Source organism: Heterocephalus glaber, unplaced genomic scaffold, assembly GCF_053883595.1.
Source record: "Heterocephalus glaber isolate CG9 unplaced genomic scaffold, H.glaber_assembly_v1.0 deba00001869, whole genome shotgun sequence".
NCBI lineage: Eukaryota > Metazoa > Chordata > Mammalia > Rodentia > Bathyergidae > Heterocephalus > Heterocephalus glaber.
In genome coordinates this window covers 126,443-197,441 of record NW_028258507.1, presented here as the reverse complement: position 1 = coordinate 197,441, position 70,999 = coordinate 126,443, and the positions used below count along the sequence as shown (strand labels likewise).

Here is a 70,999-nt window from a genome sequence, read left to right as displayed (position 1 = left end):
TTCTAGCCCAGACCCTGTCTCAAAATAAAGAGTGAAAAGGGGGGTGGCTGAGAATGCAGCCCAGGACAAAGTCCTTGGTTCAGTCTCCCATACCACAAAAGCGAACACATAGATAAATCACCATCAAACTGGGCAGTACACATCTGTACCCCAGCACTCTGGGCCACTGAGACGGGGGGTCACAAGTTCAAGAGCAGCCTGGGCAACTTAGTGACTTAATGAGATTCTGTCCTAAAATACAAAACAGAAAAAATAGAAAAAGGGCTGGGGGGTAGCTCAGTATCGCACACACCCAAAACTGATAATACAAAAACAAACAATGAATCTTGTCCACAGCTGCCAACTGGGCCTGATGGTCCCCCTGCTGAGTGTGCAGATTCCAGCACAGTCTTATCTTCAGCCCGTCTGCAAATTCATGACAGACTTGGGCCAGAGCCATTAGCTAAACCACATGTGGATTCTTGACCCATAGAAACTGTGACATAATAAGTATTTTTAAGCTGTGAAAAAAAATATATATACAAGGGGCTGGGGATGGGGATGTAGCACAGTGTGAAGACCCTGGGTTCAATCTCCAAGTACTGAAAAAAAAAAGATGTTTCTCACTTAATAGTTTCCAAGAAGGTATAGGTAATTAAACTCATAATTTGGAAAATAGAACATGTGGCCTTTTAGCTTTTCTAGGACCCAGCTTCCTCCAAGATAACCCTGCCCAGTTTGGCTCTACATCTTCTCCCAGTGCTGTATAAGTTCATGTTGTGTTCAGAGCCTATGAATTTCTGATCAACAGAACATTGCACACCTAATCTAAGACAAAAAGTATTTTCTTTGTAGCCCCTCTGCTTCTTCCATGCATATCAGGATGATAAATTCATGGTTAGATGTAGTTATTCCATTTAAAGGGCTTAGTAGAATTCCTGGTGTGTAGCGTGCACTCGATAAATGCTGCAACCATTTCCATTCACCATGGGAAGATGAACGAAGACTTTGGCCATGGGTAACTCTGGCCCGAACGCCCTCCCCCTGGGTGTAGCGTTCTTCACAGTCATGGCCATGGGCCACTCCAGGCAGAAAGACAGCTCCCATACTTTGACTTAAATAAGCTTCTTCCTTCCCACATTATTTCTAACAGTTATTCTGATTACTATAAAAGTACTTGCATTCCCAATTACTGCATTATTCCCAATTATTATTCCCAAGTATGTCATCTCACATTATCAGTCTGACAATGAATGCAATAAGCATCCAATTTGATAAATAAATGTAGAGCATAAAAATATAATTACTTTTTTTTTGTGGTACCGGGGATCGAACTCAGGTCCTTGCACTTGCGCAGCAGGCAGCAAAACCACTGAGTTAAATCCCCAGCTCTATAATTACTATTAAATATTATAGATTTTGACCATCACATCATTTCTATATCTGACACAACAAGACTCAGCATTGTCCCGCAATTTACCTTTGCCTCCCCTTGGACTCACAGTGTCAGCTCTAAGCACTTTTGGCTTCTAGCCTCACATGTAGGTGCTAGGAGAGTCTGGCAAAGATCTCTCCCCCAGCTCTTGCTGATGGGGGATTTGGGCAGGGAGCTGAAACAGTCCACGCCTCAGTGCCATTTTATCAAACTGTGACAATATGATTTATGATGGTGATCTGTTAAATAGACAATGCACATGAAAGACTTCTAAATTCATTACTTAACAGGTACTAATAAGGGGTGACCTATTTTCACCCATCACGGAAATAAGAACAGTAAGTCATACTTTTAGTGTATATACTTCTTTTAACAGTTACCTTCAGTGATACATCTAGATAGATACATGGATATCTGAAATAAGTCTTTGCAAAATCCTAACCACTCTATTGTATAAAGGAAGACACTGAGGCCCAGATGCATGGTTCAATGTCCAAAGTCACCGTAAGTTAACGGTGAAGCCAGGATGTTATACCTAATTGCATAAATTTATTTTATTATAACACAGTTCAGTGTGCATTTGGAACCTCTCTTTAGCCTCCACTTTTCTGGAACAACATAGATTTAAGCATGTGCCACTTAGCCTAGGAAATTACCCAAAAAGAAACTGCTGGTGTTATGCATCTTTAAATTTAAGTATCATTTCTAAAAGCGTGCACTCCTTACTTATAAAAAACATTACATACATTTTTAAAAGGTGCGCATTTCGTGAAATGTGAAAAGTTTTTGGCTTAAAACAAAAGTTCCACCTGGCGCTGGCACAGGCCCGTAGTCCCAGCTATCCGGGAGGCAGAGGCAGGGGGACTGCGAATTCAACCCCAGCCTGGGCAATTTACCGGGACTCTGCCTCAGAATTAAGTGGGGTGGGGGGTTGGGCTCTGGGGTAAAGCATCCCTGAGCTTGCCCTGCACAAGAAAACTTCAAGATAGTTCAGGACGTCTAAAACGTCCGAGCTTTTTAAGAATGTATGTATTATGCTACCGCTCCAGGTTCATTCCAGACTCCCTGGAATAAATGGGCAGATTCCCCTGAAGTTCTCCAAGGCCGAGTTCACTCTGGGACACGCAGGAGACCCCCGAGCCAACCGCAGCCGCCCCATCACAGGTTATGCGCTTCCCTCGGCACGCTTTTCTGACCCCTTACTTCCCATGCAGCCGGGCTGGAGTCCGACGCAGACCAGAAGGACGCGTTCCGCCCCGCTCACCTTCTCGGGGCTCGGGATGGGGAGCGCGCGGGCAGAGCCGCTCAGCCGCGGGGCGCAGCCCGGGCAAGGGCGAGGCGGCTCGGGGGTCCCCGGCCCGACCCCGCCTCGCGCAACAGGTGCCCCAGACGCGCGCAGAGCCCCGGCCAGGCCGCGGTGCCTCCCGCTCGCGCCTACCTGGCTCCGGGGACAGCAACATCCGTGTGCCCTGCGCCCCGCGCCCCGCGCCCCGCCCGCGGCCGCTGCAGTCTGCTGCTCTGCCCCTGGCTCCGAGCGCGGCCCGCCCGCGCGCGCCCCTCCGCGCTGCGCCAATAGGACGCGTGCCGCCTGGGGCCGCGCTCACCTGACCGGCGGGAGGGGGTGCGGGCCGCTCCAGTGCGCCCTCCTCGGCACCACGGGCCGCCGGAACACCCTGCCCGGCGCCCCTAATGGACTCTTCCAGCCGTGCGACCGCGGCCTGCGCCCCGGCTCCCAGCGCTGGGAGCATTCTTGCCTCCGGGGCTCAACTTTCGGGCTGTTTCCTTGGGCACCAGCATAGCAGGGCGCTTTACCCTGGCTCTCACTGTCAGCACATCTCGGTCTTTTCAGAGGGAAAACCTGTTTACTGAATCTTGTCTCATCCCTAAAAGGAACATTTTAGCCTTAACTGAAGCACTCCCTGGTGGTGTCCATGGGAGAATGTAAGCACAAATCGATGGAATATTAAAAATGAAGGCTCAAATTTAGCGCAGTGGTTCCGCCGCCTGGCTCACAAGCGGAAGGTCCCGAGTTCGATCCCCGGTACCAAAAAAAAAAGGGGGGGGGAAATGAAGGCTCCTACACACCACCAACACACAAACACACACACACAGAGCAGGGACTGAGGTCAACATCTGGGATGACTTACCTATCTCCTCATTTATGCATAGAACTGATCCCTACCTCGTGGGCTGTTAGGATTAAATGAATTAGATCCCGGGAGAAGTGCAACTCCTTACCATACACCTGGCGCAAGGTAAATGTTGGTGGTGCCACCCACCAGGACTTAAAAATAGAGGCTCAAGTGCTAGACTATAACATCAGCAATGGGTAAATCCCTTCTGCATTGGATACATCTAAGTATTATGCCACATCATTAGAATAAAAAAGGCTCAGTGGAAGGAAGGTGAAAGATCAGCCGTCCAACACTATGGCACCACTCTATGGGGGGGGGTAATAAAGTAGGAGAGGACGGCTACACACAGAGCAGGACCCGGTCCTAGTTCTCCCAAATGCAGTATACATAAGAGCCTTTCCTAATGAATCAGAATAGGAATACTATGAACTGTCAGTTACAAATGCTACCCAGGGTACTAATGTAGCATTCTGATGAGCTTGTACTAAATACTTCATCTTAAAGCTGCAACATCTACCAAACAGCTGGATAGCAAAGGCGGTGTTTATACAGGCAAAACAGAGACTGCGCAGGAATCAAAGCGCCACACTTCCAGACACTGCTAAAGGGGTGAGACAGCAACCTAGATGACCCAGGTGACTGGACAGTTTTCCTGGGAGGTGCAACTCCAAGGCTCCAAGCTGGGTCTAGCAGCAGAAAATCCAGGAGCACATTAACAAGCAGACACAGACAGGCAATGCCTCCCAGATTCTGCACTGCTGGAACTGGAACTTAAGACAACACAAAGATCAAAAGAAAAATCAGTCACCCAGGTACTCATACTGCAAAACAAAAAACTATGACAAGAAAATAATATTTTCTTGCTATCTAAAATGTCTTACATTTATAATATGCAATGTAAAATATATTTGAATAAAATATATATTTAACCTACGTTTGCTCATTAGCGTATAGGAAGACTTTGTGGCTGGGTGTTACTTTAATGTATTTAGACACTGAGTGTCTATTGGTCAAATCTTCTGCCTTAGTCGGTTTTCCTGTCTCCTCACTATGCTCGCTCTCCTCCACGAATTCTTTGTGTGACGTCCTCCCAGACCCCGCGATGACATGAACTGAAAATGTACATTCCCAGTGCCCTCTCATCTACTTCCGGGAACTAAGTCCTTTATTAACAGTTATTACAGAGTGTTTCGGAAGCAGCAGAACCCGGAAGGCAGTGTGGGGTGAAACAGCCACCTCGAAGCGCAGGCTGTTTATTGAGCTCGCGCTCTTTCTGGGGCGAAAGTTTAAATCGACCAAGAAATGGGAATATCCCAAGCAAAACAAATTCAGAGAGTGCTACTGCTTTAGTGCGTTAGGTACTCCAAATGTGTATCAACAGAAAAAGCAACGAAGAACATGCTGTCAAAGGCTGACGCTCTCAATTGCACTCTCAATTGCGCTTAACTCTGGACTCCTTACCGGGCCCGGAGGACTCTCCAGGATTCCGTCGCTCTTTCCTCTCCAGGCTCATCTTCTACCGCACACACTGACCTGTCCTCAGTTCAAACACAACAGCTTCAGAGCTTTTTGGGGGGGGGGTGATGCATGCTTTGATAAGGAAAACATAGACAGGAAAAGGACTACTGGGCACTTAGAGGTGGATTCTGGCAGATGCCACCTACAGGGTGTGAAAGGAAAGGTGAAGGTCCTGAAGACAGCTTAATTTCCAACGCTGCCTAAATGCCATGTCCAGGAATAGAAGCCTTTCCCCTACAGCCATCTTGGTGGATGACTTGGGGGGGGGGTCCTGGGGATTGAACTCCGGGGTGCTCTACCATTGAGCTACATCCTCACCACCCTTCTTTTGTGATCTTAAACAGGGAGAGTCTCACTATGTTACCCAAGCAGGACTTGAACTTGTGATCCTCCTCCCTCAACCTCTTAAGTAATCTTTGGCAAATCATTTCAGTAACTCTAAGTGTAGCACACTAAAGAGTAATTAGCATCTTAAATCCAATAAGAAAAGCACCAATGTCAGACCATCCTCCCCCTACTCCAGTGAAGCTCATCTTGCATATTAAATAATCTTTCAGAGCTTCACATATTTAATTTGAGCATGCATAAAAGAATTTCACTGAAGCAGCAGAACCAAGCTCAGTCATTACCTACTTTCTTTTACCTGTTCCCTTTCAACCCTTGCCCCTGCAAAAAAGAATTAGGATATTCTTCCAAAGTGCCCAAATCTGCCTGCCAAAGGCTCCTTCTGTCTGGGCCCAAGGTCCCAGACAAAGAAAAGAGAACAGGGATTCTCTAGGCCCCTCTCCTCACGCCCTGGACAGACCTACTTGAAATCTAGGAATCTGGTCACTCCAGCCCTCCACGCTTGTATAGCAAGATGTAGTAATGTTCTTTGATGTAGATGTGATTACTGTCTTAGAACTTCATGACAAAGAAACAGAGTTCCAAAGAGCTAGAGGCACATTAACCACTCTGGAAACTTCTGTCCAGTGAGTGGCAAAGGGGGAGGAGGAGGAGGAGCCCTCCAGCAGAGCCACAGTGGGAATCCAGAGGAAATCCTTCCTCCTCCCAGAGGGAGCTGAGAACCCACTTATCAGCGGAGAATACTTGAAGCAGAAGAATCTGCTGCTGGATCCACAAAAGAGCCTCTGGGGAATAAAAATTCTCGGACAATCTCAGCAAGTCCCAGCACAGTTCCATACAGAGCCAACTCAGGGCCACCACCCCTCCAACACTCTGCTCAAAATGGATGCTCAATTAACTGATGTTTTGCTTAATAAAACTGAGAAGCCTGCTGCCTCTGAGGGCCAGACCTTGCTTGATGTTCTCCCATGGTGTCGCAGTCCTGCCTCTGAAAGGTAACAGTGAGTGAGGAAACCGTGCCTGCTCTCAGGACTCTTTCTGTCCAGTCCTACGGATCCATCTCTGTAGCACATGTTATATGTGCTCTAGCCCTGATTCAGGAAACAAATCGAGGCCACTCCCTGTAATAAATAATCTACTATTGATTTTTGCTCTGCCTAATTTCTGATCAAGATCTTCATTTGAACTTTACAACTGCTATACTTCCAGATTCTGGATAACTTCTTGTTTGCACTGATCTAAAATTCTGACCTTCAGCAAGTTTCCATGCTTAACTTCCAAAAAGAATCTAACAACAACTATCTACCAACTAAAGCTTTCGATCTGCCTGCTGTGGACATTTTATGATATGACCAACCAGTGGACTACACTCAGTTCCTCTAGAACTGAGGCATTAGCCCTAAGCTGAGACCAAAGAGACAAGAAGCACAACACTTCTAAAGAAAATTGTTGAGCATTGGAACAAACTCCCAACTCTGCCTCCACAGCTTTGTGCAGGGGGCAGGTACTGGGAATTGAACCCAAGGCTTTCACACTGAACTACATCCCCAGCTTTTTTTTTTTTTTTTTTTGAGCAGGGTCTCACTAAGTTGCTTAGTGGCCCAGGCTGAGTTTGAAGCTGTGATTCTCCTGCCTCACCTCCCTGAGCTCTGGGATTACAGGAGTGCACCACCCATGCCTGGCTCTCCACAGCTGTTTAAACATGATGGCAAAAATCAAATGAACAACAATGAAAGTCTTTTCTGTCTTATTTTTTTTCAAGGAAATTGTATTTCACATTTTTGGTGCTGAATTATGCCTCCCTTTTCTAAGTTTCAATGTGTCTAATATGTAATTTTTCTAAAATTAGTAAGCTAGGGCTGGGGATTTAGCTCAGTGGTTCTACCACCTGCCTCAAAAGCAAAAGGTCCCAAGTTCAATCCCCGGTACCAAAAATGAAATAAAATTAGTAAGATAACATGATGGATTATATTCTGTTGTGAATATCTTAATTCTTTATAACTTTACATCAAAAAAGTTTTTCCTAAGAGCTCCATTTAAAGGATAGGATATCTGAGTCTGTACATCAGTCAGCAGCACAGTTTCTATTCAGAATGACAGAAGAGCAAATCTAAAAGCATCTCACATGATTAAGTCCAGTGTAGACTGGTTGGGTGAATTTAAATAAATTTGTTAGTCTTTCACAGTTTAGTTTCCTTGTCTACAAAATGGAGATTCTTATAATACTTACTGGCACAGGCTTGTACGTAAACTGAATAAGATAATGAAGAGTGGTGAAACAGTAAGATTTCAATATTTGACAAGCAGAAAAACAATGCAATAAGATTTTTAAAACAATGTATTGTAACTGTAGTTTAGGTGCATTTGAAAACATTTTTCTTTAGTCAACCAATCTAATATTAAAAATACTACATTAATTATTCATAAATAAGTATACTAAAAATCATGTATTTCAAAACAGTTTCATACTAAAAACTTTAAAATAAGTCCTGTTCATTGTTCTGATCTGAATTGTATCTGCTTTTAATATATCTGGATATATTTTAATTTCTACTAATAAAGCAAAGAGCATATTTTAATTGCAAAATGATTCCATTGAATGAATAAAAGATTAAGGAACAGCCAAGTGTATGTGTTGCTTCCTAGCAAATAATCTCATCTCTCTAAAAATCTAAACATATGTCATAGTAGCATTTGATTGCAGATTATGTTTTATTAATAGACCTATATAATATTTTATTACATTACTTAACAAAGGATGAATTGAATATAATTTTATGTCCAGAGGAAATTAAGTCTCTACCTTTCCAAACTAAAGACAGTTTATCTTCAAGAAATCTTTTTACAAAGAATGCTAAGACTTTCAAATCATGAATAGTTTCTCTTTCTAGGCAAGAAACATATTTCTGAACAGGTTTTCTCATATTCAAAAAGGAATTTCCCTATAAATCAATGTATATGGAAATTTTAACCTTTTAGGAGAGCCAATTAAAATCCTTTTTCTTTTTTTCCTAGTTGCTGCTGGCTTCAGCAAGCTGTGTGTGGCATTTCCTGTGGTTTGTCCTTCTTCTCCATTGGGAAGGGACCCTCAGGGCTCACTAAGGATACTGCATTTCCAAATGTCACCATGGCAGCATTTGTCTGCCTGTCTGAGTCTCTGAAATGACTCAGCCGTTCACTTTGTTGAATCAATATTGAAGCTTTTGAGATTTATTACTCTGGGCTTGGGAAGAGATGGGGCAAACAAATCCTTCATTCGTAAGTAACCTCAAGTACTGCTTGGGCCAGGGTTTCTGTCTACCTTTTATTTATGAGACATACACAGTAAGGTTTCCACTCCTTGCATAATTATTTTGTAAAAAGTCTGTAGTTACATTCTTGGTAATATAATGAAAAAGAATTTAAAGTTCCCCAAAACATTCTGTGGGTAGTAGTAAACATATCACATACTGAATTCAAATTATTAATTTCCTGGGAAGTACTGGGGCTGATACAAATCTTTTGATATAAAAATCTATAAATCTCTGATATAAAATTCCTTAAATTCTACTTTTATATATGCCATTTTGGCATGTAGTTAATAAGAACCAGAATAAACAATATGTGTGCCAAATATTCCTGTTAATCACTTCTATTTAATATTTTTCCCACTCAAATATAAAATTATAAAGCTGATTTTCTTTTAACTGAGTTTTCTTCAGAGACTTTTTAATTCTGTCATAAATTTCTGGTGCATTGAGTCCCAAAACGAATCTGCTTTCTCACCCTAAGCCTCTGCTGAGTACATTTTCAGTTCTGGGCTAAGTTCAGGGCAGATATCGTGAACGCTGCCCGAAGGTCAAATTGTGAGGAATTCTTGAGACGAAGGCTCTGCCTGACGGGGTTCTGAAGCTCTCTGAAGATTCAGTGACTCACAGTGCCAGGCTAAAGGGAAAGAGGACAAGTTTCTCTTCGCTGTGCCTCCTCTGGACCCCTTTCCAGCGGGGAGGGGCCTCCCCCCAAGCTCAGTCCTACGTGGCTCCACTCAGGGAGCTGTTACCCAAGCGTGGAAAACGGGAGGAGCCTACACCACGTTCATTCTCTGATGAAGTCCTCTGTGTTGGAGTTTAGGAATTGCTCTCCCAGGACCTCCAAGCTCCATCAGGGCCTTCACCAACCTGAGGTCATATTTATTTTCCCCGTGGCTGCAAGCAAACAAAGCTATCGCAAACAAAGCCCCCAGTGTCTCTTCCCACAGTGGGTGGGAAACTCACGCCCATCAGGAAGAGAGGTTTGACGGATGGCACCGTTCCCTGGGCATCATGCGGGGCCTGGCGGAGATTTTATCTTCAGTGTCTCGTCCACTGAACAAAGACATCTCTGCTGGCAGTTTTGGACTTAGGTTTGGAGTGCTCTGCCTTTCCAATCATACTGCAATGCATGTAACAGTACCCTGCAGAAAGCTGTCATGCTTTATCGGTAACTTTTATGAGTCAAGTCCTGTCAGAGAATTTACACTGGAACTATCTCACTTTTTATAAAATAAAATGCTTTGAAGTTTTCTTCTGGGTAGAGTTCTGAAAAGGTGCAAAGATTGGAGAGTGTGCTTGCCTGCAGACAGGTGGAGCTTTAGCACCCTATTACAGCGCCCCCGGGGAACACGGTGAGTAAGACGCAGTTCCCTAATACTCCTTAGTTCTTTCCTTTTCTTTTTCTTCCAAAAGCAAGGAAGTGAACTGTATTTCCTACAAGGAATGCTGAGTGAATTAATTTCTGATAATTAGAAAAGCATGGGTGGCCACCAGTTCAAAAGAAAATCCTTCCCAAATAAAACCAATTATGGGCACAGACTTTAACTGCATATCTTTATTCACTGCCAAAAGGCAGAATCAATAGAACAGAATGTGAAAGCTGTGGCTTTGATATGAAAGGCACTGAAAGTATTCACCTTTTGGTGGTTGTTGTGCCACCATATGGACTAGAATAAAAGAAAAAAGAAGTATGCAGCATCAAGTTGAATTATGCAAGTGGAGAGCAGGAAAGGCCAATCATAACCAGATGCATGTTTATGCCTAGCCTAGACTTAATATTCAAGTTCTCCTTGGTATCAATTGCAGCCAATGCACTCCTCTGATAGCGTGAAGTAACTGAAAATAATGTAAAAGCAAAACACTCCGGGAGGCTGAGGCAGGAAGATTGCGAGTTCAAGCCCAGCCTGGGCAGCTTGGCACTTACTGAGGCCTTGTCTCAAAATCCAATAGTGATTATTCATTCGAATCTTTGGCACAGTTTAGGTGTACAGTATAATAGCATTCACTGTTGGAAATTTGCACCTTTACATACTCTCTTGGTTCTTATTTTTCACCCTTCCCCTGCCTTCCCTTCAACCCCTCTATTCCTCCCTATTTACAAAGATTTTGTTCCTATTTTTCCATTTTCCCATATTAATTCCATTCCCTTCTTTCCTTTCCCCTAGCCCTCCCACTTCCTTCCCCTTTGCCCCTTTTCTTCCTATTTCACATTACCTATTATACCTTTTAGTCCTTATTTACACTTTCAGTTTCTCACACCAGAGAAACTATTCGGTATTTATACATGTGTGTCCTATTTATTTCACTTAAGAGTATGGCCTCAATGTTAGAATGAATAATTGAGAATGCAAAATAGGAAGAAAAGGTCTAAAGGGGTAGGGGTAGTGGGAGGGGCAGGGGAAAGGAAAGAAGGGAAAGGAAAAATAATGAGAAATGGAAAAAATGGAAATAAAGTCTTCGTAAATAAGGAAGGATGGAGGGGGTGAAGGGAGGGCTAGGAATGGGGAAAAAATAAGAACCAAGATGCATCATGTAAAGGTACAATTCCCAATGAGAAATGTAATTGTGTTGTGTACCTAAAATGCACCAATAAAAGAATTTAAGAAAAAAAAATCAAATAGTAAAAAACCCTGGGGGCTGGGCATGTAGCTCAGAGCAAAGGTTCTGGGTTCAATCCTCAGTAATGCAAAAGAAAGAAGGAAGGGAGGGAGGGAGGGAGGGAAAGGAATCAAAAATGAAAGACCTATTTGTTTTGGTTGAATTCTACTGTGTTTGAATATTATTGTGGGTTTTTTCCCCTTGCATTGTTCTTCTTTGAATGGTTTCAATCTGTATGATGTGTGTGTTTGTGTGTTTGAAATGATATTTTAAAAAATAAAAAAAAAAGAAAGCCCTAGACTAACATATTATTATTCAAATAGAAGAGTATTTACAGCAAGAAAATACCAGAAATATCTTTAGAACATCAATATTAGGCTGAACCACACAAAATTGATATTTTCCTTTTTAAAATGGTTAAATATAACAAAGGGGTTGAGTAATAGCAATGTGATATGGTTCAAGCTGAAACACAATTTTCTTCCTAACTTAAAAAGGCAATCTACACTGATCTTCGTCATCATCACTCAAAGGAGTGAAATATAGTTAATTTGAATTTATCTCACTTAAATTTTAAGTTGATAAGCCACATCACAGAAAATGATTCCCAAACACATAAGTCAATTGACATGGGCTTTTTTCCCCCTTTGAATTAAGAAAGATTTTAAAGCTGGATTTCTTGGAAAGTCCAAGTCCTGCATCCGCAGCAGACTCAGTATCCCAGTGAGTGGCTCTGCTCAGACAAGTGTAGTTGTCTCCCATTGCAGAGGCACAATTTGGGTAGCAAAACTGAAAAAAAAAATTTCACCTTCTCGCTGATAATCTACTCCACCTAATGCTCAAAAGAATTCTATTTTCAGTTCACGCAAAGACAAAACACCACACAATTCTGGACAGTCTCCCAGGAGAAGAATAACCCTTAACCAATCCCTTCCACATCAGAGCTAAAGGTGAGCCACAGCATGACAGTAACTGAGAAAGTAGTTCTTTCCCAGACATCAGTAGAAGACCAGCCTGAGGTGAAAATCTGGAAAGAACTGAGTCCTCAAGTAGCCAGTTCATTGTGTTAACTCCATTTCATTCTTTCTCACCACTGACTAGTAAACCTGTACTCTTAATCATTCTCTTCTGTCCTAGCATGAGATCTTGGGTGGATGCTGTGTTTCGCATTCATTCTCAGTTATTAGCAAGGCATCTCATTTCTCAGGCAGTACAAACCATAGCTTAGCCTCCCACTGAAGCTTGGAGATCTAATTCCTTGCTTGGCCCTGATTGTAAAACCTATAGAGGGGAAGGAGAATATGGCTACCCTTTTTTTCTCAATTCCTCCCAACTCTTATATTTATCCCCTTTCACTGTGATCTTTTATGAATCCTGCAGGGTTGGAAAGCAAGAAAAGAGATAAAGAGGTAAGAAAAAATCCTCCTCAAGGGAGTTCTTTGGATATTCGTGTCTGTGAGGATACCTGACATGGACTCACTAGGGCTTCCTGGCCAGGCTGCCTGCGATTAACTTCTCCGTGCCTACCTCTTGGTAGCCTGCCACAGATGCTGTCAGTACTCTTCCCTCAGGAGGTCTCACAGGCAGAAGAACTTAGAAATTGAGAGCATCCATTCTGTCTACAAATGACCCTCAGAACACCACACTTCCCACATGCAGTGCCTGCAAGGCACCATAAGCTCACCATCGGACTCACCCAGGAGAATGCAGGTACCATTCTCTCTGCTCCTCAAACTCCCCGTCAGGTGGTCCAAGTAATTCTCTGACTCTTTGCTACTGCTGTGGAAGGATGGTGGAGGTGCATGCTCAGCTCTCCCTACAGGGATTCTCACCATGGGCTTTGGATCCACTTTCCAGTCTATGGCAGAAAACACTGTCCATTAGACAGGGGAGCTATACAGTGACGTCCAGGGGAAAGGTCTGGGTTAAAAACAGTGTCATGACTAATCTGCACAAAGGTGAAACTGTAGCCAAGTACAGATGAGATTATCTAGTCACTAGGCAAACACCTCTCACTAAATCTTGATAGGAAGTAAGAAAAGAGCGTCCAAGATCAAGATTTAAAGAATTTCAAAACTTGAAAACTTGGTGAAGATACTAAAACCTGCCTGCAAGGATGGAAAGTGTGTTCAGAGGAGGGAGAAACCATACAGGTGTTATGGAAGCCAAGGAAGCAAAATGATGCCCCACAGGAGGACTCAGCTCTGTCTTGAATTGTAGGGATGAGTACCATGTGAAAAAGGAAAGAAAAAACAAATCAGAAAAAAACTCAAAAGTCTGAATTTGTTAACTTGACAAAAACAAATTATTTTCTCTATGTAGGCACACACTTATGTTTTCAACCTATTTCATATAATTGAATCAAATTCCTTAAAAGCCACTTTCTAACCCTCCTCTTCTGCAGCACTGTAATACTTTAAAAATTCAAGGGATTCTATTAATACAGTAACTAATAGCTATGTATTAACTAGATTATTTCAACTGTTCCCAGAGGTTCTACATTATTTATTACCAAGAAGTACAGTTACTATACTAACTTGAGTCACTGATCAAGAAAGCTATCCATATGTCACATCTCAAAAGCCATTCATGATTACAGCTATTACTTCAAGGATAAGTTTTATTTCCACTTACTTGACCAAATCATTTTTACCCCATGAACGCCTTTAATCTAGCCCAGTGGTGGTCAACCTTTGCACAAGTGCTGCAGCGGGCTGTCTGTATCCCTGAAAGCTCTAAATGGTTTGCTGCCACTGATCTAGGGTGCTTTGTAGATGACAGGCAAATTTTATACATGTACATGTACATTTTTCTAGGGAGAATATGTTTCATACTTTCAAAAGGCATCCATGCTGAAAAAAACTGACATTCATTATACAGAAATTCATACATCGCTACACTGACCTAGTTATGCTGTTCCTTTAGACTTTTTCTGATAATTTATTCTTAGAACCTCAAAACTAGCTTAGCACAGTTAATTGAAATTCACTGAGCAATGCCCTGTAGGCATTCAGACATTGATTTTAATGTCTCTCTCCATGATATGTTGCTAATATTTAAAACCTCACCTGTTTCACTCTGTCTACTCTCCTTCTCAATGAAATGCAGGTAGCAGATTACCACAAACTGGCTACTCCTATCTGAATAATCAAGAATTGGTTGTCTATAATCAAAGTGAACAGGTAGACTTTGGCCCAGGCAGGTAATTACCTGAGCAGCTACTCTGGGATTAGAAAGTACAAAGTAGTATTCAAGGCATCTGGCTCAGTCCTCTTTACCTCTCTGATTCTAAGGACTGGAAAAAGGGACAAAAGTCTCCTCACAGATCTGGGAGAAGCCTGCTTGCTAAACGGATCACAAGTGGCCAGAAAAAGTCACCATCGGCGGATGCAGTGGTACAGCTCTCGTAGGCTGGGTCTGTACCTGGCAACCGTTTTCCAGACAACCTTAGTACCATATATGCGGTGGCTGCTGCTGGGTGTCTGTCTGCCTTTGATCTTCCCAGCTCAGGGGGCGAGGAAGCAAAGAACAGCAGAGCCCAACGGGGTCGGCACCTGGACAGAACCACGGATCCGCCAGGTCCAATTTTGTTTTCAAAAGCATCCCTCTCCATTCCTCGCTCCTAGTTCTTTCTTCTTTCTTTCCCTGCTTTCTCCAGCCACAATTACATCTCTGATTTTTCTACCCCAGCGTCACACTCGGACGGTGGACCAGACGCAGTACAAAGTTGGGGCGGAAATGCGGTGTCCCGGGAATCCCGAAGGTAGGAGGGCGTCGCTCCTCTGAGTCTCAGTTTCCTCTCACCCAGTGCGACAAGCAGCTCAGGCCAGCACTAAAGGTCCTGCCATTCTCCTCCGGGGGGGTCCGTGTCACGGAACCGGCCCGAGCCCCGCCACCGCCCGGCTGCACCTCGAGGGAACCCGCAGCTGCTCCAACTCCTCCCGCCCGGACTCTCGCACCGCACCTTGGGCCGCCATCCTCACCTGGCCGTTAGCAGGGGACACGCAGCGAGGACACAGATACCGGGCCCGCCGCCATCGCCACAGACCCCAGCGAGCTCATGACCGAGGCTCAGCTCCCGGTAGTCCAGGCTGGCCGCCACCTACATCTCCGCCCTCCGGACCGTGCGCCACGTCTGCAAACCTCCCTTGCGTCATGGCGTCAAGTGGGCGGTGGTGGGCGGGAAGGGGGAGGAGGGTGGGGGCGGGGCGCCAGGGTGAGCCAGGATCGAGGAGGCCAACCACAGCCCCAGCCTGGCGCGCAGGCGCCTGGAGGCCAGCTGGGCGGGCGGGGCCCGGGGGCGGGGCCTGAACCGAGACCCCGCCCACTCGCTCCCGGTCCCGCCCTCAACCCCAGGGGAGGCCCTGGGCCAGTGAGGCTTTAGGTTCCATCCCCTTGAGACTTTAGGTTCCATCGCCAACCCGCCAACCCCGGGACCCTGGGCGGCCTGCTGGCTGCAGCCTTGGCCGAGGCTGTCCCTAACAAATGCCCTGCAGGGAGGGCGGTCCGGAGGATCTTTGGGGCAGCTGTTGTGCATTTCTTGCTTTGCCTGAGAATTTTCTTTAGGTTGGGGAGGAACGCTCCCAAAGCGCAGCGTCAACAGGCCTGGTTTAGGGAGGTGCTATGCTTTTGCCCTTGTGGGAAGGCGCCCACCGCTGGGACAGGGCGAACACTGTGGAGTGGGGTTCGGTCTTGGTGATCATAGGTGAGGGAAGTTTGCCACCTAGAGCCGGGCCGTGGAAGTGAGAACGTGTGTGTCCGAAGCTCTTTCTCGGGCTCAAAGGGACAAGGTTGTCAACAAATCGTAACGGGACTTACTTTGATTTGAAAATTCACAGAAAGTCGTTGGTAGTCATTGCGGGAGTCTACGTGATATTTCCGAAATAGGAAACATCTTCATATATTATTTTTCCACACAAATTTGCTAAATAAGTGCGATCAAATGTTTGCATGTTTGTAAATGAATAGAAAGCATTTTAAGAATGTGTCTCTTGGCATTACAGGCATTGCCCTTGTATGCCCATGCTCTTATTGCAATGTCTATTTTAGGCACAAATAGCCCGGATGCCAGTGCAGAACATTTCAGAGTATCTCGTGAAGCCTTCGAAACTTTATTCTAAATTATTTTCAAAGGGTCTGCCTTTGGCTTTCTGAGAAGTGCCTCGTGAAGATGAGGAATCCTGCATTACAAGATTAGTCTTTTATCTGAGGGGATAGGCACCATGCTCCACAATCCTACAAAAAAGCTGCAGAAGACTAAAAAAAGAAGTTCATTGGAGCTGTTCTGTGTGCTGTTGGCCTTGTGACACGCCTGTCTGTAACCATTTATCACTGGGACATTTTCTCATCAGTAGACAAAGGATATATTCCCTACTTGGTGTGTAGGGCTTCAGCTGCCCAGCCTCATGAATGTTAATGGGAATACAACCTTCTTTCTGCATATAGGTTACTTTTCTATTTTAATGTCAATGGGCAGTGGAATCCTTGTGAGAGCCTGGGTGATGAAGTTTCCAGCACTTGCACACAACTGCTACCTGTATCCTTTATGCATACTTTCTCAGTGATGTCCACATGCTCTTAAATCATGATTTGTATTTCACAAAAGTGCAGTAATTAAAATTCTTACCAAAAGGCCATAATAGAATTATACTTTATTATTAAAATATACAAAGGAAGCAGTTAGCCGTGAAATTTGGCTGAGTTCCAAAAAGCTGGCCAGCAGGAACAACTACTTTGTCTTTGAGAAAAAGGATGTCCCCAGTGCTCAGCAAAGCCAAAAAGATTTTGAGTTTTTTGAGATCTTATCTGATATAGTTTCCATTAAAAAGCTGTAGCTGAAAGACTGTTTAGATTATAGAAATATGTGTTTTTGTCACTAATGGTTAGGTTTTGAGTTGCCCCAGAGTAAAAGCTGTGGAAAGGGTATAAATTGATACAACCTGCTAGGGGTGTCATTTGGGAATATAATACCTATCAAAGTCAGAAATGGATTGAACTTTTATACTGCTAAGCAATTACCTTGGATTCATGTGTAGATGTACGTGTGTAGGAGATTTAACAGATTATTCAGGAATGTTTATTAAAATAAGAGCCAAAAAAACATTCTAAATATTCATCAGTACCCAGCTAGATAGTTCTGGTATGTCAAGACAATGCGGTATTATACTTTGGATCAAAAGAATGAGTTAGGGCTGGGGATGTAGCTCAGTGGTGCTGCCGCCTCCCTCCCAAGCACAAGGGCCTGAGTTTGATCGACAGTACCAAAAACAAAAAAATAAGAGTTAATCTTTATTTGTTGATTTATTCATTTGCTTATCTAAAAATTTTTGTGGAAAAAAGTGTATGTACAGGATCCTTGTTCTAGGCCCTGCAGATACTGTGCTTAGAAAGTCAAAGTCCCTTAGCTATGGCGTTTGCATGACTGGAGGCACAGAGAAAGATCTCCAAACATAATTTAAAGTTTAAAAAGTTAATAACCATATAGGAGATATGATGTTTTCCTTTTGGAATAAAAGGTTAAATTTTATTCTTCCAACCCTCACACCTTTATCTATGCAGGAGTTGCATTTAAATTTTCATTCTGGACAGTTAGTCAAAGACTGTTACACAGTGGCTGCAAAGGACTAGATGTGGCAGGAAGAAAGGCAGGAGATATTTCCTTTTCCTTTCAGGTATCTCTGTATAGATTGAATTTTGACCACTGCATGCTTTCCTTGCTATTAAAAATATTAAGAGTGAACACACTGCCAGATCCTTTGGGCTAGGCATTTAGCTCAGTGGTTCTGGTGCCTGCCACGCAAGCGCAAGGTCCCAAGTTCGATCCATGGTACCAAAAAAAACAAAAAAGAGTGAACACATTTTATTTTTTGATAACTGGACTTGTTTTTTCAGTGTTGACCATGCATCTCTTTATCATTCCTGAGTCTGTTTGTACTTTGTGTTCAAGTAATGAATGCCTGGGGGAAAGACCCAGATCAATTCCTTTAGAAATCAAAAAATGAAAAGGAAAGAGAACTTCAATTCTTTTGACATTTCTTCTTGATTCCCTCTGACTTCTTTCAGTCTGGCTGTTTACTTTCTGACCCTTCCTCTGTCCTCTTTTCACCCTTTACTTTCCCTAATTTTACTTTCCAGAGCAAACCTAGGAAACACTGTTGTACTCTAAGGAAATCCTTAAAGTAATTTCAGATGAATTGGCAATTGGATTATCGGGTGTACTCATCTGTTCTTCAAACAATCTACAAATGGAGAGAATTATTGTGTCTCTACTCTAGAAGTCTTGAAAAAATAGACTAAATGATTTAGATCTATGCTGTGCTAGCAGCTGTATTGGATGACCTCCCTTCTTTTCTGTCACCATGTGCTTTTAAACATGATGATATTATAATCACAGCTTTTCCATAATATAGATAAAAGGGAGTGTCTGCTGGGAAATAAATCCATGAAGAATAAGCAATTTAAAAAAAAATCATTGAAAGACTCAGGTTGAAGAGGTTTCATGTTACAGCAAACAATAAAATACAAAACAGGGCCAGGGATTTAGCTCAGTGGTTTCATCGCCTGCTGCACAAGCACAAGGACCCAAGTTGGATCCCTGGTACCAAAAACAAAACAAAACAATACAAAACAATTACTCTTTCATGACTCAGCTTAAGGAAGGTCTTTTCAAATAATTGTAATCAAATTTAAATTAAAGAGATAGTAACTAGGGTTTCAAGAAGGGTGGAGAGCAAAGGTACTTAAATGAAGCCTCTCAGTTTCTCTATTTTAAACTCAAGTGACATCAGTGTATCAAAACTTTAATTAAAAAATGTGTATACTCATAATAAAATATCATTCAGCCACAAAGAACAACAAAATCATGTCACGTGCGGGAAAATGGATGGAAGCAGAGACCATCGTGTTAGGTGAAATAAGCCAACCTCAGAACATTAAATATCACATTTTCTTTTATGTAAAAAACCAAATTAATTCATTAATTAGTTAATTAGTTAAAAGAAAGATGACAGGGAAGTAGGAGGTACACTTTTAGAGACAAGGAAGGGGATCAGAAGAAGAGAAAAGAAAGAGGTAATGGGGTAGAAAAAACTGAGATATGTTAAATGCATGCATGAATTTACCAAAACCTCATCACTCTGTATAAATAACATATGTTAAAAATAAAGAAAGTTGGAACACGCAGTTTCTCCCAACCACATTTGTGAGAAAAATCGGTACTCAGAAAAGTCAAATAAAAATAATACCGTAATTTCTCCAAAAGTGCCCTTGACTCTTTTGACAAAGAAAGTGATGAGCAGAGGCCCTTCTGCGGCCAGTGGCTCCACATAGGTCTTCACAGAGGGGGACTCAGAGGCAAAAGAAACAACTCCACTCAGACCACCACGCTTTCGTATCTGAAGGACATTGTAGAGAACAGAGCAAATGATACCCTGAATAACTGCAGCATCTGCACATTAGGCTGCAGATAAGCTGAGGGAATGAAAAACGGAAACGACACTTGAATATTATCTACTTAGCTACTGGATTTTTAAAAACATTTAACCAGCCTGTTGTCTAAAATTAATAAGATCTTATTCACCAGAGATAATGGAAATGACTATACAGAAAACTACAATTTGTAGAACCCAAAAAAGATAATACTTTGCTGCTTGAATTTTGCTTTAATCAGCTTATATTTTCTATATTTAAGCAGGACATTTTAGCTAACCAGCTATGGCACAAAGTAGACAGAGGTAAAAAGTTAATTTTTTGCATCAAACAGGCAAAGAGACAATGCCCACTTGTTTGGTCAAACGCTGGTCCAGACAATGCTGTGGAATGATTTGGACACTAACATTTATGGTCAGCTGTTTCTAAACAGAAGAGATTATGCTCAGGTATGTGGGTGGGTCTCTCCCACTCAGCTGAAGGGTTTAGGAGCAAAACCACTTTCCTCCAGAAGGGATTCTGCCTCCACCGACCTCGGGACCCCCAGTTTCCAGCCCACCAGCTACCCCATCACAGTCCAGCTCTTTCCTGGGCCTCTTGCCTGACAGCCTGTCCCACAGACTGGACAGGCCCCTCCCCACAACCACCTGAACTCATTCTTTGAACACTCTCTCTCTCCTTGCATGTCCATGTGTGCACATGAACACATGTGTGTGTGCGCACGGGTGCTCATCCCATTGGTTCTCCTCTGAAAATCTCTGATGCAGATCCCAAACAAGACTGGTTTTCAAACTTAAAAAAAATACCTGGTAAAAATGTGCCATCTCTATACATTGTTTTCAGTCACCTTGATTCCCAGCACTTCCTGCCAAGTGATTCATATGAAATATGTGTAATTCAGGCTCTGCTGAGACACCAAGGCACTGAGCTAAATGAATATGCACCATTTTTTGTTCAAACAGACTGTTATAGCTAGTCAATAATTTTTATATACTATGACAAGGATAGCTAATATTTAACATGATGTAACAAATACCTCATCCCTAAAATTTTCAAATATTCTCCAAACACCAAATTATCTCAAAAACTGTAAAATAAGTATTTGTTACTCCATTAGAATTTTTAAAAATATATTACCACTAATGAGGCAATGTAATGAACTAGCATAAAAATCGGAAGGTTTGACCCAGGGGAATTACCATGATTTTATAATATTTAATTCAATATAAGCATGTACAGTTTCAAATAACGGAATAAAGTATTTCCTGATAAATGGAATAAACCCAAAATTTTGTAAGAAAAATGAAGTCAAACTTACTATTAATGTAACAGCTTTAGCTCTGGAGTCCAGTTTAGCTTCTCCTTTCACAAGCTTCAGGTTAACTGTGAAAGTCTCCTCCACCTCAGGCTCTCCATGAGGGCAGATGGTCAGAAGGAGGGTCCTCACTCCGCCCTCTCCCTCTGCGAAATAGAAGGAACCAGGCACTCACAGAGTCGGCGATGCGCCCATTCAGCGGTGACAGGGCTTCTTCAGAGTTGGGGCCCACGATGTCCCAGGCTACCTGCAGGGGGTTTGGCGTTTTGTCTTTTGAATGCAGATGATCAGTTTTAAGCAATGTGTTCTTGCAACAGACATATATTAGAAAATGTACATGAGAAACTATTCTAGGGAATGTGCAGCGAAGCATTTTTGTTAAAAATTACTTTTGCAAATATAAACTATGTACCTAGAGAGTATCAGTTTTAATGGGTAAAACCGTCTAACAGGGAAAAGAAAAATATTAATACCCTGTCATTTTTAATCACATGACTGCAAAAATATATTTCTCAAAAATTAAAAGTGTAAATAAGAATTAAAATGCATAATTGATAATGTGAAACAGGAAGAAAAGGTCCAAAGGAGTAGGGGAAGAGGAAGGTGTAGGGGAAAGGAAAGAGGGGAAAGGAAAAATATGAGAAAAGGAAAAAATGGAAACAAAGTCTTTGCAAATAGGGAAGGGTGGAGGGCAGGGAATGGGGAAAAATAAGAACCAAGATGCATTATGTAAAGGTACAATTCCCAATGATGAATGTAACTGTACTGTACACTTAAAATGTACCAATAAACTTAATGGAGAAAAATATTTCTCAAAATATATATTAGAGACACGTATATAAAGAGAAACTTGTAACACGTTATGAGTACAGCACTGCCCTGCCGCGCTGACAGATTGTGCCAATCAAAACATACTGGAACCAGACAAAGAAACGAGTGGACGTTCAGCTGAGCGGGCATTCTTTTCTAAATACACCGAAACCTGCTGCGAAATGAAGAAAACTGTGCGTTGTTCTAAGGAGCAGTTCTCGTGTTTACAACTGAGAACTCTGCTCCTCTTCGTGGGGCCCGCAGCAGCGGCCAGTGGGGTCTGGGATTCGCGTGAAGCACAACCCCGGGGCCTCCCTCCCGAAAGCTTCTGACTCCAGAAAACAGCAGGGCGTCTGCCAGCTGCCCGACTAGAAACGCGGGCTCCTGAGCCCAGCCTCTGCTCCCAGCCCAGGGACTTCTCTGGACCGGCCCAGTCTCCGCCTCAAGTCGCCCAGGCCGGGCCCACATGGTCCCCAGCTGCCTCACCTGCGGTCCGCTGCACGCTTCCTAGGCAGCGCCTGTTCTCGGAATAAACTCCAGCCGCCTAGGGCTACACAGGAGCTGAGCACTCACGGGCCGGGCCAAGGGCACCGCCCCTCCACCCGGATGCCCGCAAGCCTTCTCCCCGCTCCGGCTTCCAGCACACAGCCGGCAGGAGGGGTGAGGGTGCAGCTGAGTGCGGGGTGCTCGCCTGGCATGCTCCAGGCCTGGGTTCCACCCCCAGAACCACCAAAGAAAAAAGAAAAAGGTAGCCAGCAGGGCACTCGTGCTCATGTCTCCCAGTTTTATAAATAGGTCTTTGTTACCATCAGTTTCCTCAAGAGTTTACTGTTCGACTCTTTATGATAATGAGCAGTCAGCCTGAGCCAGGCGTGGTGGTGCACGCCTGTAATCCCACACTCGGGAGGCTGAGGCAGGGGGATCACTGAGTTCGAGGCCAGCCTGGTCTACGTAGTGAGACCTCTTGTCTCAAAAAACAAAACCAAAAAGGCTTAGACTGAGAACATAATCACATATAGTTCATCGTGCCCACTACCTAGAACAGGGCCAGGCACAAAGAAATCACATGATGAATCAATCCTTGCTCGTCTCACTGATTTTACAGGAATCGTTTGCTCAATTTTTCACTTGCTCTCGAGTTCTGAGGACAGCTGGGTGCCCTGTGCGCTTCTATGTGCTTCCCAGACACGTCAGTTACCTTGCACTTGTGAGACAATGAACAGATACTATTTGCTGACTGTGGGTAGATAACTAAGTGTATCGGGGAATAAGCAAACCCCACACCGTGCCACAGCCTGCCAAAATGTATTCAGAAGACCACGGGAATTAGAGCTGTACCTGAACCTCGCCTGTAGGGAACAGGGGAAAGCGACGTTACCAGAACCTCTGCAGTAAGTCCTAGTCTCCTGTGAGCCATGGCAGCGCATGGCGAATTACAGGAAAGGTAGACAAATGAGACCAAGAAGAAGCTGAGCTTTGGGTTTGATCAGTGCTGCTCTGGGCAGCAAAAGACAAAAGCCCCCTAGCTTGCAGCACCTTTTATTCAGTACATCGGGAGAAACAGATGTAACAAGTGAAAAAGAGTTCAGTACTTCACATTGGGGTAAACAAGGTGTAACAAAAACCTGGGGGGCAGTGGAAATCTAAGAACAATGCGGAATTATGCAGATGAAAATTTGGTTCCTCCCGGGCGTCTCCCGCAGGTGTGGTCTTGTCCTGGAGATTGCAGCATCCGGGGGGGATCACTCAGCTCTCAGTTGAGACCGGAGGCCAAAATGCAGTTATGTCTGGAATGTCCTAGCTGGGCTGTAGGCAGGAGAACTAGGCCTACTCAAATGATTTTTCCTAGAATTATGTAGCATTGCTCCCAACACTCGCCCAGGAGCCCTCCGGTCCGCTCGAGAGCCAAGGGGAGCAGCATCGTGGAATCGGGGCTGAGAAGGAAGATGCTGCTCTGATTGAGGAACCGTGCCATGCATATATATATATATATATATATATATATATATATATATACACACACACTTGTCTACACACACACACACACGCCAACATTATGGCGTGTATTTACATTTCAGTTCAAGGAAAATCAAGTTCTAGAAAGACCCATGAACAATTCGTGTTAAAATGCCATTTTAAATCTTCTGCTTTCGCTTAACTGTGAATGCATTTTCTTTTTTGGATATCGTTCATTCAGAAGATTACTTTCAATAAAAAGAGGGAAAGAGAAAGAGTCATCAATCTGTAGAGTGTAACCAGAATTATAAAATAGAGCAGCTTTCCAAATCTGAGATGTCATTTCTTAAGCTTTTCTCTTTAACTGAAATATAAAACAAGAATATATTGTATAATGAAAGGGAAAGTTGACGGCGACGGCAACCCACTCTTCAGAAACCAGGCGACGCTAGAGAGCATAGAACCCTCTAAGTGTGTGTTTCTTCAGGTTGGATTTGAATCCACTGCCGCGCGGCTCTTGGACGTGGCGTCTGGCTGGAGCCAGGTGACGGTCTGCTGGAGGGGCACCTACGGCACGCGTGCGGTGGCCTGGACCACTGGCTACCCCCCCCCCCGCCCCCGGCTGGGAAACCCCTGAGGCCGTGCTCGCTGGCAACATGACCCCTGCGCTGGGTGAGTGCAGCTTTCCCACGCCGGCCTGTGGGTCGCTCCACGCAGGCTGTCGGCCGTGTCTGGTCTCCCTTCCTCGGCAGCAGCCTGCTGGTTTCCAGTGTGCTGCTGCCCGTGGAGGTGGTCAGGGCTTCGAGGCTGCTCAGTACACAGGAGGACGGGGGCTTTCCTTCAGGCAATTAAAAACCGAGTGATCCTTAATACATGAGGAGTGTGTTGAAAAGCAGTTCTGAAACCCTCCTTTGGCCAACACAGTAATAAGAAGGAGGTAGCTGAATCCCTTTACCTGTTCACCTGAGCACTTCTGCTGGCAGGCAGCTGTTACTTCATGTATTTTGTCACTTATGCAGTGAGTCTTCCGGGAGTTAGTGAGCTGCAGAGGGCCCCAGGGCCACCTCCTGTCACGTGCACTCTCTGCAGGTCCTGTGTGGCCTTGCTCAGGACCCTGGGTGGCTCAGACCCTGTGCCTCTGGCTTTCCTTCCCCGCGTCCTGCTGGTTCCCAGGAAAACACCATCCCCAGCAGTCAGGGACTCGGTGAATCCTGCTGGAGGGCAAGCCCATCTCTCAATGAGGAACGAAGGTTTTAACGTCCCCAGGTCTCAGCGAGCCAAGAAACTGCACAAAACACGGAAGTCCGTGAGAAGACGCGAGCGAGCGGTCAGGAAGGCGGCACTGACCGCACTGTCCCCCACCCAGCAGGCCTCCCAGAATAAGATGAATCTAAACGCCTGGTGGAGACCCACAGCCATAGGGTACTCGGGACCAGGAGCCCCTGAAAGCATTTTCCTTTTGGCACATGGTCTAAATTCAAGACACCTCGTTATTTTTCGTACCTTTTCCTGCAGTGACACCTCCTTGTCACTCCCTTTTTCTGTTGCTCTGGGTGATATACACAGCTTCCTGTAACTTAGGGCTTTTTTTTGGTACCAGGGATCAAACTCAGGACCTTGCGCTTTCGAGGCAGACAGCGGAACCACTGAGCTAAATCCCCGGCCCATCTTAGGGCTTTTTAAAAACTTTTTTTGTATTAGTAACTACTTACAATTTATGTGTAAGAACATTGTTCTTTGTACAAGTGTGTGTGATACCATGCTTAAATCTGACAATGATCTTGAGATGTTTTAATAAACTTAAATAACTTGATTAAGCTAAAATAACCAGAGTTCCCAAACAATAGATCTCTATCTTCAAAAGGGTTTAGTTAGCTTTTAAGATTTTAAGTGAATTTTTAAACATAATGAAAAAACACACTAAACACCATTATCTCACTGACTAGATTTAACAGTTGTTATATTCCATTATTTGTGCGTTTTCCCAGGAGTTAGCAAAAAAAAAAATGCATACATTATGATATTTCACGCCATGTTACGTCAGTATTTCTAGGAATACGATGGAGCCAGAGTTCAACCAAAGCCCAGCACCAAACACAAATAAATCAACGCTTGGCAGCATTGTTCTCCTTTTCCCACTGGATTTGCTAGTGGAGCCAGGAAAGAAAAAGAAATAAACAGGAAGAGTAGACAGGAACCAGAGGAAGGTTTATGTGGCCTTGGGGCTTTCTGAAAATGTTTTCTATATTTTGTTGGGTGTAACCAAATTTTGGAAAAGCAATGAGTTGACCACACATTTGAGACTTAGGTTTCTATTTAAGAACCTAGACGTGATGTGCTCCTTTCTCTGCACGTTTGCCCCAGGGAGCCTCTCCTTTTCCCACGGTGAAGCGAGGAAGCCCGTGTCACTGCGGACCTTTCCCAGGCCCAGCCAGGCAGAGGCCTTTGCCATCCACCTGTCTGGAGTGCAGAGCAGTGCCCCTGGAGGCGCTCGGCTTCGGTAAGGCCAGCCTGCCTCAGCCTACGTCCAGTGCCTGTCACAGCACATGCATGGATCCCTGTCCCCGAAGCAGAGGAACCATGTTCGTGTAGCGCACCCTGGGCCTGCATGAAGGGAGGGAGGGAGGGAGGGGACTTCTCACCCTCTGCTGGGCCCACGTGCCTGGGTCACACTGTCCACACACACCTGCTGGTGAACTCACCTGTCTTTTGGGAAGCAGCTGAAACACTCGATTTCCCCCAGAGATGAGTAAGAATAAAGCATCACATGGTGTAGCAGTGTGACTTAATTGAAGCCAGTGACTGCTTTGAGTTTAACTTTATTTAATTTGCTGTTTGTCAGTAAGGACTCTGGAGCCTAGCCTACTTGCAGTTCAGTGTGTCCCAGCCGGAAGCAGTTTGTTTTTCTCATACCCAAGATGCCCTGGACCAGAACTGCAGAGAGCAGACTGAGAGCCACACTATGGATTCAGTCCTGGCTGTGCCTCTCATCATGTGACCTTGGGAAAGTTACCTGGTCTTTCTGGGCTTAATTTTACTTATTTTTAAAAATAGGAAAATATGTGGGCAAGACTAGTGTGTATTCAAGTACCTCTGTGTGCATGTTTACCGAGGCACGTGATCCATTGGTGGAATCAAACATGGCTTTAGGATACACATTATTCGTGTGCCATTTAAAAAATAATTGTCTGGGAGCATATGTCAAGGTCAAAAATTCAAATGCCATTGACAACATTTTATAGTGCTTATCCAAAGAAGGCATTGTTTGAAGTTCTTTATATACAAACTCCCACATAAATGCACAAACACACACATATACTCTACTCCTCCCAGCAGCAGCTGTCTAAGGTGGGCACTATTACTCACTCCATTGGCTTGATGAGGAAAGGGATTTGTAGATCGTGCAGTGAGCCTGGCATCGCATGTCTCAGTGTCGGGGCCATAACCTGCAGCCACACCGTCTGGCCACTGTCTGAGCATTGCACCATTGCTTGTGTCCTGCATGACAGCCGCTTGACAATAATGATGGGACCTGCCGCGTCCTCCTTGATTTGTATGAGCATTCTTTTCATATTAAAAACCACCTATTAACAAAGAAAACGTCTGTGGTCTGAATCAGGCTGATGGACCACCAACTGCAACTTCAGATATAATTATTCACTCACAATAAAAATCTGTAGGGCTACATTTTTTCAATGATGAATGTTCTAATGTATTTAAAGCTTTAGGTTTACATATACATTTATGAGAGATCAGTCCACTACTGCCACTGGGAGAAGTAAGAACTCTGCTCCTAGCACCAGTAAATAGTCCCATGTGGTAGATAAGAGAGCATCCAAGCATCCTTGTGTAATGATCCTAGAGAGAGCCTGAGGCCTCAGATCCCTCAGGCAGCCGGACTAGATCACTGGGGACAGGGAGCTCAGCTCCTCGTTCTGCTGGTCATCCTTAGTCCCTGTCTCTGCTGCAGCTTCTGTCTGGGCCCTTCTCTTACTCGTCAATAAGTAGGATTTGATGGAATCGGAAAGGTCATGCCATTTCTAAGACACTTCCCTCATGAGCAACATCTTAAATATATAAAAGAACCCTTTTCTTAAGCATCATGGTTTAATTTTTTTCAGACCAGGGTTTACTGTTGCTGAAATTGAACCGATGGGAATCTTCCAATTCTCCCCTAGTTCAAGAAATAGCACAGTGTCAGAGGATGCGCGGCTGGTCAGACTGCAGCTGCAGAGGCTCTATGGGTTCCACGGGGACCTTGTTAAGGTCTCCTATGAGACAGTCGCAGGCAGCGCCAAGCCGATGGAAGACTCTGAGCTGATTCAGAGTGGGGAAGTGTTCTTTCACAAATTCCAAACTGAGGTTGATTTTGAGATAGCCATTATTAATGATCGGATTCCTGAGAAGGAAGAAATTTTTTACATTAATCTCACTTCCATAGACACGGGGGAGCTAGAAAAGTTGGATGTCAATTGGAGACCGCGCCTGAACCTCCATCTTGGTGTGGCAGTGATCACAGTATTGGATGATGATCACCTAGCAGGCACGGAGGTTTCTGTCCCCATGACAGCTGTGGCTGTGGCAGTTGGCACCCCGCTCATCCCTGCAGACACAGACTCCACCACACACCCTGGTACAGGCAGGACCACTGCCATTCCACAGGCAGCTGAGACGCTGGCCACTGTTCCTGAGGCAACTGGTATACCTGCCACCCCAGAGAAACCTGTCACCCACCACAGGCCATCCACTATGCCTGAGAAGCCTGACGTGGCCAATGTTTCCAACCATGGAACTTTTAGTCTCGGCCCAGCCGTTATTTATGTGGAAGAGGAGATGATGAACGGCACACTCAGTACTGCAGAAATTCTCATCTGAAGAACGGGTGGATTTGCCAGAAATGTCAGCGTGACAGTTAGAACTTTTGGAGAAAGATGTTCTCAGAAGGAACCAAATGCATTGCCCTTTCCAGACACCTATGGGCTCACCAACCTAAGCTGGGCAGCGGAAGGGCAAGACTTCGAGGAGCAAATGCTGAGCCTTACATTTCTCCATGGAGAAAGAGAACACCGAGTGTCAGTTCCGACTGTGGATGATGAGGAGCCCGAGGGCCAGAAGTTCTTCTATGTGTTTCTCACAGACCCTCAAGGGGGAGCCCAGATCGTGAAGGGAGAGGATGACGCTGGATTCACAGCTTTTGCTGTGGTTATTATTACAGGTATCTTTGAATGAGGGAGGCAGAATATGTACTTTTGCAGTACAGACTTTGTAATAAGATCAAACTACCTTCAGTGTAAGAGGGTGAATTACTTGAGTCACTCATAGTCATTCATTAAAACATTTTGTCCCCACAGCATGGGAAATGTCGCTGTTTTCATCTGCCTTGATGTTGCGTGTTTTAAGTCAGTAAAGATACTTACTCGAGTGCGAGTGTCTCGCTCTGTGCTCTCTGGGGTGGCGAGATTGTGGGGCACCGATGTCTGGCACTCTTCCTGTGTGACCATCCCTGCTTTGCTTTTCAGGCAGTGATCTGCACAATGGCATCGTGGGATTCAGCGAGGACTCCCAGACTGGGTTGGAGCTGGGGGCAGGCGCTGAGGAGAGGAGACTGAGACTTGTGGTCACAAGGCAGCCAAACAGGTGTGCGTGCATGCGTGCCTGCCTGTGTGCCTGCGTGTGCACCCACGGGTGTGCGTGGTGTGGCAGCCTGGCTCTCTGTACCGTACTGAATTGAGGTTCGTGCAGGTGTAGATGCTGAGGGGCGCGGGGTAGGGCTGCTGTGTCAGACCCCACCGGTGTGCCGGTCCTGGATCATAAGTGGTGCTGCCGGGAATGTTCACACTTCAGAGAGGGCCGTGCAGATGCCAGGTTACCCAGGTCCTCACATCATGCTATTTATTGTGCTGTTTTTAGCAGCACATGTTTGCAGGACATAGTGATTACAGTTGTCGCAGGGAGTTGGTACAGGGACATGACACGTCTTAATTATTCCTCTTTTCTGCTTTTCACCCCTCACCCCTTCCTTCCTGCTCCTTGCAACAGTTGGTCCCCTTCCCATTTGCAGAAGTTCTGCCTTCATCATTTTCCCTGCAGTTCCTTTTTTTCTATACCTTTTCCTTCCTCTCTCCTTCTTCCTCCCTTCATCTCATTTCCCCAGCCATTTGAAAAAGATTTCCCTATTTTCTGTTATCTATCTTTTATTTTGCACCTTACTTGTATTTTGGCTTCTTCATGTAAGGGAAAGCATGTGATATTTAAGCTTGTGTATCTGACCTGTTATTTCACTTAATACTGTCATCTCAAGTTGCATCCATTTACCTACAAATGCCTCAAGTTTATCCTTCTTTATGGCACAGTAGTACTCCATTATGTGTAAATACACATTATCTTTATCCGTTTATCTGTTGATGGACATATAGGCCATTCCTGAGATTTAGCTGTCATAAATATTGCTGCTATAAACATGGCTATGCATCACGATGGTTGGATGTCTTTAACATACTATTCTCTGATAACTTCAAATACATAACCATTTTACTCTGAGGGAGACCTGGGTACCAAAACTTTACTTACAAATTAACTATATAGACACATGTTTGAATGCTCATCATGAACATGTACTTAGTATGCACACATGCATGTGTTTATACGTTATATTTCCTCCTAAATATTTTGTGAAAATGTAAATCATCTTTTGCACTTTATTTTTACAATGACAATCATACATTAGCTGTAATGCTCTTCCTTTAGAGAAAATGGTGTTAAAAGACAAATGAGAAACATTTACTCAAAGTGAGGGCTTCTCTCTAATTTTTGTTTTCACATATCTGGTGTATGAGGGCAGAGAAATATCATTTGTTTTCACATTCCTGACCTTGAGTGTTTCCACAAATGCCCATTCACTGCTGAAGAGAGTGCAGTCAGAGAACTGTGTGGACCAGAGCCTTAGTTTTCCTGTCTGGTATGAGCAGAGCTGGACATCTTCAGCATGGTCAGTGGCAGAGCAAGTGCTGCTGTGGACAAGGAGGCAGAGTTCTGCTCGGTGACCACCCATGCTGCCTGACCCTGGGGGTCTGTCATACTCCGTCACTGTGTTCATGTGGGTTTGCTTCTTCCCAGGGCCTTTGAAGATGTCCAGGTCCATTGGCGAGTCTCGCTGAACAAGTCAGCCGTCATTCTCCAGAAGGAAGGCTTAGACCTGCGGGATGAACTTCTGTCCGTCTCAGGGACCACGACCTGCATGGCGGGCCGAGTACAATGCCTCATCAGCCTGGAGCTCAAACCAGAGGAGGTAAGAAAGTCTGAGGTGCAACACATGTGACTCTTTAGAATTAGTCATTTGGAAGCCACATCCACATTGTTTATGTGGAGTTGCCTTATGGTTACCTAGCCATGATGTCTCAATCTATGTGCTGGACCACAGACTTTAGACTTAGGCTATATTACATGAGGAATCTTTGTAAATGAGCTCATCCCTTTTTTCTTGTTTCTTGTTTCAATATTCCCCCTGGTCTAGCTACTCAGCATGTCCATGATCCCTTGAGTTTTCAGCCACAGTATTGTCTTGAGTTTCTCTGAATGTTCAGCAGTTTGCTTTTATCATATAAATATACATGAAAGATCTTTCATTCTCTTTTTATACATATTTAAGGAGCTCAGTTTCAGTTTACCAGGGAGTCACAGAGATTGATCTTGGAGAGTGTGTTGGTTACTTTTCTTGTTGCTGAGACAAAATACCTGACACCCAAAGTTAAAGGAGGAAAGGTTTATTTGGCTCACAGTTCATAGAGGTTTCAGTGCATAGCTGGCTGGCTCCAAGGCAGGGCAGCATGGCAGAGGGGCGTCACAGAGGAGAAATAGTTCATGGCAGGCAGAAGGCAGAGGGCAGCAACCTACAAGGGACAAGCCTCTTTCTGTGCCTTGTGTCCTGTCCAGGCTACCCACCCTTATGATGGGTAGCACTCGCACCCTTAATCCTAGGGTTGCATCCTTGGTCCCAGCATCACACACCCTAGATCCAGTCACTTCCAAAAAGCCCCATCTGTGGCTGCCTGAGGCTTTAGGGGAGACCTAGACACAAGCCATAACAGAGAGTCTGGATGAATTTCTGTTGGCCACCATCACATGTGGTGCTAAGAGTCAGGCTTATCATGTAACAGCCATTTTTAAATGATTGTTTTGTGATTCTTTAATGCCTAAGGAGCACTCAGTAGCATTTATTCTTTGTCTGTTACTTATTTATTAAATTCAACACAAAAACTAGCCATCAGATTGTGAAGTTCAAGAGTGTGATAATTCTTCATATATGCTGCACATTCTACACAGCAGAGAAAGCACATGCAGAAACACTTCAAACATGTAACTGTACCTAAGTCTCCTTTAAAATAACAGTCCCGTGAGTTTGATTTTTTTTGATATTTTTCTACTTGCTTCTTCACTTTTTGAGAGTTACTATAATAGTTATATTCCTCTTTTCTAAGATTCATTAATATATATTTTAATACCTTCCCTGGATTTTAATAGCTTTACTGGTTCCAGAAGAGGAAGGTTGCGTGCCCTTGGTTGTTACCACCTTGTTCTTTGTTGGCACCTGGTTCTTGTCCCAAGCTGTTTCCCATGAGAAGTGCTTGTCATCTGACTATGATCTATTTTATGACTTCACTTGCTACACATATTTGTCAGCTTTTTGGTCACTTGGACACAGTACCCAGTGTCCACCACTTAACAGAAGAGAGGTTCAATTTGACTCACAGTTCAGGTGAGCCAGTCCATGGCCAGCTGGCTCCAAACAAACATCTTAGTAGAGGGGCATTGCTGAGGGAAGCCACTCACTTCATGGCAGCCAGAAGCAGGGAGAGAAGGGAGGTGCCAGGAAGGGTGGTGCACCTTCCAAAGGCATGCCACCAGTGAGCCACTTCTGCCAGCCTTGCCCCACTTTCTAATGGCAGCTCATGGGGCAATGAACTCACCCTTGGCTCAATCCACTGATACAGAGCCCCCGTGATCCAATTGCCTGCCAGCCGCCCCACCTGTGAACACATGGGACTTTCAGGAAACATTCTGGATCTAAACCATAATATTTCACCAATATGTTTTCTTTCTAATTTTTGCATTTCACGTTAAGTTTTAATGCCATGTATTTCTCCCCACACTTATTTGTTCTTTAAGTTTTGCAGTGCCAGCTTTATGTTGCCATTTCCCTATTGCTCTTGAGCATGGAGCTGTTAGAGCTACTGGACAAATATGCCTGCTGTGTTTAAATCTTGTCCTGTGGAGTAGGGCAACCTAGACACTTCATCCCCTAAGAGATGAGGCTACAATCCATGGGATTCCTGCACCCTTTATCAGAATCATCACACCTTATATGTGAACAGCAACAACCTTTACCTGCTGGCCCTTCCTTCTGCTTTATTTGTGTTTCACAGATACCAACCATTTATACCTACTCATGGTACAATTCTTGCTTTTCCTAGACGTAATTGACTTATTTTTAGTTCTTTTTATTAATGCTTTCTTACCCAGAGAAAGATGTTTTTTGTTGTTTAATGAATACATGCTCAGGAGAAGACCCAAATGTCTCGAAATGTTAATAGTCTCCTACACATAAAGATTAAGTACACACTTTTAGAGTCACACTTATGTTACAGTTACTTTCATTGTGCTGCAAGAACTTTTCTCCTTTCAGCATCATTGTAGATTCACATTTAAGTAATTGTGGTGACTTACTAATGATTTTCTTTTTGGTGCACAAGTAATCATCTCATGATCACTGAAAGTTCAATAAGGTGATCTTTTGGTTTTTTAGTATTACTTGTAAGTTCTCTGGAGGCAGATTGGCTTTACAGCAATGCTATGTGTTTCTCAGAGTTGTCCTGATATTTCCTGACCTAAGCTATGCATTGAGCTGCTGTCCTAGGGCTTGATTTCTGTGATCAGAAATTGTTTTACAGATTGAAATCTGTCCACGAGAGGTGCATGTCGGAAGATAGCAGGCAGATGTGCTGCTACTTAAACACTTTGGTGATGTTAGAGCTAGAAAATGTTCTTGAATTCCCACTGAATTTTTTCTAGATCATATCATAGCATGGTATCTTAATTTTTTTTTTGAGTGAGGCTTTCTTCAGATAACACTTTGAGTCACACTGACAATGAGGAACTGAAGTTTCAATAGGCAAAACATCTGATCATATTATTCTACATGAAAACACTTGAATTTACTGCAGTCCTTGCAAATATTTTTATGCCTTCCTCAACTGCCAACTCCTTATTTCCTAACTATAACTCTCCCTTTGGGATTAATAAAAATTCCGCTCACTCCACAATGCCTCCCGTAAAATCACCAGTTAGAATTCTCCTCTAAGTTCACAGAGTATTAACTTTCCTATGGAGGTTATCAGTTATATGCTGTCACGTCTCTTTATACATATTTCATCTTAACTATTTACTCTGACCTGCCTGGAAATCAGAGCATGTTTTTATTCACCTTTGCACCCCTCCTACCTTTCTCCCTAAACATGTGTCACATTTATGAGTTACTGCAAATTTATCATGCATTTTCTCTCAAATCAGATTTTCAGTGAATTAGAATCCTAGAAGTATCTCACTAGGTCTTAAAATCTCTGTCCACACAGTAGATGATAACCTTAGAATTGTAAGAAAAGGTTTTTGATATAAAAAAATCAGTTCACACCTATTTTGGGGGATAAATGTCATTATCAGTCTTTTGCTGACTTGATTCTTACAAATTGCGAGTTGTTCGTTTAAAGAGATGAAAACAGCAAGATGTATCATGTACAGGTACAAATTCCCTATGATGAATGTTATCATTACATATATCTAAGATGTACCAAAAATGTTTTGCTAAAAAGAAAAGAGAGAGAGATGAAAACAATTCCCACAGAGTGGAAATATGTTGTTGGTGACAGCAGCTGAAGAAGAAAGATCCTAGAAGATATAGAAGTTGTGCTTAGAGCAGTATGAAGGGAACACTACCTGCCAGGGTACAGGGAGGAGGAGAAGGGGTCATTAAGCAGAGTGTCTTAGAGGAACTGAAGTCTGAGCGCAGGGCTGGGTGTGAGACTGCTTCCTGTGAGCTTGCTGTCCTCATGGGAGAACACTAAGGGAAATCTTAGTCGTTGAAGACATCTCAGTTAAGGGGGAGGACAATGCATAGGTGATGTAAGGGATGCTGGCTGTATAGATCCTTTTCCCTCGCTAAGTTGCTTCAGGTGAGTAGGAGAATTCTGTGTTGCTTCTTATTTTTCTTTCAAGTAAAATGCTCAAATCATAAAGTTGAATTTTCTTCTGCATTGCAAGAAGCTAATGTTTAAAGTATTTTTACTCTCATTGTCTTCCCAGCTCTTAAAGGACAATGTATGGGCAAGGTTAACATATATTCTTGTTTCAGTAAGAGGAAAGTGTTAAAAAGGAAAGAAGGAAGAAGATTATATTCTTGTAAAAATAAAAATTTAAAAAGTTAAGTACTAGAAGTTCCTAATGTACATTTTAAACATCTTACATTTCATAGTGTATCACTCATCCAGTTCACGTTCTTGTTATGATTGTAAACTAACACCTAGCAGCATAAACAGGGCAGGCTCTACAGCCCTGTGCTTCTGTAGCAGGCTTGGAGATTATTTGGATGTCCCGGCACAGCAGTATAAGTATTCTAAGCTTTTGACTTCAGAGCCATCTTCATTTTTCGCCAAAGGAGGGCCTCCAACTACACCAAACTTTTTCCGGGAATCGCATCTGCACTGGGGTTAAGGGTTTGGACTTTGGTGGTAGAGGGCTTTGGTTCAAATCTTATTTCTTCCACCAATGAGCTGGGCAAGATTGGACAAGTTATTTGGGGTTCCTGAGATTCTCAGTTTAAAGGGTGAGTGAAATGGCCAAGGAGGCAGGTTGAATGAGGTAATGAAGAGGTTATCGGTGCAGTTGTTGACTAGGAACTGGGCTCACAAGAGGTGGCTGGGAGTGGAGCCCAGGGCACCCAGGGACTGGGTCACAGCTATATCAGCACCAGTGCCTGGGGGCCTCAGGCACTGCAGACAACTAGGGGTTACACCGCTGGGTAGTGTGGTGTCTCCTGGCCCTCAAGTTCCAGTCACTTTTGGCCTATCTTATCTGCAGTTATCAGATCTATGGTCCTTCAGTACTTGCATTTCCTAGTTAAGAAGAATTTAAGTTACTTCCCTGGTCAATTACTAGGCCAAGATCAGAAGTCATCTCCTGAATTTCAGTCCATTTGCCTTTCCATGATGATTTTTCTTATGGCTCTATATTAGCAAAATGTATGAGGCAACGATGGAAATCTTTTAGGGCTTTCAAGGATACAAACAGCCTGCTGCTGGGCATGGGTGCCGTAGGTTCGCCACCAGTGGTATAAGGTAATTAAGAGACATGATCTTAACTGACAAAATTTGTTTAAAGATAGTGTTTAAATATTTGTTGCAGATATTTTTAGAAAAATTGAAGTAAGATATTGTTGATTACTTTGGCTTTCTGCTTCTGAGAAGTTCTGAGCCCAGGAAACATCATTTTCTACCAGTTGGGGCAAAAGATCACCAGGAACACATCTGACCTAGGGGGAAAGGAAGCGGCTGGCAGTCACACAGGGGTGGGTGCTTTCAGGGTCTCCAGTTGTATTTCAGAGATTAGGCTCAGAGGTGATCCGTGGTTCTGAGTTCCTCCCACATGTCAGGAGTATGGTTTGAAGAGAAGGTCTTTGTTTGACTGGAAGGGACCTTTTGTCTGTAGCCTGCTTATGTGTAGGTGCCCACCTGTACACACTGCAGTTCAGGGTGGTTCTTCACTTAGATGATAGCATATTCTTTTGACTCTAAGTAGCATCCTAATCATCATCACAATGAAAAGGAATATTTTATTGGAAAATAAAGACAAGAGTCTCTATTGGAATATAATACGCTAAACTCTTTAGTTAAAAGAAACTATTGTGAATCCAAGCTCACTTGAATTAAGCTCACTTCATTAAGGAGCTCATAGCTCTTGAACATAGTTACTCATACTTTTCTGGTGCTTTAGTTTATTGTTCTTGGCAGGTTTAGCTTCTCAAAAGTGGGAAGAGTACAGTTATTTCCATATTTCAGAATTTATTGACAGTTGACCAGTGAACTGAAGAATGATATGTGCCAAAGGAAAATTAAACACATTTCTTCAGAAAGCAAGATGAGATTAAAGGTGTTTATTTTGTAACTAACATTTGATTTATTCTTGGATAATACCAAAGGGTTTGTGGGATTGTTTCATAACATAATGATTATCCTTAAGTCAAAAAGCGAATGATGAATAAGGCCCTTGCAGATGGGTAAAAGGGATGCATCCTATTAGACAACAGCTGGCAGGTGCAGCTGAAGGGACATCAGCACAGCCTCCTTGGGGGGTGGCAGGGAGACACACTGCTGCTGAGACTTTGTAGATGATTGCGTCTGAGTGACTCACGGCTGAAATCCAGTGACTGGTGATGTGTTAGGAAACTGAGCTCAGGCTTTAGAAAATACGTCATTTTAGACTGTTGAGAAAGAACAAAAGTGGAGCATGAGAAAACTACAACCAGCAGATTAAATTTAAATTTATTTGATACTGAATTTTGTGAAATCTTGAAATGTATATGAGACTATAGAATTGAATACTATCAATATTTTGTCGTATTTATGTAAAGCTCTAAAAATAAGTGTTATAAAAATAAAATCTTTAAAAAAATAAAAATAAAAATAAAATCTTAAGAATTTAAAAACTTTTTTGTTTGTCCTCAGTGTTTTTCATCTCCACTCCCTGCCCGGGCCTGTACCCAAGAAAACAGCTGTCATGTGTGGTGTTTTGTGTTGTTTTTAATGTTTACATAAATATCTCCTGACAATATGTAGTACAATATGTAATTGTAACTTCATGCCTTTTGGATCGTGCCATGTATATCTTATGAAACTTGATAATTTTCACTCACTCTTATGTTTTAGGATCCACCTATGTGGAAAATATTGAATGGTCCATTTCTTTCATTCTTTTAAACAGCTTTATAGTATTCTGTTGTGTGAATATTTTATTCTTTTGCTTATTAAATATGCATGTTATCTCTGGACATTGATCTAGAGACACCTAAAATAGCATACTTTTCAAGACCAAAAAATAAATCTCATAAGAATTTAGTTCTATAAAATGCAGAATGTCTGTTGATTTCTGTCATGATCTGTAAGAATTATACCATTTCTTAATTTTAGCACCATCCCAAATTAGAAACACAGTACTCATAGTTACATATGTTTCCTTTTTCCATCATTAGATGCTTCTGGTTGAAATGCATTATTTCTTTGTGGAGCTCTGTGAAGTCACTGCGGGAGCAGCGATAAACAACAGTGCCAGATTTGCGCGGATCGGAGTCTCCCAGAGCCGCGATGCTCAGAGCCTCGCCTGTTTTTCTGTGGGTTCCCGGCTGGCCGTGGCGTATAGGAAGGCCACGCTCATCAGCCTGCAGGTGACCAGAGACTCTGCGGTGAGACCCACGGTGTCTGTTAGCTTTAGCACCCAGGTGAGCAGCTTCCATTTTCTGCTTCCGCTGTGGCCAGTGTCATGGCAGAGTAGTGGGTGCATCTGCTTCCAAGGATACCACAGTAATTCACATTTTATTCATTACACTAAACTTTATTCTTGCAGCAGGTCATTTTGTTCTCAGCAGCAACACATCATATTTTAAAATGATAAAGTTTTCTATTTTTCTTTCCTCTTTTGACAGAGTTGGTTATACAGTGCAGAGTATCTCCCACAAAACTTTTAAATCTCTGGTGGGTTAAAATTTCTTCTGGATGTAGCTACATAGACCAGAAGCAGAGCATGGGGGTCTTGTTAGGGATTGTATTTGTGCTAGTTGAAAATATAACCTCCAACATTGGCTGATCTTTCAGGTTCTTCACATCCATGAGCTTGGGTGGCCTCGTGGCCACGTTATCACATCCATCCTGTGAGGTGGTTCGGGTGAAAGATGGGAAGCAGACAGAAGCTAGAGGCCTACAGGAGCAACAGTGCCTAACCCTAAGTGACAGATCTGTTAGCCCAAACAACGCCACCTGCCTTTCTGGTATTAATGTGCACTTCAACTCAGCAGTAAAAGTCTAATATCATGAAAGAATGTGTATCTGCTGTACCAGACACATGGTTGCGGTGATGATGTTTCCTAACTGAACCACCTGCTCACCCCCAACTCCTGTAGCTCCAGGAAACCCACAATTTGGAAACCATTCTGAAAGGTGATGTCATTTACTCTATTTCAGGATTCTAAACCTGGTGATTTTAGACCTCAGGTTTACAAAGTTTTATGAAAATTACCATGTGGGGGTTTAGAGATAAAACTCAGTGGCACAGTGCTTACCTAGCATGTGTGAGGTCCTGGGTTCAACTCCCAGTATCAAAAAGAAAAAAAAAGAAGCTGGTGTAGTATATGTTTAGTTGTGTCCAGTCTGCGCTTAGTTGCATCAGTTGTTTGAGGGTGACTCGACCAAGTAAACAGCTCTGTGCATCACCTGCCACACAGGTGCATGACCAGCATGTTGCAGTCAGGCGTGGGGCTGGGGCTGGGGCTCTCCTGGACTCTCACAGGCAGCGGAGCTTCTTTCTGTGACAGTCTACAGCTCAGCTGTCAAGAAGAAAAACTCTCAATTGCACAAGACCCCAAAAGAAGCTCCATTTTCCAGAGCCTTGAAGAGGTATGAACACAAAGAGTTGAATTCTGATTCCTAGTGCAGAAACTTTAGTGTTTTTTTCAAGAGTGTTTAAGGTAGGAAAAGAAATAAGAAAAAGTACGTTCCCTTCTCCCTCTCCTGTGAGGTGTATATCACAGTGTGCTTACCTTTTTCAGGGTGGAGGAAGAGGGCTGCAGATGAAGAACCATGGTAGACAGTTTGAGGCCCATTTATAAGCAGTTCATACCCTCAGGTGATAGGGAGTTGAAGTTGCCTGAAGAAGACTGAATTCTAATATCTCCATCACTTTCAATCTTGTTTTTTCTAGACTCATCATTCTTTGCAAAGCACATGTTGTCATGTAACGAATATGTAACTCATAAAGGACTCCTACCTGGGGAATTAGATATATTTATGAATTTCTAGGTTTCCCTACTGTGATGTTTAATTTTATGTCAGTTTGACTGACCACAGGGTATGCATATATCTGGTGAACATTATTTGTGTGTTTCTGTGAGGGCATTTTAGATAAGACTCATGCTGAAATCGGCAGACTGGGTGATTGCAGTCAGATCGCCCATAATGTGTGTTAGTCTCACCTCATCAGTTGAAGACCCAAGTGTAAGAAAGAGGCTGACCTTCCCCTGAGAAAAAGAAAATTCTTCCTGCCTGGCAGCCTTTGAATGGGAACACTGGCTTTGTCTTTCCTTCATGCTCAGTTGGAAGGATGGACTTTCCTGGGTCTCAGGTCTGCAGGCCTCAGAGCTGTAACTACACCATTGGCTTTCATGGTTCTCAGAGCTTCAGTTTAGAGTGAGCTGTGACTAAGCCATCAACTTTCTTTTTGTCTTCAGTTTGCCAGATCACCCTGAAGGTCTTGGAACCTCTCAGCCTCCCCAGCTACATGAGCTTATTGGTTATAATCTCTCTCCCTCTCTCTCTCTCTGCACACCCTATTAATTCTAGTGCAATACTATCCTTCAATTGAAGACCTAGTGGAGTCCTTTTGGCAGTGCCATAATACTGATGCCATTTTAACAAACACAATAGAAGTAAAGAATGGAGTCTACAAAGTTTACTATAAATAGAAGACTTCTGTTTCTCGAAAGATGGAATAGATGTGCTTTTCCCTGCTAAGTACAATTAAAGACCCTGGACATTATGTATACATGTATAATCATAACAGCAACAGGAAACTGAAAGCTGGAAAGGAGAAAGCAGATTAGCTAGGGACCTGGGGACCCAAGGAGTAATACAGTGGGACATATCTAGGATTTTCTTTTTCCCTTATATACCAGACTCTGATCAGAAGGAATTTGCATACAGAAACACTAATGAGAAAGAATATTTTTAAAAACCTCTCACAAAGTTTGCTCTCTCTAGTCAAAGAAACAGAAAGGCAGCAGCCTACAAAGAGAGAGAACCATTAAAAAGTTTTTTATACTCTAGACAAATGTTCCAGAAAATAACTGACCCCAACTGTATCCATACCAGAAGAAAGTGAGTAGGGCATCTAGATTTCTGCCTTTGCTGGAGCCCTCAGCCTCCAGCTGGCATTGTGCCTGAGGGACAAAGTAGAGAGTTAGGGCTTTCTCTTTGGCCTAGTAGTAAAAAGGCCTCCAGCCTCATGTGGCATTGGCAGAGACCACTGGGGAGGCACAGAAAGGCACTCACACCCTTTAACCGTGGAGTGACGGTGGGGGCCTAACTTGGGGCAAACTCCCACCCCACCTAGCAGTAATGAGTTCTCTCTGCCTCCTCTCACTCCAGTATCAAAGAGGTCAGATGGGAAAACTACACTGCTACCTCCACCTGTCAGTAACAAGTTAATAACCTGCCATTTCCTACCAGAGCAGTGTTGAAAGAAACCAGCGAAAACTGAAGGCTTAAATAACATCTAGCCTCATAAAATAATATGCACAGTGTCCAGGTTTCAATTAATCATTCATCACACCATGATCAAGAAAGATCTGAAATAGTATGAAAACCAAAAATCAACAGATGCCAATAATAAGAAGGCAGAAATATTAGAAGTATCTGACATAATTTTAATGCAACCATCATAAAATGCTTCAGTGAGCAATTACAAGCATTCTTGAAAGAAAAGAGAACAACAGAAAGGCTCAGCAAAGAACTAGGAAGCTCTTGCAAATAAATAGAGGACATAAGAAAGTGCAAATGCAATTTTAAAGATGAAAAATACAATAACTGAAATAAACTGAATAAATAAGCTCAGCAGCAGAATGAAGTCAGAAGAATCAGTGATCTTGCACAAAGAGTAATAGAATTATCCAGTCTAAAGAGCCCAAAGGAAACTGATCCAAAGAATCGAACAGATTGCCAAGGACCTGTGCAACTATAATGGAAGTTCTCACCTCACATCTTTGGAGCCTGGAAAGGAAGAAGTCATTGGGGTTCAGAAAGAAGAAGGAAGCGAACAAGGATGAAAATGTACATCAAGAAAAGTACTTCTAAATTTGGGGGTGGCAATAGTGACATTTCTTTTCTAGTTCTCTTCTTTCATCCTCTCACTCTAAAGCATCTACCTTCCATACCTCATCACTGTGTGATGTGTCTTTCGCTCTCTAACTTATCAAAGGACGTTAGAAAAATTATGAAAACTCATGTTTCAGTAGTACTGTTATTACCGCCCATCATTTTCTTAACAGGATAGGATTTGTTTAAGAAATAAGAGTGAGTTTATGGCAAGATCAGAGATACTGTGGTTTCACTTCAATGTTACTGTTTAATTTCCAGGAGTTGAGGGGTGCTGAAACAATTGGTCGGACTCTTGTATCTCCAGCTGTCTCTGGGAAGGATTTTGAGAGAACGGAAGGCACGCTGCTCTTTGAGCCCGGCCAGAGAGACTCTGTGTTGGACATCATCCTAATGCCAGAAACAGGGTCTTCAAGGCCCTTTCCTAAGAGCTTTCAGGTTGTGCTTTTTGACCCGAAAGGTGGTGCCAGAATCAAGGGAGTATATGGGACCACCAACATCACTCTCATCTCTGATGCAGCCTCACAGGCCATCTGGGGGCTTGCAGATCAGCTGGAGCAGCCCCTGGAAGAGGACATTCTCAGGCGAGTGCTGCATAGCATCAGTGTTAAAGTGACCACTGAGAGCACAGAGGAGCAGCTCAGCACCGCGATGCATGTGATGGAAAAGGTACGAGGTCCTTGTGTGTATAAACACTCAGTCCAGCAGAATGTCACGAGTTAAAAATCCATACCACAAGTCACGCTGTGTTACACTGTCAATTGCTGTAAAATGATGATAAAGTTACATTTCTGAACATGAGCCGAACTCTTTGCATCTGACACTGTACTTTTGCCTGGAGGTGACAGATGCCTGGTCAACACCCTGAGCCTAAAACTGTGGCATTGGTGAGTAATGTAGGTCAGCAGGAAGGACAGCCAAAACCTGAAGAGAGGCAGAAGATGTTAGACACTTCAGGTTCCTCCTGGTTCTCCAGAAATGGCTGATTATCACTGCCATTTGATCCTGCTTCTTGAGTCCATAAAAAGAAGACTTGGAGATTATCACCATCTACATAGTCCTTTCCTTTAAACTCCAGGAGCCAGGAGCAGCTATCTCCTGTTCTGCTTCTCCTGCACATTGAAAACTCACAGGCAAGGTAAATTAAGGAACAGCCAGCTGTTTCAGACATTCAGTTTGCCATGGACTTGAATCACCCAGGTTTTACTTTAAACCTGTTTATTAAGAATATCAATGATGGGCCGGGGATTTAGCTCAGTGGTTCCGCTGCCTGCTTTGCAAGCGGAAGGACCTGAGTTCAATCCCTGGTGCCAAAAAAAAAAAAGAATATCAATGAAAAAGAAGATGTTATTAGTAATAATAATTTTTTATTACTTAAGGAAGGGCAATGATGTTGGGGATTTATTTGGGGAATTTTTCTGGGAATTTATTTTGGGCTTTTGTATCAAGACATTTCTAATCAACGTATGTACAAGTATAAAAAGTTTGGGGTACATACATATGAATTATTAATTTGATAGTTCTTGCATAGTGACATTTAAATATTTAAAATATTTGCAATGGGGTTTTAGAATATCTTGCCTATCTCGTATCCTATGATATTTCTTTAATACAAGGTTTGAAGGGTCACAAAAAAGGACATTACAAGTAGAGGGGGGAAGGCCATGCCTAAGAGTGTGTAAAGCTAAGAGAAATGCCTGCTGTCCCATGCCGAGAATGTTTAGAGATAAGAGTTTACTCCAGGAAATATCGTTACTTAAATTTTCTATGACAAAAACGGTGTGGAACAATACCAAGTTGCTTTTGGCTAAGAAGACAGAAAGTATGCAGAGTAACTCCATGCTAGGGTAAAGCAGAGAATGCTGTTTCACGTGTTTTATAGAAGATGGAAAGAAATGCTGCTGCTTTTTTTAAATCAGTAAGTTATGTAAAAGAATAATGGCTTTTATTGGTCAAGAATCAACACTTATTTCAAATACTGTATTTTGATCACTTTGTTTTGTTTTGTAACTTTTAATGCCTGCTTGTCATAAATACCTAATGGGTATTGTGTTCAAGCATGGCAAATGGCTGAGGGAGCATTTGGGGCAAATACATGTGTGACAATATTACTTTGGCATTACTGGTTATAATAACAAACAATGGAAAAATTATGGCCCTTAAGAGGGCCTGGTTAAATCAATTCTGGTGTAATCTATGACATATAGTCATGTGTCACGGAACAACATTTCGGTCAGCAGTGGACCACATGTACAACAGTGGTCCCGTATGACTGCTATGGAGCTGAAAAATCACTGTCACCTGGTATTTTTATTGTGTGTTTCCTATGTGTGTATATGTTTAGATACAGAAACACCATATGTTATGAGTAACTGCAACATGCAGAACAGTAGCATGCTGTGCAGGTTTGTAGCCTGGGAACAACAGGCTAAGGTATAGAGCCTAGGTGTGTAGAGGCTACACCGTGTGGATTTGTGTAACTACACTCTATGATAGTCACACCAGGAAGAAATTGCCTTGCATTGCTTGGAATGTGTCCCTATTATTAAGTGACACATGGCTGTAGGTCATATATATATTTTTCCCCATGTTTTAGACATGGTTATATAAAACTAACAGTACAAGCCCAGAAAATGTTGTTAATCACATAGAGAGAAGGTAGTGAAATTTAGCAATAAAGAGTGCCAAGTTAAATTTGGATTTCAGTAAATAACAAATAAATTTTGAGCAAAAATATATCACAAATACTTAGTTGGGACATACTTATAGCAAAAAGTTATTGTTTGCTAAACTGAAATTCAAGTTGAGTTAGCTATGTTTTATCTGGTGCTCACTCATATATACCTTAGGAAATTAATATGCACTCTAAACTCAGAGATACAGTGACGGCAAACCTTTCAGAGACCAGGTGCCCAAAGTACTCCTGGTATCGTTGTCTGTCACCGCTGCTCCTTTCCCAGCAGGGCCGTGGGCCCTGTGTGCACTGCTATCTGATGCTGGGCTCATGGGCCACCGCTGGCTAGGCTTTCCCAATGCTGGATACAGTTTTGAGCTTTAAGATACTATGTTTTCAGTGAAACTGTTTCATGTTTGTTTTATTCACCCCCCCACCTCTGGGTTCTAAATTCTTTGAAAGAGAAGCTGTTCTGTTCTTTTTATTAAGATCTCAGCAAATCTTAGTATTGCACACACTAGAAGTAGCTGCTTATTTAGGTTAAAGTGATAAAAATATTGTACTAAAATCAGCAGCTTTAAATGATTCCCTGTAAATATTTTCTGGATAAAGTTAGCTGTGTCTTTAGGCAAATTTTTATGTGATAGAATATCCTGTCCTGTCATTTTCCCAGGTATGATGCAAGAAAAATTATTTTTAAAGCTGGCACTTGCCCCAGTAACAATATCAGTCTCTCAAATTCCCGGGGGATTTACTATTCCGATTCTTAGTTTCATTGGGTTTAGTTTCCTGATTATCGAAGCATGGTAAAACATGAGTCATGAGGTCTAATTTTGTGTTCTGGAACACTTGAAGAGCTGAGGAATGATTTGTTCTGTGAAGTTGGATCAACCATACCCAGGGGTCCAGGGGTCTCCATTTCCATCCTGATTGCTTATAAAATTTTTCCCACGGTTGATTCGGATCTTCTGTTTGTCCCTAACTGAATTTTGATAACTGTGGGTGTTCTTTTGTTGTTATTTATATCTAGTGGCTTTTTTGAACTAGGCTATTTATTTTTATCACACACTTGTTAATATTATGTGTTTGGTATCAGGATTATTTTGTGTATGGTATGTTTTATAATAACACCAGCAGTGATTTTGATTTCACTCCATATTTTACTGTCTGGTTTTGCATTTCATGCTGAGTGATTCTGAAGGACTTGTTTGTGCACTGGGTCAGCTTGCGCTGTGACTTTCAGGCCAGTCGGTGGGGAAGTTGTGAATCAGTGTAGGTGGGGTCGGGAGCATCCTGGGCCAGGGGCAAGTTAATTATCATCTTTCTGCCTCAAAGCTAGCAGTAAGCCCTTCTTTCCAGGATTCATACGAAGATTAGAGAAGTTAGTAGAAAGTCCTGAGGACTGCCAAGTGCTCATGCCAACCAACCATTACAGAAATGACATTTTTGTTTTTGTGTATTTTAGTAAGAAAAAACAAAACTTTATACTTCCCTTGAACATGAATGAAAGTTTAGGTAGCTCTAGAATTCTTGAATTGTAACCTTTAATTCTTAAAATTCTGCTCATGTTGCTCTGCTGGCTACTGGCATTTTATTTTCAGAAATGCCTGATGTCAAACTGAATTTTTGTTTCTCTATTAGTAATTTTTTCCCATCTGATTTCTAGTATGACTTGTTTATTTATATATATTTTTGGTACCAGGGATCAAACTTGGGACCTTGCGCTTGCGAGGCAGGTGGCAGAACCACTGCGCTAAATCCCCGGCCCTCTAATATGATTTTTAAGCTCTAGAATAACATTTAAAAAATCATCCAGCTATATCTGGTATTATCTCTTTTCCTATTTTCTCTACATTTTTAGACATGAGTATTTCTTTAGTTTGTTTAGTTTAGTATTTCTGTGTTATTTTCCTTTTATCCAACCTGCTCTTTTATATGTTTATATCTTAGGGGTTTATCCTAGGACTTGTCCTGCTTGTCTGTTACACTTTCTCTGAGCTCTGGGAGATTTTTCTTCATACTCCTGGCTGAAAAGATGTTCTGATTTGGTTTTCTGATTTAGTCCTTTATGAAATTTAGTGATATATGGAAGCTTCTGTTCATAGAAAAGCAAATAATTAAGAATAATCCCTTCCATTATAAATAAATATTCCTGAGGTACTTATTCCCTTATCTGTTGGTCAAAAGAAAAAGAATCTTTGGAGTAGATAAAAGTGGGATTAATTTTAATTCATGATGTTAATTATTATAGTTGAAATTAAGTGATCCATGCAACCATTTTGGGCTTTAATGATTAAATAGAAAATATTTTGTGATCATGCTTTTCTTCATAAATGATTATGTGGGACCAAAATGACTCCATTTTAGAGCCGTCTCCTTTGTTCTCTCAAATTTGTGCTTAAACTAGGAATTCACCACTTGAAATTCCTGAGTTTATTACCCAACCACCTGTGTACCTGGGGAAAGAGCGTTCCAGGCACACTATCTGTAGGATAAGCAGTTAATGAGCTGACTGTCCACACAAGATAGATGCGGCCATTAGTTAGTGGGTCTGCTAACGATCAGTATGTAACAACCGGCCGTTAATCTTTGCCCCTTTCTCCCTCACAAAAACCAATACGTAATCCCCTTCGACCCCCAAAGCCTAGCCAACCAAAACCCTACACTTCATATGTATTAAGTATTAACCAATCACCTGGCTACTAATAACCAAAGCTTGTTGTATTCTCAATAAAAACCCTGCTAGTTAGGGACTCAGGGCTCTCAATCTCGATCCGCTGTGTCGGTGACAGTTGAGAGTCCCTGCTTAAGCTTGAATAAACGACCCTTGTGTGCTTACATCGGAAACGGCCTCCTGGTGGTCTTTGGGACTTCACAATCTGGGCACAACATTTGGGGGCTCGTCCGGGATCCCAAGACCTTCAGGACTCCCGTACCGGAGGGTCAACGCCGGCTGGTGAGTGTTTTTTGTGTTTGTAAAGTCTGGGCCTATTTTCTGGGAAGGTCGGCAGACGGTCTAGGCGGACGCGCTGCAAGGGCCGCCGACCCGGGATCCTGGAAGACGTTCCGGATTCCGCTGGTGGGGACGGAGTGCCCCAAGAGTACGAGTCCGTGAGACTCCTGGAGGGACGGTGCGGGTCGCTCCCGCGGCACGGCACGAGGCCGTCGTCCCATTTGCATTGCCTCCGATCTGGCGGAGGACGGTTTTGTCTCGCCTTGTGTTTTTCTGTTGCGTTTATTTGTCTATTTGTTGTGCTGACTTGGACTGAGACGATGGGACAGACTGTGACTACCCCTCTTTCCCTCATGAAAGACCATTTCAAGGAAGTTAGGGAGAGCGCTCATAACCTAAGTTTAAAAATTAAAAAGGCTAAGTTCATCACCCTCTGTAGCTCGGAGTGGCCCACCCTTGGGGTAGGATGGCCCCCCGAGGGAACTTTTGATTTGCAAATTATACGCAGAGTTCGTAAAGCCATCCTTCATCCCGACCAGGTACCCTACATTGCCATTTGGGAATTTCTGATCTCTAACCCACCCCCATGGGTTAAGCTTTTTTTGCCTTCACAGCAACAGCAGCCAGAGTTAATCCTGACAGCCAGTAAGAAGACTCCTAGAGGGCGCGATGACGAGAAGCAGACTGAAACCAAGCCGACCGCGCCACTCTACCCTGTCCTCCAGGGAGGGACCGAAGAAGATCTTATTTTCCCTCCCCCTTACTCTCTCCCCTCTCTTCCCCAACAGCAGGCTGAAAGAAATGACCCAGTCCCAGCCGGGGCTAGGGAGGAAGAGCCCGCCCCGGGTGCTGGCGACCGTGATGGTCCCGCCCAAAATACTCATCACTGGAGCGCCGCCTCACCGGCAGGACCAGCAGACTCTACTGTTTGTCCGCTGCGAGCGATAGGGCCCCCTGATGAGCATGGGAACCAGCCTCACCATTACTGGCCCTTTGCTACAAATGATCTTTATAATTGGCGCCGACAACATGCCAATTTCTCTGATAACCCTAGAGATTTGATTAACCTGTTAGAAACTGTTTTGTTTACCCATCAGCCCACTTGGGATGACTGTCAACAGCTTCTGCAGGTCCTGTTCACCACTGAGGAACAAGAGAGGATCCAGAATGAGGCCAGGAAATTGGTTCCTGGTGACAATGGTCAACCCACCACCAATGCTGACACTATCAACACTTCTTTTCCTCTGTCCCGACCCAACTGGGACTTCAACACGGCGGAAGGTAAGGAGAGGCTTCGGGTCTATCGCCAGACTTTATTGGGAGGTCTCAAAGCAGCGGCAAGGAAGCCCACCAATTTGGCTAAGGTAGGGGATGTACAACAAAAGTTAGATGAAAGCCCTGCTGCTTTCCTAGAAAGAATTCAGGAAGCTTTTCGTAGGTACACTCCTATGGACCCGGAAGCAATTGAGACAAAGGCAGCTGTGATAATACATTTTGTCAACCAGGCGGCGCCAGACATTAAGAGAAAGTTACAGAAAGTAGATAGGTTAGGAGAAAAGAGTATTCAGGACTTAGTGACAGTGGCAGAGAAAGTGTATAACAATAGAGAAACCGCAGAGGAGAAACGAGAAAAAGCTGATGACCGCCAGACCCGAAACTTAGCTCGGATCCTTCTGGCTGCCACTGCGGGAGAACAAAAGGAACGTGAACGTAGACTAAGAAAGATTGCGGTGGAAGGAGAAAACAAAGAGAGACGCAGAGAGCGCCCCCAGTTAGGAAAAAATCAATGTGCTCATTGCAAAGAGTATGGACACTGGGCCAGAGACTGTCCCAAAAAGAAACAACAGGAAGGATGCCCCAAGGCCCCTATCCTGGCTATGGATGAATTAAATGATTAGGGGGGATGGGGTTTGGCACCCCTCCCTGAGCCCAGGGTAACCCTAAAAGTGGAGGGGAGACCTATTGAGTTCCTAGTGGATACAGGGGCTCAACATTCAGTCCTACTTGAACCATGTGGCCATGTTTCTGATAAGACCTCCTGGGTTCAAGGAGCTACAGGCATGAAAAAGTATTCATGGACAACCCAAAGAACAGTAGACTTGGGAGTGGGCCAAGTAACCCACTCATTTATGATTATACCAGACTGCCCCTACCCCTTATTGGGAAGAGACTTACTTACTAAATTAGGGGCTCAAATTCATTTCCAACCCGGGGGCACAAAAGTCCTTAATCAAGAGGGAAGGCCCATTCAGGTACTAACCATAAACCTAGAAGATGAATATCTGCTACATCAGAAGAGGGCCCCTCCTGATCCTGACATGGAACAATGGCTCACCATGTTCCCACAAGCATGGGCGGAGACTGGAGGCATGGGGTTAGCTGCACACAGAGCACCGGTGTTTGTGGAAATAAAACCTGGGGCAGATCCTGTACAAGTTCGCCAATATCCTATGCCCCTAGAGGCCCAGAAGGGAATAACTCCACACATCGGGAGGTTGCTTGCTCAGGGGATTCTTAGGCCTTGTCAATCAGCCTGGAACACCCCCTTGTTGCCAGTGCGAAAACCTCATTCTAATGACTATCGGCCAGTGCAGGATCTCCGGGAAGTGAACAAGAGGGTTATGGACATCCACCCCACAGTGCCTAATCCATACACCCTTTTGAGTTCACTTCCCCCGAGCCATCGATGGTACACAGTCTTGGATCTCAAAGATGCTTTTTTAGCCTTCCGCTAGCACCCAAAAGCCAACACATCTTTGCATTTGAATGGAGTGACCCAGAACAAGGCCTCAACGGACAGCTGACATGGACCCGATTACCCCAAGGATTCAAAAACTCTCCCACCATCTTCGACGAGGCCCTACATGAAGACCTGGGTGAGTTTCGCCTCCAGAACCCCCAACTAACTCTGTTACAATATGTAGATGACCTCCTCATAGCAGCTGAAACACGGGAAGACTGCCTAAGTGGAACCAAGAGACTCTTGATAGTCATAGGAGAACTGGGGTACCGGGCGTCCGCCAAAAAGGCCCAGATCTGCAAACCCGAGGTAAGCTACTTGGGGTACATGCTTAGGGAAGGGCAGAGATAGCTGTCGGATGCTAGAAAAGAGACAGTTCTTAAGATACCCACACCAGATTCTCCTTGGAAAGTCAGAGAGTTCTTGGGATCGGTGGGCTTCTGCCGCCTATGGATACCGGGGTTCGCAGAGCTCGCAAGGCCCCTTTATGAGGCAACCAAAGACAATCAGGCTTTTCAATGGACAGAAAAGCTACAAAAATCTTTCGATCAAATTAAAACAGCCTTGCTGACGGCACCAGCCTTGGGCTTGCCCGATATTACTAAGCCATTCCACCTTTACATTGATGAAAACAAAGGAGTCGCTAAGGGTGTCCTGGTCCAGCATCTAGGGCCATGGCGCCGCCCAGTGGCGTACCTATCAAAAAGACTTGATCCAGTTGCATCAGGATGGCCCCCGTGTCTAAGAATGATTGCAGCAGTGGCTCTAATGGTCAAAGATGCTGACAAGTTGACATTAGGCCAAGAACTGTGCGTGACCACCCCTCACACTATTGAGGGAGTCCTAAAACAGCCTCCGGATCGATGGCTCAGTAATGCTCGCCTGACCCACTACCAGAGCTTACTTCTAAATCCAACCCGAGTTGTTTTTCAGGCCCCGGCTGCTTTAAACCCAGCCACACTGTTGCCAGACCCGAACTTGGAGGCTCCGCTTCACGACTGCACAGACATCCTAGCCCAGGTACATGGAATTCGAGCAGATCTGAGCGACCAACCGTGGCCAGATGCAGATGATACTTGGTACACTGATGGGAGCAGCTTTGTTCGTGATGGCCGCAGGTATGCAGGAGCAGCAGTGGTGACAGAGACTGAGGTCATTTGGGCAGAACCATTGCCCACCGGGACCTCAGCACAATGGGCGGAGCTCATAGCTCTGACCAAGGCATTGACTCTAGGACAGGGCCAAAAGTTAAATATATACACAGATAGCCGGTATGCCTTTGCCACTGCACACGTCCATGGGGCCATCTACAAAGAAAGGGGACTCCTGACAGCTGAAGGAAAGACTATTAAAAACAAAGAGGAGATCCTTGCCCTCTTAACAGCCCTCTGGCTACCTAAAAAATTAGCCATTATCCATTGCCCAGGACACCAAAAAGGCGACACTCCAATTGCCAGAGGAAATAATTTAGCTGACCAGACAGCCCGAGAAATAGCCTTAAAGATTAATCTGACACTGGCCACTCAGCTGCCCGATCCGGGAAGTGCAGCCCTACCAGAAAAACCCCAGTACACTGAAGAAGATTTAAATTGGATAAAACAATTACCTATGCCTCAGTGCCTCAACAGGTGGTGGAAATCTTCTGATTGTAAAGTCATCTTGCCTAAAGCGCTGGGAGAACAAGTTCTCTCCAAGATGCACCGGACCACCCACATGGGCACTCGAAAAATGCAAGATCTCCTGAGACATGCTGAAATTAAGATCTGTGATGCTAATTCTAAAATTGAACATATTGTTGCTACCTGCAAAGCCTGTCAATTGACAAATGCCACCCACAATAGGGCCAACCCAGGAAATAGGCTGAGGGGAAGCCGACCTGGAGCCTATTGCGAATTGGACTTCACCGAGGTAAAACCTGGAAGGTATGGTTATAAATACTTGTTAGTTTTTGTAGACACTTTTTCAGGATGGACAGAAGCGTTTCCTACCAAACATGAAACAGCACGAAGTGTGACTAAGAAACTGCTAGAAGACATCCTGCCAAGGTATGGTTTTCCAGTAATGCTAGGATCAGATAATGGACCCGCCTTTATTTCCAAGGTGAGTCAAACCCTAGCACAGATATTGGGGACGGATTGGAAATTACATTGTGCATACAGACCCCAAAGTTCAGGACAGGTAGAGAGGATGAATAGAACATTAAAAGAGACCTTAACTAAATTAACCTTAGAGACTGGCGGTGACTGGGTGACTCTCCTTCCCTTCACCCTCTATAGGGTATGCAATTCACCCTATAAGATGGGATTAACTCCCTTTGAAATCATGTTTGGAATTCCCCCTCCCATTATTCCCAACCTTCAATCAAATGTGCTTGTTGAATTTGATGACCAAAAGTTGTTACTTTCTTTAAAAAGCCTCCAAAGTGTGCACGAGGATATCTGGCCTAAATTAGAAGCCTTATACCAAACTGGACCGCCTCCCGAGCCCCATCGCTATCGACCAGGAGACTGGGTCTTCGTCCGGAGACACCGACAAAAGGACCTTAAGCCCCGTTGGAAAGGACCCTACGTCACAGTCCTGACCATGCCCACCGCTCTCAAGGTCGACGGGATTGCCTCGTGGGTGCACTACACCCACGTTCGCCCTGCAGATCCTCACGCTGTCCTAGAGGACTTCGTTCCATCATGGCAGGTGTCCAAAGACCAAGACAATCCCCTCAAACTCAAGCTGCGTCGTCGACAGTCATGATTGTGGTAATTGTACTTTTGACACCGATATTAGGAGGACAGAACCCACATGCTCCCCTAAATTTAACCTGGATGATCATCAGTACCGCCACAGGTGACATTATTAACAGCTCGTCCAAAGTGAGCCCACCATTAACCTGGTGGCCTGCTCTAGAGTTTGATCTCTGTCGGCTAGCCACTGGCAGCTGGGATATCGGACACTGGAGCCTAGAGTCACGGGGAAGGCCTGAATGTGGGGAAACAAAAAAGGGGTGTACCCTCCCCCCAGTCGATTCACGAACACTGGGTTGCAACCATGTAATTCGCAGGGCAATATTGCGAGACACCCCCTTCTACGTCTGTCTGGGGGGGGACGTACTAGAAGTCAAATTGTAACTTGTGGGGGTGCTGAACAGTTCTTTTGCAAAAATTGGGGTTGTGAGTCAACGGGGGCCATAGCTTGGAAACCCTCCATTACAACTGATTTTATTTTGGTCGACAAGATTCCCCAACAGAAGTTGGCACACAATCCTCTCTTTGGCCGCTGTGCCCAATTTCTGTGTAACCCCATCCATATTACTTTTACGGACCCAGGCAAACAGTTCACAAATTGGGAAACAGGCCGCAGTTGGGGGTTGCGATTATATGAAAGTGGATATGATAATGGATTACTTTTTACTATAAAACTAAAAATGGAGCCGCTCGCAATAGGGCCTCCCCAATTGATAGGGCCAAATTTGGCACTAGCCCCAATAGCCCCTTTCGGACCTACTAAGCCCCCTCCCCCGAAGAGCTCGCCCATGCCACCAAAAACAAATACCTCCATACAGCCATCAAACTTAACCTCCGCTTCCACATTCCTGCCCTTGGTTCAAATGATCACCCAGACAGAAAAAGTCGATCATAGCCAGGACCAAGACCCCCTTTGGGAACTGATGGTCCACACCTTTAAGGCCCTAAATGCATCTAGGCCAGACCTCACTCAGTCCTGCTGGCTATGTTATGATACCAAGCCCCCATACTACGAGGCAATAGCTTATCTAGACAATTTCACTAAATCAGACAGTCCGACTCAGTGTAGATGGCAACAAAAAGGGACAGCTAGGCTGACCCTACAGCCGGTAACTGGACAAGGAACTTGTGTTGGCAGTGTCCCGGTCTCCCACCAACACCTTTGTAACAAAACCATTCTTCGGCCTAGACCTAAATATCTCATTCCCCCTTATGACGGGTGGTGGGCCTGCTCCTCTGGACTCACCCCTTGTGTACATGGACTAGTGCTAAAACAGACTAGAGATTTCTGTGTACTTGTACAGTTGGTCCCCCGGCTGTTATATCACTCAGAAAGGGACATCTCCAGCCGCCTGGCTGAAACCCAAATCAGAGTTAAACGAGAACCTGTAACGGCCATTACTTTGACCGTTCTCCTAGGTTTGGGGCTAGCTGGGGCAGGAACGGGAGTTTCATTGCTAATACTACACAATAAACATTACAATGACTTAAGGGCAGCCATAGATATAGATATTGAAAGACTAGAAAGCTCCATCTCCCACCTCCAAGAGTCTTTAACTTCACTGGCAGAAGTAGTCCTCCAAAACCGAAGGGGGCTAGATTTAATTTTCCTTCAACAGGGAGGACTCTGCGTTGCCTTAGGTGAAGAATGTTGCTTCCATGTAGATCATTCAGGAGTGGTCAAAGAGTCCATGGCTAAAGTTAGGGAGGGCATCGCCAAACGTAAGCGAGAAAGAGAACTATCTCAAAACTGGTTCGAATCTTGGTTTAATTCTTCCCCTTGGCTAACTACCCTAATCTCTACCCTGCTAGGCCCCTTGCTTATCGTGTTACTACTGTTGACCTTTGGACCTTGTATACTCAATAGACTAGTTTCGTTCATCAAAAAACGAATTAACGCTGTTCAGTTAATGGTGCTCAGGTCCCAATACCAGCCAATTCCTACCGACTTGATAGAATTAACCCCCAGAGGCCCATGATTGGCCCTCTATAGCATCATGAGAAGGGGGGAATGTGGGACCAAAATGACTCCATTTTGGAGCCGTCTCCTTTGTTCTCTCAAATTTGTGCTTAAACTAGGAATTCACCACTTGAAATTCCTGAGTTTATTACCCAACCACCTGTGTACCTGGGGAAAGAGCGTTCCAGGCACACTATCTGTAGGATAAGCAGTTAATGAGCTGACTGTCCACACAAGATAGATGCGGCCATTAGTTACTGGGTCTGCTAACGATCAGTATGTAACAACCGGCCGTTAATCTTTGCCCCTTTCTCCCTCACAAAAACCAATACGTAATCCCCTTCGACCCCCAAAGCCTAGCCAACCAAAACCCTACACTTCATATGTATTAAGTATTAACCTATCACCTGGCTACTAATAACCAAAGCTTGTTGTATTCTCAATAAAAACCCTGCTAGTTAGGGACTCAGGGCTCTCAATCTCGATCCGCTGTGTCGGTGACAGTTGAGAGTCCCTGCTTAAGCTTGAATAAACGACCCTTGTGTGCTTACATCGGAAACGGCCTCCTGGTGGTCTTTGGGACTTCACAATCTGGGCACAACAATTATGTATTTTAAATTGCAAGTGAATGTATTTGAAATGTAATTTTGATGCATTTCTCTTAAATTCATCATAGACTCATCTTTATTTTGTTAATATTACTAACTTAATAAAGAACACATGGGATATACACACTGTATGTGATTTATAAAGTTTATTTTTTCGTATTTCCATACTTGACTTTTTCCAGATAACTGTTGAAGGAAGAAATGAAGCTTTCAGTGTTGAAAGCCGAGCTCTCTTCTACGAGATCCTTTGTGCTCTTGTTAACCCAGAGCATGAGGATACCAGAGGGTTCAGCCACCTCACTGACGTGACCGAGAGCTTTGCCTTTGCTCTGCTGACTGATGTTCCCTGTGGCTCTTGATAGGTCTCCCACCACCTCAGCAGCTATTATGTATAGTTGCTGCCCTCTTCCTATGGTGCCTTGCCCCTTCCCCTGTGTGACATCATGCCAAGATGGTTGCTCCCACCAAAGAACAAACCCTTCTTCCCAGCATGCCCCTGTTCCCACCTAGAGAGTAACCTAATACTCGCTCACCTCCTACCACCTAGTGACATGACCGGCTCCTCCATTCCCTAGTCACTACCTCAGTCAACCCTGCCTCAGCCCCTACAAACCCCACCCCAGTCTCTATAAAAGACTCTCCCTGCCCCAGCCATACTGCTTTTGTCTCTCCTTTGTTCAGAGACAGCCCGGCAGATCTATTCCCCTAATAAAGGCTTGTTGTGGCCTGGTCTGGTCTTGGTCTTCGGCCCTTTAACCTGATATTTCTGCTGCTGAGAAGTGAGTGCCTCCCGCCGCACCCGCCGTACTCCCTACTCCCTGTGTTTCTTCCTGTTTGCAGTGTCATCTAAGTGGACATGGAGGGGATGTAACTGGAATGATGGGGCCAGTGCATCAGACCTGTTGGGCAAATGAAGCTAATTGTTTGAAGCAAATATGGCAGGGACACCAAGAGTAAACTTAACATTGTCAAGAATATATTCCTCTCATTTCAGAATGTCTTGAGAGTTCAAAAGTCTTTGTCTTAGTTACTTTTCTGTCATTGCTAAGACACCCAGAATTAAAGGGAGAACGGTTTACTTAGCTCACAGTTTGTAGAGGTTTCAGTCCATAATTGGCTGGCTCCAAGGCAGAGTGGCACATGGCAGAGGGGCAGCAGTTCATGACAGTGGAAGACAGCAAAAGCAACAAGAAACCTTAACAGCGTCTCTCCGCCCCTTTTATCTTATTCAGACTACTTAGGGCAGGTAGCACTCACGCCCTTAATCCTAGTGCCCTTGGGCCTAGCCCCACCATGAATCAATCACACACTCTAATTCAGCCACTTCTGAAAAGCAGGAGGCTCTGCGGGGACCTCTAAACACAAGCCCTGTGGTCCTGGTGCCTGCTGTAATTCAATGGATAGAGTATGGATTCTGAGTGGAACAGAAGGAAGCTGATCCTACCCTTAGGAGTGTTTTCCTGCGCTGCAACTGTGCTGCTCTCAAGGGCGCCGGTGTTGAATCCCTGTGGAGACATCTCAAAGGATGTGGGTGAACTTCAGCTCTGTGGTTCGTGGCTGGAGTTTCACGGCAAGCTTTTCATGCACCATGGCATATAAATGATATTCATTAGATAAAGTGGATCATTGTAGCTATTGTTCTGATTTTCTGTTCTTTCACCAATACCACATTATCTCAATTAATATAGTTTTATATTAAATCTTGTAGTAGCTAAGCTCTTAGACTGTTTTGCTTCAGTGCTGTGTTGAATATACTGGGTATTTTGCCTCTTCATATAGATATTAGAAATAATCTATCAGTAACCACAAATGATTTTACTCAAGTTATAGATCTAGTTAGGGATAACTGCACTTTTGACAATTTTGAATCTTGCTATTCATGCATGGAGCATCTCTATTTAGTTTTTGTTATTTTTTGTTTCACTGAAGTGAAAAAAAAATATTTTGTTAGATTTTTAATCTAAGTACTTCCCATTATTTGGTGTTGGTATTGTTAATTTTAAATTCCAATTTTTCATTGCTGGAATACAGGAAAGTAATTGACTTGAAAATCAAACTCTTACCCTGAAAACTCACTATATTAGATTATTAATTCCAGAAATTTTGTCAAGTATATTTATAGTTTTGCATAGGTAGTCATGTTATCTGTGAACAGTTTTAGTTATCTGTTCCTAACCTGAGACTTTTATCATTAATGTATATTGAATTTTGTCGAATATATATTTACACTTAATATACTTTGCCTATACACATCAGATAATTTGATTATCCAAAGTTTTATAAAATTATTGCCTTTTAGTTCAAGTATTTACACTTATTATAAGTACAGACATTGTCAAGTTCTGGTTTACCAATATGCTCTATGATTTCTACAATACTCCCAGTTTTTATTTTCTGTTCTTTTTCTTTTCTTTGGAATTAATTGAATATTTGTTCAGCATTCTCCTGTAATAACTTTATTAACTTTTTTCAAAAGTTCTTTTCTTTGTTATTACAATGATCTCTCTAGAGAATACATATGTAATACATAATTTTTATTTAATAATGTCTACTTTGATCTGACTTGATGTTACCTTATGAAAAATGTAAGGGTTCTGCAATAGCATAGTTTAAATCTATTTACTCTTAAACATAATAGAATGTTATTTTTGCTTTAGTTATGCAATTTTAAAGAAAATAAATACAAGGTCAAAATGCCATCACTAGTTTTATCCATGTGTTTGTTATTTCCTATACTCTTCCTTCACTCTGTACATCTGAATTTTCATCTGATATTGTATCTCTTCTACCTGAAATATTTATCACCTGTGTTAGCCGACTTTCTATCACTGTTACAAAATACTTGAGATAGAAACCACTTACAGGAGGAAAGGGTTTTCTGGCTTATAGTTTCAGAAGTTTCTGTGCATGATTGGCTGGCTCCATTGATTCTGGGCCTGAAGTAAGGATGAATATCATGGTAGAAGGAAATAGTGGAGGAAAGCTTCTCACCTCATGGCATCCAGAAAGGATAGGAGAAGAGAGAGAGGAAGAGAGAAAGGGAGAAAGGAAGAGGCCAGAGCAAGATACAGTCCCCAAGTCCATATCCCTGTGATCCACTCACTCCAATGAGGTTCTCACCTCCTGAACTTCCATCATCTCTCAATACTGCCATCAATTATGAATTCATCAGTGGATCGATCCATGATGAAGTTAGAGTGCTCATGATCCAATCAGCTTCCAAAAGCCCTTCATAACATCATTTTTTATATCACAGACTTGTTGGCAACAAATTAGTTTAGATTTCATGTATCCAAGAATGTCTTTATTTCACCCACAAATTTTTAGCATCTTTAACATATTTTAGTTCTATGGGAAAAGGAAATATATCAAGCATGCAAAAACTATAAAAATTTAACATCCATAAAGCTGTTTTTACAAACTGTAAAGAATTTTTAAAATCCAGTTATTTTAGTCTGTCACCACAAGTCATTATTCTTGACAGTGTATAACATCGGTGGTTATTTTAAAGATTTCTTAAAATTAGGAATGTACAAAGTGGATGAATGACTAAACAATTTTTGAGACATATTTTGACTTTCCTTTTTTTTAGATTTCCATTTCATTTTTTTCTTTATGTTCTCAAATGTATTTATAACAACTTCTTTGAAGTAATTTTCAGTTCATTACAACATATTGGATTGTTTCGATAATTATTTTTTCTCTTGACTACGGATCACATTTTTCTCATTCTTAGCATGCCTCATAATTTTTATTCTGTGTTGAACATCATGCATTCTATGTTATAGTGAGTCTGGATTATATCTTTTCCCTAAAATGTTTATTGGGTTTTGTGTGTGGCAGGAGCTCAAGTATTGGTGAACAATTTGGATCTTGTCATGTTTGATTTTGTTCTTTGTTAGAGTAAGTCTATTTTAGTCTTCAATTCTCTCAAGTTCTCATTGCTTTAGAGTGTGGACCTTCTAAGGTTTGACCTTCTTGAAATCTCAGCCGAGATCACATTAGTGATTTCTGTTTACTCTTCTTGGGGCAAAAGTCCAGGTGCTTTGCACAATTCACAAGTTCTGGCATTATCACTTAACTCCACACTGTGACATTCAACCTCGTGTGTTTGCAGGTTAAACCTTCACTGACAACATGCAATGCATTTCCCACCCAGATCTTGGCTCTCCTCTCTGAAGAGCTCTGTCTCCTCGACACTTTGCCTGGAATATTCCATCTGCTGTAGGCTCTAGTAATTTGATTATTGTTTCATTATCTCTTCTATGCTTGGGGTCTATTTCCTGCTTATCAGCAAGAAGAGATATCTAAGAAGAAATTGGGGTGCTCTTGTGTGATCTTGGAGCTTACCGGAGGTATTCTTTTCTCTAGCATTGTATTCATGCACTGCTTGTTTCTCAATGTATAAAAATTCTGCCTTACATTTGTTATCCATTTTATATTTGTTTTCAGAAACTCTTCATACAAGTACCTTGCCAGACACCATACATTTTTGTGTTTATTCTTGACATTTTCCTTCATTGAGCATATATCTTCTCATGCTAAGTGCTGCTGGGGTCTGAGGACATGGATTTCAGCAAAATTGACAACACTCACTGCACAAGAAAACAAATGGACAAGGTTAGGAAAGAGACAGTAAAACATGTGAAAAAAAGGAGTAGTACAAAGGCAGCTGGGGCACTGTAGGCTACTATATTAGGATAATCAAAGTAGATATTTAAAGAGTTTAGATTTAACCTTGTACAAGAAAGACAAGAAGGAAGCAAATATTTCAGAGAATTTTGCAGTCAGGACTAGCAGCAGCTGTACAGATCCTCAAGCAAGAAATGGTCTGAGAGCTATGGGAAAATAATTAGGTTTAAATAATTAGTTTATTTCCATTTCTTATTTTAAAATTAACTAAAATAATTTCTTGTCAGTAATTTTTAAAAAAGAATTTCACTTTTTGAGTGTGTATTTCTGTCTCGCCAGTGGGTCTGAGCCATTTTGATAAGCTACTATTGCAGTTTTGGGGTAGTTTTCTTGTTCCTTTCTAATTTCTTGCCATCAATAATATTAATGGTTGGATTGTAAAGACCACTAATAGTAAGTGACCCACAGAAATGTGTGCATGTGTGTGTGTTTCATATCATGGCCATGTTCCTTTTATCTATTTTAGGTTGTGAACACATAGAGAAGAGAGGAATATTGGCTGATCTTGCCATAAAGAAAAACCCAGTTATAGTTACCCAAATTATTCCTGCTAGAATAACTTCAACCAGAAAATGAGGGTTATGAATGTTCATAATATATCTTGATCTAAAATGATACATCCTTAGGACCAAGTCCTAGGTTCTTTTATTTCCTCCACTGTACTTTTTATGTTAAAGACATTTCTTTGGATCTGAGAAGGCTTAGAGTATGTGAGAGTTGATTTCCTAATGAAATACCCATGTCTCTAGGAGATAGCACCTGTTAAATGATTTTTAACCATCTAGCAAGGATTATTTCCTTTACTGCAGTGCACTGAAGGAGCAAGACCAACAGGAAAGATACATGTGCCTCAAGAGAAATATTGTGGGACTGTGTGATTCAAAAGTTAATTACTCCCCTAGGTTCTGTTGTAAATTTGATGGTTGGAGTGTGTTTGCCTCGGGACAATGGACAATCAGTAATAGGGCGAGATTACTCAGCCATCTGTTTGCCCTAAAACCAAATGTCCTGGGGCCCAGTATCTATAGGACAATCTGTAAATGTGCTGACTATCCACACAGGGTGGTCGTGACTATTAGTCAGGATGTCTGCTGACCATCAGCATGTGACAGTGAGCCACTAACCTTTGTTCTTTTCATTCTGTAAATCTACATGTTAACCCCCCCCCAACCCCCTAAAAAACAGCCTCGGACTCTGAGCGAGTTGCCTCTCTGAGCTATTTTGCTTCGGGAGTGCTGTCTGGCCAGACTAATAAAGGTCTGTTTTCCCAACATGGCCAGTGTGTTCCTTCCCGGGTGGTCTTTGCTGTAGCCAGCTCCTTGGAGCGTTTGGTAAGGCCTTGGTCTTACATTCTGGAGGCACCGCTGGGATCCCTGGGTGTGCTTCACTATAGTCAGCTCCTCGGAGCATTTGGTAAGGCCCTTGGTCTTACAACATAAGCCTCTGAAAGCTGAGTTGGAGGAAATAAAGACAAATACTTAAACAGGAACATTAATATTAACTCTATTGTGAGATTGTTATGAGATTTAGGAAAAATGTGCATAGCGTATGAGATACTTAATAAATGACTATCATGCATTATTCCTCAAGTTGCCTTTGAAAGACTAAAGTATTGTCACAAGCAAAGCAGTCATTAAGTGCAACATGATACTAGTAAAGAGAATAAGTGAAATGGCCTACAGTTTTTGAAGGTTACCATTTTTCTTTAATATTATCAAAGTAACTTTGGAGAATGGTAAATTTTCAGATTAAAGAATTTCAACCTTTTAAATTCAACTTACAAGATTTTCAATGTGCTCTAATTGTCATAACTTTAATAATAATTCACAGGATCTTACTATGTAGTTCAGGCTGATCTTTCATCACTATGTGAGCCAGGCTGGCCTCAAACTCCTGCCTCAGCCTTTGAATTGCTGGGATTACAAGTGTGCACCAACACACCTGGCTTGATTTTTTTTTTTTTTTTTTTGGTAGTGGGGATCGAACTCGGGTCCTTGTGCTTGTGTCGCAGGCGGTGAAACCACTGAGCTAAATCCCCAGCCTGCCTGGCTTGATTTTTGGAATCACTTGTATCTTATTTCAAATAGCCACAAAGATCTATGTGTGTTTTATTTTCCAGATTGAATAGTTATTGTAATTGTTAGTAGCAATGACTGATCAATGTGTTATACACATTTGAATAAACAGTAAACAATAAAAATGGTTGTTTTTTCTAAATGAGAAAAATATTTTTTTATGGAGGTGGTACAATGTGCTCATGTACCAAAAATAAAAATTACTGCTAGAATGAGGCAGGGTTCAACTGTGATTGTATTCTTTTTTACTTTTCAGGTCCAAGCAGTAAACCCAGGGCCTGGAACATGCTAGTCTAACATTACACAGCTAAGCTACTTCCCGGCCCCAATTTTATTGTTATTTTAAGTATTTTTAGTAGAAAAACTTTGTACAACTTGGAGTAAAACAATTTTTATTATGACAGTGTCACACAATTCTTTGAACTCCTTAGCTATATGCTAAAAGTTGCATACCGATCTGTATCAAAAATTATTTTTATGGACTTATGTGTTAAAAACATAGATCCATTTTTCAATTTAGTAAAAATAAAGTATATCACATCTTCTGCAAACAAAACTCTTTATTACTCACTCACAGTCCCTCATTTCCTCAGGACCTACACTATTGTTGTACACTGTTTCTTTCATGTGAGTCGTGAAGCTGCTGGAACACCTTTTCCCTGTGGAATGGCAGAAGCACAATCGAGGCCTGACTACCAGGCAGCTGGCCAGCTGTACAGAGCACCACTTCCAGGCTTGCCAACTTCAAACTCTCCTGATCTACATCCAGGTACCTACTTGCTTAGCACTTGTGGTCAGCAGGAAAACATTGTCTTGCCACCAACCACAGATGACCCTGGCCTAATTCCTGGTCATGTGAACATGTGGCCTTATCTGGCAAAAGTAGAATTAAAAATGAGCAGGAGGAATTAAGTTTGTTAATCAGCTGACCTTAAAAGAGGGAGATGTCTTGGAGGTTTTGGTGGTAGGGAGAGAAGTCATAATGAGAGTCCTTGAAAATGGGAGAGGGAGGTAAGAGAACCAGAATCTGAGTGGTTAACCTGCCATTGTGGACTTCGAAAAAGAAGAGCGAAGAGCAGAGGAAAGTGACACAGCCCTGCTTACCCCTTGATATCAGCCAAGGGAGAACCATGACAGACCTCTACCCTAAAAAAGATAAATGCATGTTGTTTTAAGCAAATAAATTTGTAGAAATTTTTACAGCAACAATAAGTAAATTAATACAACGCTGATACTTATCTTGTAGGTGCTTAAAGTTATCCAGAGAAGCAGAACATATACAATTGATATATACAAAAAAAGAAATTTATTATGAGATATTGGTTCCAGTAGTTCTGGAGAATGAGAAATCCCACAGTCTGAAGTCTTCAAGCTGGAGCTCCAGAAAAATCAGTGGTGTAATAGAAAACCTGGGAGGCAGAGAGCCCACGGTGTAGACTCCAGCCCAGGTCTGAAGATCCGAGAACCAGGAGGGCCCAAACCAGAGCAAAATTAACATCCCAGCTCAGACAGGCAGACAGAGAGTGAATTCATCCTTTCTCTACTTTTTTGTTCTGTTCAGGCCTTTCTGAACTAGAAGAGGCCCACACACATAGCAAGGACATCTGCTTTACTCAGTCTATTGATTCAAATGCTCATATTTTCCAGAAACACCCTCCTAGGCACACTCAGAAATCATTTTAAACCAGCTGTCCAGGCTTCCCATGCTTCAGTCATTAAAACAAAATTAACCATTGGAATACTATAAACATTCCCATTTTACATTAAAAGCAAACAAACAGAGATTAAATAATTTCCTTAAAGTTACAAACATGGTACAAACAAAGGCACAGGTGAAAGGGCCAGTATAGACCCAGTTAAGACACAAAAGAGCCTTTATAGACCAGATAAGTTCACAGCAATTAGGCATCTGTGCACTCTCACTCAGTAGACTATAAAATTAGGAGGCAAAGGGCTGGGAATTTAGCTCAGTGGTTTCACCACCTGCTGCACAAGCGCGAGGACCCCGGTACCAAAAGAAAAAAGGAGGCAAAGAGACTATATAGGGTTTTCTATTCCACACATGATGCTTAAAACATACAATAAAATGGGATAGATTTTACTGATTTAATTGTTGGAGTCTGCAGTATATCCTGGTGAAAAGAAATTGAAGACGTCACTCTCTTGGCAACGCTAACATTCATTGGCAACACCTAGGCTGCCGATCGGAGATGACTAAGAGGTTCCTCTGGCTGAGGATAAAAGATCAGATCTTGGCTAATGGTATTACTATCTTTAAAGGCTTGAATTAGTAATAAAATATTTCTAATCATTCTAATGAGTTTAAAGAGAGTATTTGAATATAATGATACAAGCAACCATCTTTTCTGTTGTTGTTGTTTTTGTATTTACAGGTCACTCATCTGAATCACCGACTTGAGAATCCAGTAGCTGAGTCCATGTTTTTATTTTAAACTTGTATACATTAAAATATGTATTACAACTGAATGGAACATGTATAAAATGCTATTATGTTGCTCACAGTATCACATAAGACACTCAGTGAAGTGACTGAGAAGGCTCATATCTTTAGCACTAACTCACAGTTGTGATTCTTACCCAGTACTAAAAACAAATGAAGTTGATGAAACATTTTGTCTATTCAATGTTTTTTCAGTGATTACAAAAAGTAGGGAAAAGATTCATGTTAAAATAGAAAGCTGTTTTAGTACATATTCTACTGTTTAATACTAGATACATGAGAGACAGAATTCTAATTAAGCTCTCCCTATCCTCATCAGATTAACAGTGTTTTAAGCAGGCTTATTTATTGGGAAGGTGTGTCCGAGCTTTCTGGGTTAATCTCAATCATTTTCATTAGTGAGATGTTTAATCTGTTCTTCATTACAAATGGAAAGGGAGAGATTCACATCTTTTGGATCCAAGATATAATCTTGAGTTTTAAGCTGCTTGGTGAATTATTTAGGTACAAGTATATTAGAAAATTTAAAGGCCCACAGTACTAGAACAATAATATCTGTTCTGACTTAATCTTTTATAACATTGTATTACTCTATATAACGTTACAGCATCTAAGGGAGCATAGGCATCTCTATTTGTATGTGTGTGTCCATTAGACTGTGAGTGTTTTGTCAAATTTACATGTTTTCTTATATTTAGCCAATCAGAAATTAAGGATTACCTTTCTAGAATCAATTTAATTTGGGATTGTCTGAAATATTTTTATTTTTACATATAATTGAAACAGTCTTCACCTCATCGTTTAAATTTACCCTGAGGCAATTACCTAGACCCAAACTCCGTGTTTCTTTTTGTTTTTCTGAAATCCCAAATTACAGCTCATCATAAAGTACCCTTTGCATTGGTCGTTTTGGTTTTTTTTTGGTACCGGAGATCGAACGCGGGTCCTTGCGCTTGCGCAGCAGGCGGCGATGCATTGGTCCTTTTACAAAACTTATTTATACAAATGTTACGCAGCATTTATACAAATGTAATTATGAAATCAATTATTGTATCAAGTTCCACAGCTGAAGGTAGATACTTTTACCTCAGGAAAATCAATTGTAAGGAACTTTGCATTAAATATAGATCAAGTATTGTATATTTGAGGTATTTTGTTTCTGTTTCATTTTTATTTTCCATAATTATTTGAAGCCATTTTGCAACTTTTGTAAGTTTTTGATTCATCACTTTTAAATGCATACAAAAATCTCCTTTTTATTAGTCTAAATAAGTTTTGAAAGACAAAACATCTGTAGATAAAAGTACCTTAAAATGTTTAAATATATTGCCTCAAAATAGTTATCTCTGAAAGAATTTTCATATTTTTAGTTGATGGAATTTTACAGCTATATTATAACAGAGTTCTAGCCAGGAAAACTGTATCTTTACTTTTCAGATGTGTTTATTGCAAGCATAATGGGAAGCTATACTGTAAATTGTTTGTTAGTTACTTCTATCACTTCATTTGGATGGACTCCTTTAAATAGTGAAGGATATGTACAGATAGATGTCTACAAGAAAAACATCATTTTTTTCTTAGCATATCTGATCTTTCATGAGAATTGAAGAGGAATAAAAACAGATTCTTATTTTCTCTACTCTGCAACATTTCTTAATTGTGTTCTCTTTTCCTCTCTGTGCCCATTTTTCTTCTATGTACTCTCTGTGCAAACTTTGGCAGCTGAGCTCCTCTTCGGCTGTTTGTGTAATTGCGTGTGTGAATGAGATAATAATTTCACTTTGTAGGACTGTTTTCAGCAACATGTACACCTTGAAAAGCATTAAGGACTCACCCAGAATTTTTATTTAGTAGCAAACAGTGAGTCATGTGAATTCATTCCTAAAATAAATATTTCTTTGTGATTTTTATTATTACAGCGGTTATTGTGATTCTCCAAGAGGTATTTCCACCAAGAACCTGTAAGAGTAAATTTATTTATTTAAAAAGAGTCCTGGAGAATGTAATGAAGTTAAAGTACTTGAGTTAAGGTCCTGGATTCAGGATGGGCACTGATAATGACAGCTGTTCTTACAGGAGAGGAAAAGGATATCTGAGACCCAGTGGCAGGGGACAAGGCAATGTGAAAATGAAGGGAGGCAGAGACTAAACTTATGGCCCCATGAGTGAAGGGACACAGGCAGCCAGAGAAGCTCGGAGAGGTAAGGAAGGGCTCCTTCCTAGAGACTTTTCAGGGACAGTGGTCCTGCCAACACATTGCTTTCATATTTCTGATGTGTGGCACTGTGTGTGTATAAATCTTGTTGGAAGACACCAAATCCATGGTATGGTTTACTAACCCTAGGAAACTAAAGCATTATCATTCATTTTGAAGATTCTTTGAAAGAGTGTGATTGAATATATATGTTAAATAGTAAGGACATTTTTGACAGATTTTAGACTCTGATTCATAGCAAAGCCCTAGTTTTGAAATGATCTTATATATTATTAATATAAAATTATTTGATGATTATGACAGAAAATCATATTTCTACATATTGAATTGGTTTTATTGGAAAAATTTAAATTATATGAAATCTAGACTCAGACAAAATTAAAGGAAATTAGAAAAGATATGAAGGATGAATAAAAGGAGGGGCTCTTGTAGTACATGAAAACTTGTTTATAATGTGGTTACAAAGTCTTTACTGAGTGATTTACTCAAAAGTTACATATTGAGAAACCATGTTCGTGGTCCATGGTTGTTTACAACTTAAATTCTTTTGATAGTGACATGGAATGAGAAAGCCGCCTCTAATTTTGGAAAAGATGAAAATTTCCTCTTCTTGGTTTATCATCATTTTATCAGTGAAGTAAGCCTGTGGAACAGAAATACCCCTTGAGAAAGATACAAGCTTTGAAAATGGACTCATTTTTTTGTAGACACAGACCAACAAAAACAAGCCCTACACATCTAAGCAGAAGATCAACCATCTACTCATCGTTTTATTTGCATATTCTCAACTACGTTATCATGCTTGCAATTAGTAGCCAAATGCCTTCTGAATAAACATAATCCGTTCTATGGTCATCACAATCGGTAATTGGAGATTTGAAATTTTGTGCTTATGCATATATATCACCCACTTAAAGGTACAAATCATTCCAAATTATGACTTACATTCATCCTCTTGAATTCAGTGAAAAATCTGTTGCCTACAACTGGGTTTGGAGCATAAGCAAGGTCTTTGAGTTTATTGTCCAACCAAGTGAAAAGTTTCTTTTGCACACACATGTGCATGCACACACACACACAAACACAAACACACACCAAGGTATTTTGAGTCTTAGCCACAGCCCTATGTTTTGACTGTGAAATGCTAATCTGTTTGCTGTAGAGAGAGATCACAGTAGGGACAGCCAGCGCAGTGACAGCTGGGTCCTGACATCCTGGCTTCCAGCCCAACTGTATATTGCAGTGCTCTAAATCTGCCTGTCAGGAGATGGGACACAAAGGTAACAACTGCGAGTTAAATCAAATTGCCTAGAGGAAATTGGACAAATTTTGTTAGCCTCTTGCCCACCCTGGCTCAGGGCCACATCAGCGAGGGCAATGATGTTAAGTTTGGGTTTGAACTTGTGACTGAACAAAACGAATTTAGGAGATGCTTCCAGCAACTGTGTTAGGCTGATTAAAGCAGCTTCATGGCCAGCTCAAATTGTTTTATATATTGAGGTTTTGTTGTCTCCAAATGAGCTGTAGTTTACTGGTAAATAGGGACAGAGGTTCAAGCAGCGGTGCTTTACTGTGAGACTTGAGCAAAGTATTAGCCACATAAAAGTGCTCAGTTTGTATTGTTGGACTGATTGTTTATTTCAAGCAAGACATTTTGTTTAATTTCAAAAACATACTGAGTAACTCTTTGTAGATATACTTCCTTAATTTACAGCCATATAGCAATCCGGTATTTGTCTTATTGGTTAAGGTATCTAAAATCCTTAAAAAACATCCACTCTAACAGGACACATAATTTCAGTAACTGTATTGTTACTTAGGGAACTGTTCTTATTGTGGTGAAATTTCTTGTGTAATGAAGGAGAGTAGGACTAAAAGTTCCTTGGTCTTCACTGCTAGCCCACCACATTAAGAGATGTGTTGTGGAATATGGAACAAGTTACCAGTTATTTAAAAAGTTAATGTGATGTCACATCTTTACATATTTACTTATTTCGGCAGAAATTAACAAAAAGAGCTAAATATATTTACCGTTTTCATTACTATAATTCCAGTTATACGGGAAGGGAGAGAATATACTTTTATCTTTTCCAGGAATCCCCATGCTTTTCTTTCAATCTGTCCACCACGTTAAAAATGGAATTTAGAGCCACTAATTGTAACAAGTTCACGAAAGCATACATATAAAACACACACACATGCACATTCACAGGCATACACACCAAAGCAAAATACAAATTCAATAATTCAGAGAACAATCACAGCAATAATTGAAGTTAACATCTTCCAAAAATATGATCTAAATTATTTTTCTTCAAAATTTTACTTTTATATGAAAGAAAAGTTTCCTCTGGTGATTTATCTAATATTGACATTGTCCTCCTAGCATACACTTTATTTTTTAAATTTAGTTACATTTTGTGTTACTTATTAGTCTTAATAGTCTTTTTAAATTATTCAAAACAAAACCCAACACTAAGAATCAGTGTTGTACCATGTTACTATGTAGTAAGAAAGAACATAAAAGAGGATATATTAATTTCAACATCGAGACAGTTTTTCCATGCACAGGGAATACATTCACAGAAGCACAGAAATGTCAAATAAATTTATGTTTGAAAGTGGTGATATCAAAGGTGTATTACTAAAGCATGGAACAAAGTTTTCAAGCCATCACTACATTTTCTCTCTTGCTTTTGTCTTTCTTTTTAAATAGACAATTCTTAGAACTAGTTTTTGTATTTTATAAATGAATGAATACACAGGAGGAAGTCATGGAGAATTTCAACTTCCCAGAATTTACCTTTGGTTTGCATCATTGTCCTTTAGAACTTTCTCTATCTACTTGCATTAAACATTTTCACGTCTGAAAATTTTATTTTTTAAAGTAACTTTAAGGCTTTTACCTCAGTCATGAGTGCCAAGTGTAAGTCATTGATTTGGTACCTCTCTCACATTGTTCAGACATTTCCATTTCAATTGTTTCAGTTAACTTCTATTTGCCAGAATTTCAAAATTGGGTCTGAAGGCTTTTTCTTGGGACCACAAAAAGATCCCTTACTCAAGAAAGGGCTGGTCCTGCCAGTCCCTCCAGTCCCTCCACTCCCCATAAGGAACAGCCTCCTACTATTTTCTTTTGATGTTTTAGATACCACAGGTTCTTTTTTTCCAATCCTCAGTTGGGGTGATTGTGATGTGTTTTGCACTATTTCTGTTTCTCTACATGATGAAGTACTTGTGACCCAATCCGGCGGTGCCCTTCATAGCATTCCCCTTGCCTTAGTTAGTCAAGGCTGCTGTCACAAAGTACCATAGATTGGGCAGCACAGTAATTTGTCATAGTTGTGATGTTGTAACTAAAGTGACTGAGTCATCAGTGTGGTATAATTCTGGTGTGATCCCTCTACTAGTTTCAGATTTCTGTGTTCTCTTTGTGTCCATTCATGATGAAAAGAGGGAAAGAGAGATCAGCCCGCAGCAGACAGGCAGGTCTGCAGATGCCCTACTGAGGTCGCAAGTAGCGTGGAACACGCCAAATCAGCCCTCGCCCCGGCAGCAATCCGCTGGACACCTGCCCAACCCCCCAGCTCCTCTGGCCTCTTCTCTGTACAGCCACCTGGTTCCACACTACAAAGGCGCAGAGGACACCGGACCACCAGACTACTATACTGGGTAAGTTGGAGTCATCTTCACCTCCCATCAGGACCGGGTCTATCTTCAGGGGAAGGGCAGCTGGAACCTGCAATACAATTCTGCAGAGGTCAACCCTACAGGAGGACAGGGAGCTCAACTTGGGACTTGCAGCCAGAAATCTGCCTGAATCTCATGGGTCTGTGACTAGCTTACTGAGATTCACTGACTTATATCTGCACACTACTACCCACGTTGTC

At 42.4% G+C, this 70,999-nt stretch overlaps 1 protein-coding gene and 1 long non-coding RNA gene across 5 annotated transcripts; one reads left to right on the top strand and one right to left on the bottom strand.

Moving 5' to 3' along the window:
• Positions 1 to 11,600: 11,600 nt before the first annotated feature.
• LOC147820486 (uncharacterized) lies at positions 11,601 to 22,595 on the bottom strand. 4 transcript variants are annotated; one of them, XR_015448461.1, is made up of 5 exons: positions 22,339 to 22,595; positions 21,046 to 21,289; positions 19,544 to 19,693; positions 15,284 to 18,894; positions 11,601 to 13,158 (listed from the first exon to the last, which is right to left on the bottom strand). It is a non-coding gene; the product is annotated as an uncharacterized LOC147820486 (long non-coding RNA). The 4 variants fall into 4 exon arrangements; XR_015448462.1 differs by having other exon boundaries at positions 15,284 to 18,256; positions 22,339 to 22,594; XR_015448463.1 differs by having other exon boundaries at positions 15,284 to 19,693; positions 21,046 to 21,188.
• Positions 22,596 to 24,202: 1,607 nt separating this feature from the next.
• On the top strand, positions 24,203 to 56,375 carry LOC147820485 (adhesion G protein-coupled receptor V1-like). Its single transcript, XM_087204167.1, is given in 9 exon segments — positions 24,203 to 24,421; positions 24,423 to 24,480; positions 26,173 to 26,308; positions 27,930 to 29,023; positions 29,328 to 29,445; positions 30,925 to 31,096; positions 38,105 to 38,350; positions 42,255 to 42,662; positions 55,849 to 56,375. Coding segments are annotated over 9 exon segments (2,628 nt in total). The 3' UTR covers positions 56,026 to 56,375.
• Positions 56,376 to 70,999: the final 14,624 nt, after the last annotated feature.